Raw genomic sequence first — 71,662 nt, 5'->3', positions numbered from 1 at the left:
TGTGACAGTGTGTTTGGCCTCAAATCGCTCTAGTTTTCCATAAATTTCCAGCGGTTTAAAGGTAAAAATGCAAATGCACGCCTTGATTGCACCTAGCACCTCTTGCTTTCTTTGGCCTTTTCTTTAGCTTCTTTGCTGATAGGTTACCTTTTTTCCTTTGTCTAGTATCCTTGAGACTTCAGTAAATCTTCTACTGCCGCTAGGGCAGTATTTATTTTCTAATGATGACTCCGAAGCTGAAGCTCGCAGTCCCAGCCTAGGACTAGTAAGAGTTCTTACCCGATCGTCATGCATGCTGTCCGGCACTGGGTAAGTGCTGAATAAACTTGTTTGTGCCGATATGGAAATTTCGGCCTTTTCGGTGGCCAATGCTGATGGAGACGCTGCGGTTCTGTGGGTTTGCAAGCGCCGACGAGCGCCTTGTTTCATTGCCCCGAGTCACGGTTTCCCTGTTGGGTCAGGGCGGCCTTCACGAGTTCCGCAGGCTCTGTCGGGTGCATTGCCAACCTCTGCGCCTTGCGCATAACAACATCAACAAACGGCTTCCTTCACGCCATTGGGAAGGCCCTTACAAATGCCTTGCCAACCTCGGTACCTACAACTACAAGTACATGTAACTGGCATCCAACCCCTTCGATGGACGACGCGGACATGGCGGATATGCGGCGGCTACTGTCAAGCCAGTGGGCAGGCCCTGTCGCGTGCCTTGCCGCACTCAAACCATCCGTCCACTGTCGATAGACGATGGTCGCTTAAGTGAGAAGGCCCTGTCGCGTGTCTTGCCACACTCTAACCATCCATCCACTGCAGATGGACGATGGTCGAGCCAGTGGGCAGGCCCTGTCGCGTGCCTTGCTACACTCTAACCATCCGCCCACTGTCGATGAACAATGATCTCTACAGTGGGCAGGCCCTGTCGCGTGCCTTGCCGCACTCTAACCACTCTATCCATCCATCCACTATCCGGGGACGATGGTCTCGTGGGTTTGCAAGCACCAGTGAGTGCTTTGTTTGCCCGAGGCGTGCCTTCCTTGTACGGTCAGGGCAATTTCACGAAAAGCAGGCCCGGCCGGCCGAGTGCCTTGCCAATGTCTGTGCCTAACTCGCATCCACCCATGTTGGTGGAGTCCCAGGACTGTACGGTCATTGTAGATATGGTGGCTTCCGTCACGCCAGTGGACAGGCCCCGTCGATGGCCTTGCCACACTCTAACCATTAGTCCATTGGTGATGAACGATGGTCACATGGGTTTGCAAGCACCAGCGAGTGCTTTGTTTCATGCCCAGAGTCACGCCCATAACTTAATGCCGTTCTGCCATACTCATATTGTTGTTTCGCAAGTACAGTTCTACCTGTGTTTCCTGGCCCCTGTACCAAGTGCAAGCAACGATCCGCCTCCTGGAGCATCTCGGGCTCCATGTGAACCTGTGCAAGTCTGGCTTGTAGCTGGTTCAGTCCTTGGAAGGTATGAGGCTCACCATCTCTTACATCACCAAGCCACTGGAGGCTCCTGATCGCAAAGCGTCTGGACTTCCCGCTAGCCCAGCTTCACAGTCGATCATTACAGAATATAGTGGTTGCAGGATAGACCTCCACAGCCTGGGATGTGCAACCTCGATATATGGATTCAATTGACAAGTCTCCAGTACTGGGTCCGTCACTTTTCAGTCGGGGATGGCCAGCTAGTCACCTCACAGGTGCCATCGCATTGTGCGATAGCCCACCAGCTCAGGACCCATGCACAGCAGCCAACCATAGCCACATGACTATGCAGGAGCTAAACTCCATTCATCTACTGCTTGTGGGCGGAGTGCCTTGGTCTGCAAACCCCAGTGCATGGCATGATGGGAGTACCTTTGCATGTCGAGATTGATCATGTGACGGCTGTTGCTTACAAATCCAAGGAAGGAAACATTGGCTAACTACATGTATGTTGGTGCGACCAAGAGTACATAACTATTACTATTGGCGCGACCCAGCTGGCTCCACCTAGTCGCCGTCAATGTTTGGGACATCGCCCACGATCCGAACGACCGACACTGTCTGCAGACAACGGCAACTGCCTGTTGGACAGGCAGGTCCTTACAAAGTTACATCATTGGTACAGCCCTATTGACCTATTTGTGGTATTTGCAGACTATGAGATACGAAAAGTACTGCAAAAGCATGCAGCTGTCGAAGCACCTGTGGGCACTGCAGAATTAGGGTGAAGAGTAAGACATCAGGTGGTCCATCGTCGACAGAGCAAAGACCTACAGCAACATCTCAAAAAGATACGGCCTGTGTTTAGCGGAAAAGGTCAAAATCATCCGCGCTGACGCAGTCACGCAGCCACGCTCCTCAACAAAAAATCAGAATTAGTATCAAAATGTCGACACCAGAATAAGTTCTACCTCTGGCGCTACGGCACTGGCGTCACTTATAAGTTATAATTCGTCACCTGCATTCCGCCACCAGGCCAGGGCCTGCCTGCTGTCACTGCAACTTGACTGTCACCTCTCCTTCTCTCCCTCCTGTTTTGACCTCCCATGTAATAACCGACACCATCTGCACCATGTCTCCCTAACTAACGTATAACTTGAAATGTCACACTAATTTCGCGCTTTTGCCACCTTTGCGCGCTATGCCACCTGCTTTTTCGCGCTTAACTCATTTTGCGCGCCCTGTTTTAGCTACCTGCCTGGGTATAAATTTGGACCCAGATGATGTAAAGGTTATCAGTTTGATATAATCCAAAACTGGTAAACCAGTATTAGATAAACCTTGTTGTAGTTCACGCAATTGTTAGATTGACAGCATGAAACAAGGAGGAGGACACTGTGTTTGAAAACAATGACCTTACTACAACCTTCCGCGGGGAACTTCTTCCGTAGGTATGTGCAATGTGATAAAAAAAAAATAAAAAAAAAAAAATAAATAAAAAAACTGGGGCTCTGCCAACTGCGGAAGGTTGTAGTAAGGTCACTGTTTTCGAACACAGTGTCCTCCTCCTTGTTTCATGCTGTCAATCTAACAATTAGGTTATCAGTTGTCTAGTCTGAGGATTGCCTTAGCTTTGCTATGTGCATGAAACGCAGCGTTACTACAATGACCTAGCCAGCTGTCTTTGTTCTCTTCTGCCTTTGTGAAACTATCAGTATGTGTAGTAATTGTAGATATTGCTGTGTCGTTGTGCATCCATTCTCAGACCGGTCTACAAACTTGTAGTGGTCACTCAATCACGGCTACTGCTGCTGCTGCCCAATCATCGACGTCCATTAGCCGTACTAATATAGCGGTAAGGGATTACTAGTACTCGGGAAATGACTGTGTGCTACATGTACATGTATATGTATATCTGGCGACAACCAAATATTTTTTTTCCCAATACAGTCCTATTTAAGTCGGATCATGCCGGCGGAATAATTGACAGAATTTGGTACTTTTCTGGTATGTTTCATGCATGTTTGGTATGTGGATAAAGAAATGGAGCATACTTAAAGGTTTGTATAGATCTGCCACTTTCAATCTGCCAATTTGTCGAGCCTTACCCACTAAGGGCTCTCTCTCTCTCCCTTGCCTTCCCTTCTTTTCTTCAAATTATTTCCACGCATAAAATGAGACTCGAACTGACAATGATGAGCGGCATGAAGTGCCTCCATACACCTCACATACAATCCAGCACCTTCTACCAAATTGCTTCACGTTATGATCATTCCTTCAACTTATGAATATGGGTGGAAAACCCTTTTTGGATATATGGATCAGGGAGTCATACCCAACCAAAAAAATTGTTTAGGTACCACAGTACGCTATATGTACGGTATAGCGCACCAGACCTGGTGAAACTAGTTGCATGGCTTGTGCCAGCCCACACGCACAAGCATATCCGCACAAATATCCGAAATTTAAGTTTTTTATTGTTGAAAAAGGAACGAGAGAGCTTGAAAGCTCAGAGCACTCGCTATGCTTAGTTTTTCTGCTAGGTCATCATGCAAAATAAAATACTTGAAGTAAGAACATCTCGAGAGAACTTTAAAAAAAGCTCAGGATGCTCGCTATGCTTTGTCTTAGCGTAGGTCATCATGGGTGTCATTCGAACCGATCGAAACGTCTTTGCAATACAAAAAGATGTACCCAATAGTACCGATGGAAACGTCCTACTCAATAGTCGTATTGCAAAGACGTTTCTATCGGTTCGAATAACACACATGATGACCTAGGCAAGAACAAAGCATAGCGAGGCTCCTCAGCCTTCAAAGACTAACTAGCACATGTATTTTGTATTCCTTTTGTCCTGCTCTACATATCAGGATGTCCGGGTTGGCAGTGTGGCAGACCAGACAGACACAGTGCGGATAAAGATGAAGACAGCCGAACATGTCAAAAGACCTATGAACGCATTCATGGTGTGGTCAAGGGAGGAAAGGAAACAGTTTGCACAGGAGAACCCAAAGATGCACAACTCGGAGATCTCAACAAAGCTCGGCGAAAAGTGGAAGCGGCTGACCGAGGAAGAGCGTGCGCCTTACGTGGATAAGGCCAGAAGCATCAGAACAGAACATATGAAGAAGTTTCCGGATTACAAATACAGGCCGAAGCGCAAACCAAAGACCATCTCTGCCACTTCCCGTGTTCCCACCACAAATCATGATGATGAGAGTGGTCCGGATAGTCCACCTGACTCCCTGAATGGGAGAGGTTATGACCACCGGCGGTACCCGTTCTCGCCATATCAAACCTCTCGCGGCTCCAGAGCACCAGCTGGTGGAGTGCCAGTTGGAACACTGACAAGAGCGAGTAGTGCTTTTAACTTTCCTACAGCAATGTCCGCAAGCGGATGGACGAGCAGTGGAACATCTCTGTCCAGTTCTACAACACCTATCGGACAGTATAGTCAACTTCAACGCAGCTCTATATCTCTTCCTGATTTGAACGCTGCCACCATCGTACCAGCTGGTTCACTTCAGCCAGTACCAGTAAATGTATTTCCTCAGGCAAATCCTCCCGCCCCCGGACGCCAGGTGGCCACCATGGTATCGACTTCACAGGCATTGAACGGCGGAAGCAGCAGTGCCACCAACCTGTACACCGCAGCACCGCAGTACCAAACGTTTATCCTACCAAGTGCCGCTCCAGGACAGCCTCAAGCGGTAATGGCAGCTGGAGCAGCGCCGCACTACGCCGTGAAAGTGGAGTCAGTGCAACAGCCGCAGCATTCCTACCCAGGCCCAGCACCTGTTGTACTCACGTCGCTGCCGCCGCAGATCCTACCCCCAACTCCTGGTGCCATCCATGCTATCCAAGCGGCGACAGCGGCGACAGGGTCCCCTTCACTAATGGCAGCACCCGCTAGTGCTGCCCAGTGCGCTGTACAATATACAACCCAGGCACCTGCAGCACGGGACCATCAAGCTCCAGTTTATTATCTAGTACAACAACCCACGCATAATGTTCAGATCCAGTAAACAAAGAAAAACACACACGCATACATACATTTTCATTGGCTTGAGGGAAAGATGCAAACATGCATATGAATATATGCAGTACATCTTCTTTTGTCCTTTATCCCATGTAAGTTGAGTGTGTGATTCTTCAGTATGCCAAAAAAATAAAAAAACAGGATTCGAGGGTAAGTAAGAGCTTCCTTCGCTTACATGTACATGTATCAAAGAAGGCGTTACCGGCAGTTTGTGCTGCGACTTTAAACTAAACTCAACAACATCACTCGTCGTATTCTTCTGATTCCTGATTTCTCGCACATATTCGGGAATATAGTGGACTTTCGTATAAAAAATAAAATAAAATAAAATACTTCGATGCTTCTGTTCTTTGTCCACGCCATCAATATTGTCGCTGAACTTTTACTTGGGACAACAACACCTGACTTTTACAAGTTGTTCTGCTCCACTTGCTCCATCATCACAATTTATTTGAGGGAGAGCAGCTGCTAAGCTGTTAAAATAATTGTTCTAGCCATTCGGTATTCTTAACCTTCACTTATCAGATCTTTTAAAATGATCCGAACAGCGCTGTGTGAAGGAATTTTCTATTTGCTGATAGCTACAGCTTGGAGTCGTGTTGCTGGTGTGCTCCAGGTCTGCCAGAGAGCGCAGGTGGTGGAGGTAGAAGAACTACAGTAGAAAACCCCACAGTGTACAAGCATCTCGTATCTCATCGTGATTTCTGCAAAAGGTTTTCGGATTTTTCTTTTTTCTGCTTTGTAATCATCATTGTAGTGTACAGTACATGTATGTCATGGATGAGTCAATGCAAAATGGCCGCCATACTCGGAATCGGACAGTTTGTGCTTACCTGGCCTGGAGGGCCATCACAAAGCTATCATCTTGTGCAAGTTGTGCTTCATGATTACCGGTCATACCCATTGTCTTGTTGACGGGTGCCTTGGCATTTTTAAGCAAAAATTTGGAAAAAGTGAGTGCTCCTCGCTACATCAACAGGTGATGAATAGCAGTGCATCATGCAACGAAGCCCAACTTGTCCAGGGCTCTGATCTGCAATGGAGAGAGTGGGACAACTTCTTCAGCCAGTTCTTTCGACCGATCAAAGGCATCAAAGAACTACATCTGAGATTTGACAGCACCAAACCAGGCATTGACCTTTGGCCGTCCTTGCTGTCTCGTCCGGAAATCCTTAGCCGCCTGAGAACACACGAGAGAATGAAGAAGGCGGCGTATGGTGCCAGAGTCAACCAGGCGGAGAGAGCGTCATTCACACGACTGGTGTTTTCGACCTCGGGTGTGGCGGGCAAGGAAACTACTATATTTCTGAAGTCGCTAGCTACTCTGGTTGTAGACAAAAACAAAGACTTGGTATATTCTGCCGTGATGGGTGAGTTATACACCCAGGTTTCATTTTGCCTGCTGCGATGGGCAATCACGTGCTTTAGGGGCTGCAGGGCCACTTACATTCGCCGAAAGGTCGGGAGCCCCTTTGCAGCATACTGCCGCGGGTGGTGCTGACACGGGCAGAGGCGTGACTTTGCCTTTGGATGCCGGTAGGCAATCGTATTAGGTAACGATTTCTTGTGAAGCTTTCGTGTTCAATTTTATTTTCGAGTGTTCTTTGTCTATTTCGAGTGTTCTGTGTATTTCCGAAATTGGGTTGCCTTTTTGCTTTGACTCTTACTTCATGGTTTCACGCGATTGGCCCAATTGGTGTTGTGAATAAAACCGTTCTCAGGCAAACCAGGCATCATGTCCATGGAAAAATCTACTTTTAGTGCTTGAAACAATAGGAGGAAAGAGGAAGTGTTTTTACTCAGAGTTTCACGCACTAAGCGATCATCAGAAAACAGTAATTGGAAATCTGGATCAGTATTGGTTTATATACTCACAAAGCAAAGTGTAAATAGCGGCAGTGCAAAGCGTGAATGACAGCAGTGGTGAAAGGTGACAACCACTGGAGCTGGTTGTCTCTTACTTAAGTAGGTGATGGCTGTAGCTGGTTTAAAGTTCCGAAGGTAGTACCTATTCTCATGGCGACACTTCGACACAAGCTCACTCCTTTCAGGGGCGGATCCAGACCCCAAAGCTGAGGGGTGCGAGGATGAAACTTACATAATTATTTTCTTTACAGTAGTAAACCAAAGACATAGTATGTTATGTGTGTTACTGTATAATATCATAATTACACATAGCACCAAGATGAGTAGTATGATTAGTTACACATTGAATAACAAAAAATTACAAGTAATTTACGACTGCTACCGGTATGATTCTCAGTCAGACACAGATTATGCTATGTACATGCTATATACACAATGTCAACTCTAGTCAGAATTCAGGGCGGCTGTTCAGTTCCTTTGCACCCTTCGCACCCTTCGCACCCCCCTGGATCCGCCCCTGTTCTGTATAGTACAACGAGCCTGGGCCTGGCCTTACTTTTTTTTTTTTTTTTTTTGGAAAAATCCTGACGGGTTCATTTGCACCCTTCGCACCCCCCTGGATCCGCCCCTGCCTTTTGTTGAGAGAGAGGTGCTTGGGTGCTTGCGCGATTGCCAATTTTTCTGCCAGGCACAGGTTGCACCTTTTGCTTTTGTTGCTGTAGGCCGCTGCTCTGCGGTGTACCGCCCATTGAATGCTGCATGCCTTCCCTTCATCCTTTTTGGTCCAGACGTACTGCGATAGGCGGGTGTCCTTCTCGTGTTGTCTGTGGCGGAATGAGGATTGATGGTTATAGTAGCGTTGTTTGAATGTTGTTGCTGTTAATCCAGTATATTCCTTCTTCTCCATACCTGCGGTGACTCTTGCCTTATATACGATGCTCTCCGTTAGACACGCTCCGTCCAGTGGACACGAGTCTTTCGCCCGACAGTTACAAGTCCTGGTATCGTTGTCACCTCCGTTAGCTTGTTTCTTGGGTGGTAGAATCGTGTTATTGTGTTGCTTGATGATAGTGGCCATATTCTGCATGCAACTGTAGCTAACCTTTACAGAGTTCCGGTTGAAGATTTTGTTGAGGCTTGAGCCTTTGGGGAAGTGTTTGGCCACTAGCTGGAGGAAGCGATGTCCAACGTTGGTGGCGACGTTCTTGCTAAATGGTGGGTTGAACCATTATGATGTTCCGAGGGCGATTCCTTTTCTTCTTCTTCTTCTTCTTTGTCTCGTCCGTTTTACGCTCGTCAAAATACTGTACGTTCTCCCGGTATCCACTCTTCCTCAGCGCGTCACTGTAGATCGGGGTCGCATCTATGAAGACGTCTTCATCATTGGAAATATCTGTTAGTCTTCTGCTGATCGATGCAGGTAGGTTATGGATGATTGTAGGTGGATGGTTTGACTGGCAGTTGATGTACATCGGCTTGTCGTTCGGTTTCCGGTAAGGGCAGTACTTTCCGGTGGTCAGGTCCAATGTCACGTCCAGAAAGTCGACTCTCTTCAGGTTTGTCTGTATCGTTATCTTCAGTCCCAGGTTCTGGATTACTTTGTTCATCTCCTTTCTTATTCGGTCAGCTTCATGTCCTGATGCATTCCTGAACACAGCCAGGCCGTCGTCGCGATACAACCCGACGTCTCGGCCGCTGAACACGTCCGCTATCATGGCGAGGGCGAAGGCTCCAACAAGCTCACACACCTCAGCCCCATCATAGCATCCCATTGTGACGTCAAAGTGCTCGTTGTGTCTCTTCACCCAGTGCCTCTCCAAGCCAAACAGCAGAGATCGCCTGGCGTGGAATATTATGTCACCCTCCTCCTGGGAGATGTCCGTGTAGCGGCGGGCGAATTCGACGGATCTCTGGAGGAGGTCTTCGGAGATTGAGGGGTAGAAATCTACGATGTCAAAGCACACGAATATGCAGTTTTCGTTCTCTGGTATTCTTGAGAACCACTCTATCACCGCTGCCGTGTTCCTCCATGCATTAATCTGCAGCTGGGGACGGAGCTGTTTTAGAGCGGTATCCAGTATAGACTTCGAGACTACGCCGATTTCACTCTTTGAGGGATTAATGAGCCGGCATGGCAGGGACCGGGAAAAGTTGTCTTTATGATCCTTCAGCGTGATGTATGCGTCCTTCTTCGCCATTGCATCCATTCTGTCGTCCAGCTCCAGCGTCGCAGCAATTGTCTGAGCTTCCGAGTTGATCTGGTCGTAAGTCTCTGCCGGTGTAGGTTTGTAATGCTTGGTGATGTTGTTGCTCAGCAGTTTTGTGTACTGCTCTTTGTTGACTTCGTAGAGGTTTCTGGTCTTGTCAGCTGGCACGATGATGTCCGGTGATGCTCTGATTTTCTGGATGTCGCTTCGGAGTCGTTGCTGAAAGGGATCTGTGACTCTACGAAACTCAATCATCTCAATCATTTTTACTTTTAGTGCTTCAGTTTACTGCAAGATTCTAATCGTAACCCCAGAAGCTGTGCAAGCTGCAGGTCCACCGCCAGTCTAGCCAGCAGCAGGTCTGAGTCATGCCCGGCTGGATGACCTGTACAGTTCCGTATGTCCGCATCTTCCTGCTGAGTCTCAGGAGATCCTGTGCCGCAAGCCACCGGCATGCCAAGCCAATGAATCACTCTATCATTGTGGCTTTCATGAAGTCTGATGATTAGAAGCGAGCATGTGTGCGTCGTCGTTGTCTCTTAACTTCCCCTTTAAATTAACAGTTCTCACCCCATGCCTAGCACCTCAGGCAGAGGTGCAATCTCTACATTCACACTACTTTGATTTCTAGCTGGTACACTTATTCGTCATTATTGTTATTACCGTACGCGCGATTAGAGCCCTCTCTTGAATTGTGCCCTATCGGGAATAGTGCCCCAGTCTCTAAGAACCAGTGAAAAAATACAGCCCTCTCTTGAATAGTGCCCCTCCACCCCCCCCCCCCCCCCCCGAGCTTGTAACCAAGCGCATGTGCACGTTTGGTGTTCCTTTGCTAATATTCTTGTTCATGACTGTCATTGAACAGGTGGTTTCAGGATCAAAATCGCAGTTCTTGTTGCCGTTTCTGTTGGGCTCGTAATGATAGTTTACAATAAACTTTAAGCTTTGTTTTATCCTGGATGACGCAAATGTGCACACTACCACGTACCAGTCATACAAGTAATCGTCTTCCTGAATACAAAACTTCAAAAGCACATCCTCAAAGCACTACTACATGTAGACTACTACTACTACAACTCGGAGTGCGTTGCTAGCTACTGAGCTACTGAATATTATAGTTATTACCATACAAGTAATTCTACAGACTACGGTAGTAGAGAGTTTTAGCAACTCGTAAATGAGTACGAGTCAGTGATCGACTCGGGTGCCTGGGTTCGAGTCTCGTTTCGCGCTGCAATCTCAGCTTGTTCTGTACGAATCAGGGGCAGATGACTCGTTCTGGCACACGAGTCCTTTCTTTCGATTTGATTTCAACAATCGACGAGCGGCGTGGAAATTTTACTCCCAAAACTCAATTGCCCGCCCACTCTCCATTCTTTTTAACCTTTCCCTCTCCTCCGGCAGATTCCCGTCACGATGGAAGTCAGCCACTGTCATTCCAGTGTACAAAAATAAAGGCGACAAGAACAACCCGTCTAATTACCGACCAATCTCCCTCCTGTCCTGCGTCTCCAAACTGCTAGAGAGAATAGTGTACGACCGCTTGTACGACCATATCTCCCCTCTTCTTCACCCCGCACAATCTGGCTTCCGTAGTAAGGACAACACATCCCTGCAATTGTCCCGCATAATCCAAGACCTCTGCTCCCTAAAAGACCAGCGGCAGGTCTCCTGCATCTGTTTCTTCGACCTCTCCAAGGCCTTTGACACCATGTGGCACAAGGGCCGGATCGCCAAACTTCGTGCCCATGGTGTCTCCGGCTCCCTACTCGCCTGGATAACTAGCTACCTCTTGGACCGAAATCAGTGCGTCACAGTAAATGGAACCTTATCTGACCCCGAGTCTGTGACATCCGGAGTGCCCCAGGGCTCCATTTTAGGTCCCCTGCTCTTCCTCACATACGTTAATGACCTCCCCTATACAATTCCCAATATTTCTTTGTTTGCAGATGATACCACTGTCCTTGCTTCCTCCCCATCTCACGCCACCCTATACCCCAAAGTTCAGACCTGTATCAACGACATTGTTCACTGGACGAGCACTTGGCACCTTAAGCCAAATGTGACCAAAACCGAGCTCCTCCTTTTTCCCCCTCCCACAGATCCAGTGCCCATCTTCCACTTTCCCGATGATCCCGGTCACCCTATCTCTGTAGCGCACCACCATAAACACCTTGGCATTGTCATAGATTCCGCCCTCTCCTGGTCTCACCATGCTGATCATGTGTCGTCCAAAGTATGCCGATCTGTCGGCATAATGTCAAGTCACTTGTCCCATTTGCCCACAAATTTCCGGATTAATTTTTATAAATCATACATTCTTCCCCTCTTCACGTACGGCTTCCCTGCCTGGTCCCACATATGTAAATTAGAAGTTCTCCATCGCCGTATTGCGAATCATATTTCGTACTGATCGTTATACTCTCAAATCTAGACTTGTATGCTGCTGCATCCACTACCACTCTGCAACATTACCTTGATGCTTCCAAGTGCACCCTGGCACATTCAATTTTCCTTGACCAGCACCCTGCTCATTTACAGTCCCTAAAATTGGTTCAATTCAGGTGGCACCACCCGAAGCTGCGTTCGTCTCCCCCTAGCTAGGTCTACCCTATTCGTAAATTCCCCTTTCTTTTCCTCCTACTCCACGTGGCTCCAACTGCCTCCCAGTGTTAGACAAGCTCCAGATATGCCCAAATTCCGTACCCTCGTCAGACAGCACTTCAGTATCTCCCAGTAAACAAAGTCACAGTCACCACTTCCGTTGCATAGCTCGCTGAGCATCCCATTGCTTTGTAAGTTGCTAATCCCTTCCCACTTTGTGTACGTGCTCTTCATTTTCTTTTTTCTCTTCTTCCGTGGTTGGTCTCACCCTCTCCTCAATTCAATTGGCTGTCTTGACATGCCACGAGGTGCAGAAATAAAAAAATAAGAGTTTGATTTGAGGAGAGGGACATGACTATCACGACTACATCCAGGAGAGATCAAAGAATACACGACTGACGTTAGGAGAAGTCTAAAACTCCCCTAGAATAATGAGGGCCAGAACCGGGTTCAACACCCATAATTACGGTTCAGATGGTCTGAACCGTGGATGGTTGTACTTGTACTGAGTTAGTTGTAGTAAGGACATTAGGTCACTGTTTCCGAACACAGTGTCTTCCACCTCGTCCTTGTTTCATGCTGTCAAACTAACAACAATCATGTACATGTACAATCATGTACCCTTGGTAATAATACTTGTGCATGATTGTAATAGTACATGTACATAATACATGTAATAATTATGTAAACTTGTAATAATTATGTAAATATGCAGGGCCACTGGATTTCCAATATTCCAAAATTCACAGCCGTTCCAGGCGATCATGAGAACACAATCTGTTATCGGTCTGGTTCATACGGATACGGACTACTTCGGGTAGGTTCTGTAGCATCCAGTAATAGTGAGTGTCCTGGATACCTTTTGTGCATGTACATTGGAAAACAGAGAGGTTCAAGGCTGTCCAAGAGAGTGCTCAATACCGAGAGGCAGAGCTGGTTCAAAACAATAAGAGGACAGAGAAAGTGTTTTTACTCCGAGTTTCACGCACTAAGCGATCATCAGAAAACAGCAATGAGTAAAATCTGTTTAAAAGAACACTTTCTCTGTCCTCTTTTTATTGTTTTGTTTTGCATGTACATGTACATTGTACACATGTACATTGTAGTATGATGCACATTGTCATTCTATTAGTACATATATTACGGATATCACCTGCAGTTTACATGCAAGTACCAGTATAATGTGGCGCTCAAAAGACCCAGTCATTGTCAAGTCCTTTACATGCTCAGCGGTGGTGTGTTGAGTGTCGTGGCACAGAGGTCGAGATCCACTGGTAGTGGATGCTTTAGCATTATATTTATAGCACGTTGGGGTCTCAAAAACCTTGGCCCCATGCCTTGATTTAGGACCGGTCATATTGATAACAATGAACTGAGCTGGACATACTGCCGGATACACTCGAACAGATGATGCAGTGTCCAGCTAGAATACCGGATACCACAGTGCCGGATTTCAACTGGACATACGCGAACAAAGGTGAGCATTGCTTCAAGCTTTATACCGACCTACTGTCCTTGCCGTAGTAATAATAATACGCTCCTGCTCTTGTAGCAGTTGAGCACTCTCATGTGGGGTAGTGCCTTGGCTGTTTGCTTTATGCAGGGCTCACTGACTTGTCAGCTTGAGCACTCTGGCAAGGTACGTTCGGGCCTTGTATAAATCTGGCTTTGGAAAATCTATTTTTCATTGCTTTCAGGTTCGGCCTCATTTTCTCTGTGCTGCGCTGATGAGTCCACAGAGGACGAAACAGTTCTGTCCGCAAATTGAATAATAATTCAAGCGGTAGTTTTGAGGAAAATTCTTTTATTAATGATGTTGAAAAATTATTGACGTTTCTTGAAGTCTACATCCTATTCCCTCTTCCCTTTTTTCTCCTCTCCCTCTCTCCCACTCTCTCTCTCACTCTCTATCTCTCTCTCTCTCTCTCTCTCCCGCTCTATCTCACTCTCTCTATCTCCCTATCTTGATCTCTATATCTCTCTCTCTCTCTCCCTCTCTATCTCCCTCTATCTCCGTCTCTCTATTTCTTGGTATTTCTATAACTGCTTACGAATGCCTCCTGCTTTGTGAGCGTAATAAACGAAATGCTGCACCTGAGCCTTCAAAGTTGGAAAGTTGTGGTTTTGCGCTTCGCAGATGTGTTGGACCTAGGTACTAGGTGTCAAGTTGTCGAATATCCCTTAGGGATATAAGGTGCTCGATGTACTCAGTGCCTTCTTGAAGATAGACATTATTATTATTTCTATCTTTGTTATATTTTCGTCTCTGCATCGTCGACAATGTCTGCTTCTGACTCCGCAATCTTGTCACCCATCCTCTCCAATAACACAAAGCGAGCACTGCTTGTAATTGTATGCTGGATCAGTTGAAATCAGTCTCCGTCTATCAAGATCGGCAATTTGGCATGCAAAAATATTGCCTGACTGAAAATATTCCGAAATAGCCTTTCTGAACGACGAAGTCTGGTCTTCAAAAATGATGAATACTAGCACCACCAATTCAATGTCTTGTCCTCCTTAAACCGTACCCCAACTCTCTCTCTCTTTCTCTCTTTCTCAGCTCTCTTTTTATCTGTCTTGTTTTTTCTTTATACAAAAGAGAAAGGACCAAGGAACCCACAAGTTACGAAATGGTGTCCACTAACGGTCTTTCTCTTTTGTGTAAATTAAACCTTGGCTCTCCATCCGAATCCATTCTTGTTTTATTTGTCAGCTTTCCTGGTGGGTACGTGCTTTTCAAGTAAATAAAAAAGTACAATCTACCAGCCAGAACGTCCTCTGAAAAGAGATTACACTTCGGAGCTTCGCCTTCGAATGTGACAGTGTGTTTGGCCTCAAATCGCTCTAGTTTTCCATACATTTCCAGCGGTTTTTAAAAGATAAAAATGCAAATGCACGCCTTGATTGCACCTAGCACCTCTTGCTTTCTTTGGCCTTTTCTTTCGCTTCTTTGCTGATAGGTTACCTTTTTCCTTTGTCTAGTATCCTTGAGACTTCAGTAAATCTTCTACTGCCGCTAGGGCAGTATTTATTTTCTAATGATGACTCCGAAGCTGAAGCTCGCAGGCCCAACCTAGGACTAGTAAGAGTTCTTACCCGATCGTCATGCTGTCCGTCACTGGGTTAGTGCTGAAGAAACAAGTTTGTGCCGATATGGAAATTTCGGCCTTTTCGGCGGCCAATGCTGATGGAGACGCTGCGATGGTGCCGTGGGTTTGCAAGCGCCGACGAGCGCCTTGTTTCATCGCCCCGAATCACGGTTTCCCTGTTGGGTCAAGGCGGCCTTCACGAGTTTGGCAGGCTCTGTCGGGTGCATTGCCAACCTCTGCGCCTTGCGCATAACAACATCAACAAACGGCTTCCGTCACGCCATTGGGCAGGCCCTGACAAGTGCCTTGCCAACCTCGGTACCTACAACTACACGTACATGTAACTGGCATCCAACCCCTTCGATGGACGATGCGGACAAGGCGGATATGCGGCGGCTACTGCCACGCCAGTGGACATGCCCTGTCGCGTGCCTTGCCGCACTCAAACCATCCGTCCACTGTCGATGGACGATGGTCGCATCAGTGAGAAGGCCCTGTCGTGTGCCTTGCCACACTCTAACCATCCATCCACTGCAGATTGACGATGGTCGAGCCAGTGGGCAGGCCCTTTTGCGTGCCTTGCTACACTCTAACCATCCGCCCACTGTCGATGGACAATGATCTCTACAGTGGGCAGGCCCTGTCGCGTGCCTTGCCGCACTCTAACCACTCTATCCATCCATCCACTATCCAGGGGCGATGGTCTCGTGGGGTTGCAAGCACCAGTGAGTGCTTTGTTTGCCCGAGGCGTGCCTTCCTTGTATGGTCAGGGCAATTTCACGTAAAGCAGGCCCGGCCGGCCGAGTGCCTTGCCAATGTCTGTGCCTAACTCGCATCCACCCATGTTGGTGGAGTCCCAGGACTGTACGGTCATTGTAGATATGGTGGCTTCCGTCACGCCAGTGGGCAGGCCCAGTCGAGGGCCTTGCCACACTCTAACCATTAGTCCATTGGTGATGAACGATGGTCACATGGGTTTGCAAGCACCAGCGAGTGCTTTGTTTCATGCCCAGAGTCACGCCCATAACTTAATGCCGTTCTGCCATACTCATATTGTTGCTTCGCAAGTACAGTTCTACCTGTGTTTCCTGGCCCCTGTACCAAGTGCAAGCGATGATCCGCCTCCTGGAGCATCTCGGGCTCCATGTAAACCTGTGCAAATCTGGCTTGTAGCTGGTTCAGTCCTTGGAAGGTATGAGGCTCACCATCCCTTACATCACCAAGCCACTGGAGGCTCCTGATCGCAAAGACTTCCCGCTAGCCCAGCTTCACAGTCGATCATTACAGAATATAGTGGTTGCAGGATAGACCTCCACAGCCTGGGATGTGCAACCTCGATATATGGATTCAATTGACAAGTCTCCAGTACTGGGTCCGTCACTTTTCAGTCGGGGATGGCCAGCTAGTCACCTCACAGGTGCCATCGCATTGTGCGATAGCCCATCAGCTCAGGACCCTTGCACAGCAGCCAACCATAGCCACATGACTCTGCAGGAGCTAAACTCCATTCATCTACTGCTTGTGGGCGGAGTGCCTTGGTCTGCAAACCCCAGTGCATGGCATGATGGGAGTACCTTTGCATGTCGAGATTGATCATGTGACGGCTGTTGCTTACATATCCAAGGAAGGAAACATTGGCAAACTACATGTCTGTTGGCGCGACCAAGAGTACATAACTATTACTATTGGCGCGACCCAGCTGGCTCCACCTAGTCGCCATCAATGTTTGGGACATCGCCCACGATCCGAACGACCGACACTGTCTGCAGACAACGGCAACTGCCTGTTGGACAGGCAGGTCCTTACAAAGTTACATCATTGGTACAGCCCTATTGACCTATTTGTGGTCAGGCATAACCGCTAACTGGATCAGTACGTGAGTTAACGCTCAGATTCTGAGGCCGAGGGCTAGGCTTTCTCGGTCCTTCCGGCAGACCAGACCAGTGGGAGAATGCACTTCTGCACCCTCCATTCTGCCTCATCAATTGATGCCTGATATTTAGCGCCATTCACCATGTATAGCGAGTGCTCCAGGTGGCTCCTGTCTGGAGTTCATCGCAGTCGGACCAACTATTTAGCCACCCAGTGCGATGTAGGGAGGCAGTATAGAGCAATTACCAATGCATCTTTCTCCTCTCTCGTCGACGCTCCAGCTACGTGTCCCGGGCCTCTTGGAGTATTGGTCCGGCTGATGTAGCGACCACCCATTTGATGCCCCACGTCTATTACTGCTGGCCTGCCAGCACTTGGAGTGCTGTCAATGTTCTGGAAGTTCTGCAGACTTGGGGACTCAATCCCAAATGCCTCGGAAACGTCTGACGCGGCACGTTACCTTGTAGCTGGCTTTGAATTGGGCTCCCCGTTCATCTCGGAGCTTCGCAGTCTGTCCGTATTCAACTGCCATCAACTCCCGAAGGTACGTGCTGTGTTCGACCTTGCCTCCGTCAGCAAGACAATTGTCTAGGGTTCCAGATCTAAGACCTTCCTAGTTCCCTGGTTTGCAAGGGACAAACTTCTTTGTCCACATTCCTGTCTCGAGGAGTTCTGTGACATTCAGTACTTCGACACAGCCTCGCCAAAGTGTCGCAGTATTATGTTCTGTGTCATTTGCAAGTTATATTTACTCGACTGTCACCATTTTCTCCCTTCATTTCTCCGACTTGAAGGGCACCTGTACATAATTATGGTGTATCCTAGTAACATTTGTACTGTATATCAGGCACTCTGTGAGATGCCAGTTCCTTCACTCCACATCCGCGATTCTCCTTCGTGCATCACGCTTGGCTACGCCCTTGCCTTGGTGGAGGTCGTGGACCACTTTTATAAGTCACACTGTCACATTCGAAGCTCCGAAGTGTAATCGTAGATTCCGCTAGGACCCGCAGGGTCCGACGTGGAATCGTGGTTACACCAGGAGTGAAGGCGAAGAATGTGACAGTGTGTTCCTGCCTGTTTTGCTGGTATCACCCACCCCTCACTATCACTACTCTTGATTGCACTATCATTTCGGTAGCTGAGAAAAGGCCAAAGAAAGCAAGAGGTGCTAGGTGCAGTCAAGGCGTGCATTAGCATTTTTATCCTTAAACCGCTGGACATTTATGGAAAACTAGAGCGATTTGAGACCAAACACGCTGTCACATTCTTCGCCTTCACTCCTCGTGTAACCCCGATAGCACGTCGGACCCTGCGTGTCCTAGCGGAATCTACGATTCTATCTGAAGCCTGCATGATTTTTCACCACCTAGTGTCCTTTCCTTTTGAAGAGGAGCGCACACACACACCTGACTCGAGCTACAAGTAGACTGTGCATACGCGGAGATCGAAATCTGCCTCAGTGCTCAAATAATTCTCAAGGAAAACAGTTTAATGATCGCGTGAATGCCTGAGCCGTAATATTTTGCCGTGGATTCTGTGATTGTTCACACACACACGTACACAGCTTCGACAGCTGCGTGCTTTTGCAGTAACTACACATAATGTACATGTACTTCGGGCTTTGCAAGACACTGTTCAAGACGCGCTATGGCAACCACCTCACGACTATGAGATGCGAAAAGTACCACAAAAGCACGCAGCTGTCGAAGCACCTGTGGGCACTGGAGGACCAGGTTGAAGAGTACGACATTAGTTGGTCCATCGTCGACAGAGCAAAGACCTACAGCAACATCTCAAAAAGATGCGGCCTGTGTTTAGTGGAAAAAGTCAAAATCATCCGCGCTGACGCAGCCACGCTCCTCAACAAAAAATCAGAATTAGTATCAAAATGTCGACACCAGAATAAGTTCTACCTTTGGCGCTACGGCACTGGCGTCACTTAGTCACCTGCATGCCGCCGCCAGCACCTGCCTGCCGCCACCAGACCCAGGCCAGGGCCTGCCTGCCTGCCGGTGGTCACTGTTATGTAACTTACTTGACTGTCACCCCTCCTTCTCTCCCTCCTTTTTTCACCTCCCATGTAATAACCGACACCATCCGCACCATGTCTCCCTAACTAACGTATCACTTGAAATGTCACACTAATTTCGCGCTTTTGCCACCTTTGCGCGCTATGCCACCTGCTTTTTCGCGCTTTTAACTCATTTTGCGCGCCCTGTTTTAGCTACCTGCCTGGGTATAACTTTGGACCCAGATGATGTACAGGTTATCAGTTGTCTAGTCTGAGGATTGCCTTAGCTTTGCTATGTCACAAACGCAGCGTTACAACAATGACCTAGCCGGCTGTCTCTGTTCTCTTTTGTCTTTGTGAATCTGTCAGTACATGTAGTAAGACTTAGAGTAGATATTGTTGTGTCGTTGTGTATCCATTCTCAGACCGGTCTACAAACTTGTAGTGGTCACTCAATCACGGCTACTGCTGCTGCTGCCCAACCATCGACGTCCATTAGCCGTACTAATATAGCGGTAAGGGATTACTAGTACTCGGGAAATGATTGTGTCCTACATCTATAATGTATATCTGGCGACGACCAATATTTTTTTCCAAATACAGTCCTATTTAAGTCCCATTGTACTTGGAATATTCTTTTGCAAATCATTTCTGCACTCTCGTTGTGTCTAGCCTGGCCTTGGCGGATAATGCTGGCGGAATAATTGACAGAATTTGGTACTTTTCTGGTATGTTTCATGCATGTTTGGTATGTGGATAAAGAAATGGAGCATAATTCAAGGTTTGTATAGATCTGCCACTTTCAATCCGCCAATTTGTCGACCATTATCCGCCAAGGCCTCTCTCTCTCTCTCTCCCTTGCCTTCTCTTCTTTTCTTCAAATTATTTTCCACGCATAAAATGAGACTCGAACTGACAATGATGAACGGCATGAAGTGCCTCCATACACCTCACATACAATCCTGCACCTTCTACCAAATTGCTTCACGTTATGATCATTCCCTCAACTTATGAATATGGGTGGAAAACCCTTTTTGGATAATGGATCAGGGAGTCATACCCAAACCAGAACAAAAATTGTTTAGGTACCACAGTACGCTATATGTACGGTATAGCGCACCAGACCTGGTGAAACTAGTTGCATGGCTTGTGCCAGCCCACACGTACAAGCACATCCACACAAAATCCGAAATTTAAGTTTTTTTATTGTTGAAAAAGGAACGAGAGAGCTTGAAAGCTCAGAGCACTCGCTATGCTTTGTTTTACCTAGGCCATCATGCAAAATATAATTAATAAGAACACATCTCGAGAGAACTTTAAAAAAAGCTCAGGACGCTCGCTATGCTTTGTCTTAGCGTAGGTCATCATGGGTGTCATTCGAACCGATCGAAACGTCTTTGCAATACAAAACGATGTACCCAATAGTACCGATAGAAACGTCCTACTCAATAGTCGTATTGCAAAGACGTTTCTATCGGTTCAAATAACACGCTAGGGTTTATCGGGTGTTAGCGGCCGGCGTGAGTTACCTTCGGGAACGTGAGTTCCCTTTGGGAACGGATACGATAATTTACTTTTATTCCCGTAGCTACCGTATTTCCCCAAATAGTAGGCCGGTCTACCATTTTTTCAACCTCGTCCTAACCCGGCCTTATAATCGAGGACGGCCTTATTCTTTCAACCCAGTTTGACCCCGGTCTTCTATTTCTCGCCACACAGTTTTACCCCCGTTCTTCCATTTTCTTCTACACAGTTTGAGCACGCTCTTCTATTTTTTCCCACAGTTTGAGTACGGTCTTCTATTTTTAACACAAGAACAAAGACTCATTTAGTAGGCCCGGCTGGCCCGGTCTTCTAATCGGAGACGGTCTTTTATTTTTTTAATCGCCCCCTACCCCGGTCTTGTATACGAGGAAGGCGTAAAACGATTTTTAAAAAAACGATTACTGTACTGCTTGATGTCTGAATTCCAATTTTTTTTCTTTTTTTCTTTTCTTTTCCTTTCCTTTCCACTTATCCCTTTATCGGCCCTCTTAAGAGTTGTGTGTATCACTGTTGAGGCATCCGATGGTAAATAAAATAAATACTACTACTAAACGAGGACGGCCTTTTATTTGCGGAAATACGGTATGCAGAAGACGTTACTTCAGTAACGTCTGGCGCTAGCCAGGGTCCACACAGTAGGCCTTGGCGGATAATGCTCGAAAAGGTGGCAGATTCTGCTTTTTTTGCACCGAAATTGGCAGAACCATACAAACCTTATGGCGGGCAATTCCTCGAATTCTGCTCCATTTCTTTATCCACATACCAAACATGCATGAAACTTACCAGAAAAAGTACCGAATTCTGCCAATTTTTCTGCCGTCACGCCTGGCGCTATCCCGTATCTGTCCCGTACCGTACCATCAAACACAGCTGGCCACATACAGCTGGCCGCAATATTCAAATAGGGCTTTCAAACGCAAGATCATAACGTGAAGCAACTTGGTAGAATGAGTATGAATGCGAAGTGATAAGGGGAATGCATGTAGGGCGATAGTGCGGGTTTGAATCCCAGGTTATGCCTAAAAAAATAGGAGAATTGAAAAAGTTCCTATGCCTTTTTTTGCCTAGGTCATCAAGGCGGTAGACGGTGTCGTATTACCCTCGACCGTACCTGTCCCGTACCTGTCCCGTATCTGTCCCGTACCTGTCCCGTACCGTGCCATCAAAGACGGCTGGCCACAATGCATATTCAAATAGGGCTTTCAAATGCAAGTTCATAACGTGAAGCAACTTACTTGGAAGAATTAGTACATGTATGTATGCGAAGTGTATCGGGGGATGCATGCAGGGCGATAGTGCAGGTTCGAATCCCAGGATATGTCTTAACTTAAAAGAAAAGGAAAAATTTATATGAATTTATAACATAATAGAAGTAAAGTGAGAGCTAAGTGCAACAGGGGTGAGGAACTAATTGCAACGCTAGAACTGTGTAGTTAGACAAACAATCATGCTGTGCACCTACGAAAACAATCTTAACGCAACTACATGTTTCTTCTGCTTACAAAGATCAGGCTTATGCAAACGAATACAAACAGCCTCAAGTACTTTCAACTGACTAGCGTACCGTGCACGACAAAGAACAGAAAAACTAAAATCATCATACACCTGCAGACACTTAGTGTTGTCTCACCCTAAGTGTCTGCAGGTGTATGATGATTTTAGTTTTTCTGTTCTTTGTCGTGCACGGTACGCTAGTCAGTTGAAAGTACTTGAGGCTGTTTGTATTCGTTTGCATAAGCCTGATCTTTGTAAGCAGAAGAAACATGTAGTTGCGTTAAGATTGTTTTCGTAGGTGCACAGCATGATTGTTTGTCTAACTACACAGTTCTAGCGTTGCAATTAGTTCCTCACCCCAATTTATAACATCCGTATGCTTTTTTTGTCTAGGTCATCAAGGCAAAAAGCATAGCGTAGGGCCCTGAGCTTCCAAGCTCTCTCATTTATTTTTTTCAAATAACACGCATGATGACCTAGGCAAGAACAAAGCATAGCGAGGCTCCTCAGCCTTCAAAGACTAACCAGCACATGTATTGTGTATTCATTTTGTCCTGCTCTGCATATCAGGATGTCCGGGTTGGCAGTGTGGCAGACCAGACAGACACAGTGCGGATAAAGATGAAGACAGCCGAACATGTCAAAAGACCTATGAACGCATTCATGGTGTGGTCAAGGGAGGAAAGGAAACAGTTTGCACAGGAGAACCCAAAGATGCACAACTCGGAGATCTCAACAAAGCTCGGCGAAAAGTGGAAGCGGCTGACCGAGGAAGAGCGTGCGCCTTACGTGGATAAGGCCAGAAGCATCAGAACAGAACATATGAAGAAGTTTCCGGATTACAAATACAGGCCGAAGCGCAAACCGAAGACCATCTCTGCCACTTCTCGTGTTCCCACCACAAATCATGATGATGAGAGTGGTCCGGATAGTCCACCTGACTCCCTGAATGGGAGAGGTTATGACCACCGGCGGTACCCGTTCTCGCCATATCAAACCTCTCGCGGCTCCAGAGCACCAGCTGGTGGAGTGCCAGTTGGAACACTGACAAGAGCGAGTAGTGCTTTTAACTTTCCTACAGCAATGTCCGCAAGCGGATGGACGAGCAGTGGAACATCTCTCTCCAGTTCTACAACACCTATGGGACAGTATAGTCAACTTCAACGCAGCTCTATATCTCTTCCTGATTTGAATGCTGCCACCATCGTACCAGCTAGTTCACTCCAGCCAGTACCAGTAAATGTATTTCCTCAGGCAAATCCACCCGCCCCCGGACGCCAGATGGCCACCATGGTATCGACTACACAGGCATTGAACGGCGGAAGCAGCAGTGCCACCAACCTGTACACTGCAGCACCGCAGTACCAAACGTTTATCCTACCAAGTGCCGCTCCTGGACAGCCTCAAGCGGTAATGGCAGCTGGAGCAGCGCCGCACTACGCCGTGAAAGTGGAGTCAGTGCAACAGCCGCAGCATTCCTACCCAGGCCCAGCACCTGTTGTACTCACGTCGCTGCCGCCGCAGATCCTACCCCCGACTCCTGGTGCCATCCATGCTAACCAAGCGGCGACAGCGGCGACAGGGTCCCCTTCACTAATGGCAGCACCCGCTAGCGCTGCTCAGTGCGCAGTACAATATACAAACCAGGCACCTGCAGCACGGGACCATCAAGCTCCAGTTTATTATCTAGTACAACAACCCACGCATAATGTTCAGATCCAGTAAACAAAGAAAAACACACACGCATACATACATTTTCATTGGCTTGAGGGAAAGATGCAAACTTGCATATGAATATATGCAGTACATCTTCTTTTGCCATTTATCCCATGTAAGTTGAGTGTGTGATTCTTCAGTATGCCAAAAAAAAACAGGATTCGAGGGCAAGTAAGAGCTTCCTTCGCTTACATGTAAATGATTGTATCAAAGAAGGCGTTACCGGCTGTTTGTGCTGCGACTTTAAACTAAACTCAACATCATTCATCGTATTGTTCTGATTCCTGATTTCTCGCACATATTCGGGAATATAGTGGACTTTCGTATAAAAATAAAATAAAATAAAATACTTCGATGCTTCTGTTCTTCGTCCACGCCATCAATATTGTCGCTGAACTTTTACTTGGGACAACAACACCTGGCTTGTACAAGTTGTTCTGCTCCACTTGCTCCATCATCAAATTTATTTGAGGGAGAGCAGCTGCTAAGCTCCCGAACATAGCTGCACAAAACAATAAAACGAGAACATTAAAATAATTGTTCTAGCCATTCAGTATTCCCTTCACTTATCAGATCTTTTAAAATGATCCGAACAGCGCTGTGTGAAGGAATTTTCTATTTGCTGATAGCGAAAGCTTGGAGTCGTGTTGCTGGTGTGCTCCAGGTCTGCCAGAGAGCGCAGGTGGTGGAGGTAGAAGAACTACAGTAGAAAACCCCACGGTGTACAAGCATCTCGTATCTCATCGTGATTTCTGCAAAAGGTTTTCGGATTTTTCTTTTTTTCTGCTTTGTAATCATCATTGTAGTGTACAGTACATGTATGTCATGGATGAGTCAATGCAAAATGGCCGCCATACTCGGAATCGGACAGTTTGTGCTTACCTGGCCTGGAGGGCCATCACAAAGCTATCATCTTGTGCAAGTTGTGCTTCATGATTACCGGTCATACCCATTGTCTTGTTGACGGGTGCCTCGGCATTTTTAAGCAACAATTTGGCAAAGGTGACTGCTCCTCGCTACATCAACAAGCCGCGGTGGTGAATAGCGGTGCATCATGCAACGAAGCCCAACTTGTCCAGGGCTCTGATCTGCAATGGAGAGAGTGGGACAACTTCTTCAGCCAGTTCTTTCGACCGATCAAAGGCATCAAAGAACTACATCTGAGATTTGACAGCACCAAACCAGGCATTGACCTTTGGCCGTCCTTGCTGTCTCGTCCGGAAATCCTTAGCCGCCTGAGAACACACGAGAGAATGAAGAAGGCGGCGTATGGTGCCAGAGTCAACCAGGTGGAGAGAGCGTCATTCACACCACTGGTGTTTTCGACCTCGGGTGTGGCGGGCAAGGAAACTACTAAATTTCTGAAGTCGCTAGCTGCTCTGGTTGTAGACAAAAACAAAGACTTGGTATATTCTGCCGTGATGGGTGAGTTACCCACCCAGGTTTCATTTTGCCTGCTGCGATGGGCAGTCACGTGCTTTAGGGGCTGCAGGGCCTCTTACATTCGCCGAAAGGTCGGGAGCACCATTGCAGCATATGGCCGCGGGCTGTGCTGACACGGGCGGAGGCGTGACTTTGCCTTTGCATGCCGGTAGGCAATCGTGTCAGGTAACGATTTCTTGTGAAGCTTTCGTGTTCAATTTTATTTTGGAGTGTTCTTTGTCTATTTCGAGTGTCCTGTGTATTTCCGAAATTGGGTTGCCTTTTTGCTTTGACTCTTACTTCATGGTATCACGCGATTGGCCCAATTGGTGTTGTGAATAAAACCGTTCTCAAGCAAACCAGGCATCATGTCCATGGAAAATCTATTTTTAGTGCTTCAGTTTACTGCAAGATTCTAATCGTAACCCCAGAAGCTGTGCAAGCTGCAGGTCCACCGCCAGTCTAGCCAGCAGCAGGTCTGAGTCATGCCCGACTGGATGACCTGTACCGTTCCGTATGTAGCCCTTGGCGGATTATGCCGGCATAATATTTGGCATAATCTTGGGATTTCGTCAAAAAATTATGCTCCGGCATAATATACGGATTCCAACGTGTAAGGTCGGCATAATCTTTCGGTTTAGACAAAAATTGTGCTTCGGGTAGGCCTTGACGGATTATGCTAGCATAATTTTTCGCATAATTCCTACCAAAATCGAATAATCGCATAATTCGAGGCAAATTGCATACGAATCGCATAAAATTGTAATAATCCGCCTGTTCGCATCAAATTCCATACAGTTGTACATGTTCTACAAGTACAAGTACAAGTAGATGCACTAGGAAGTTGTAGGTTTACGACTCCCTTGGTAACATGTCCAGTCCACTACAATCAGTGATGGTCGTAGCTAGGTCGGACGGTGCGTTGACCCCGTTGAACTTTTGCTATTACAGTACAACGCCCTCTACAAAAAAATTCCCCTGTTATTTTGCACAGAACCATTATGCATTAGCAGCATATGTGAGCATAATGCGGCATAATATGGTAACTTTTAGCATAAAAATAGCATAATTCTGCAATTTTTTCAGCAATGCGAAAAGCATAATTTCACGAAAATATTAGCATAATCCGTCAAGGCCTAGCTTCGGGGCATAATACAGCTTTGTCAGAAAGCCTGCAGATGTTTGTTTTTTTAATACCCCAGTTACGACTCCTTTTCATAGCCCTTGGCGGATTATGCCGGCATAATATTTGACATAATCTTGGGATTTCGTCCAAAAATTATGCTCCGGCATAATAATATACATGTACGGATTCCAACGTGTAAGGTCGTTATAATCTTTCGGTTTAGACACAAATTATGCTAAGGGCATGGCCGTGTGTGTATGCGTGGTTTCTCAATCCTCTATGTACAGCGTGAATACATAGTGGAACCCAGCATAATTCAGCATATTTGTTGGCATAATTGTGGCATAATCAAAAGCATAATTTGACGATTGGCCGAGCATAGTCCGCCAATTGCTAGTCCTGGTGGGTCTGGCGATTTTTTCTCTTTTCAGGCATTTCACTTCCCCAATTGATCCTATGAATTTGAAGTTCTCCCAATCCTTTCAAAATTTATCACTCTCTTTTCACTTCTGGTAGGGTCCAGAAACTGACCGTGGTTGGTCCCCTGGGGGAGGGAGAAAGACCCAAGTGTCATCAGTATGTGTGGCACGTGTTGTGAGCTGCCTTTGGAGTGAAAGACTTTTCAGCGCCTTCTAGGTTCAGCCCGGTCCCATAGCTCAGTGGTTAGAGCATTGCTCATGACAAGCAAGGTCCCGGGTTCGAGTCCTGGTGGGTCTGGCGATTTTTTTCTCTTTTCAGGCAGTTCACTTCCCCAATTGATCCTATGAATTTGAAGTTCTCCCAATCCTTTTAAAATTTATCACTCTCTTTTCACTTCTGGTAGGGTCCAGAAACTGACCGTGGTTGGTCCCCTGGGGGAGGGAGAAAGACCCAAGTGCCATCAGTATGTGTGGCACGTATTGTGAGCTGCCTTTGGAGTGAAAGACTTGTCAGCGCCTTCTAGGTTCAGCCCGGTCCCATAGCTCAGTGGTTAGAGCATTGCTCATGACAAGCAAGGTCCCGGGTTCGAGTCCTGGTGGGTCTGGCGATTTTTTCTCTTTTCAGGCAGTTCACTTCCCCAATTGATCCTATGAATTTGAAGTTCTCCCAATCCTTTTAAAATTTATCACTCTCTTTTCACTTCTGGTAGGGTCCAGAAACTGACCGTGGTTGGTCCCCTGGGGGAGGGAGAAAGACCCAAGTGCCATCAGTATGTGTGGCACGTATTGTGAGCTGCCTTTGGAGTGAAAGACTTGTCAGCGCCTTCTAGGTTCAGCCCGGTCCCATAGCTCAGTGGTTAGAGCATTGCTCATGACAAGCAAGGTCCCGGGTTCGAGTCCTGGTGGTTCTGGCGATTTTTTCTCTTTTCAGGCAGTTCACTTCCCCAATTGATCCTATGAATTTGAAGTTCTCCCAATCCTTTCAAAATTATTATTAATATCACTATTATAGCTGAGAGCCTGTTGCCGGAATGGCGGTGTTTTCAAGTGCAAGGAATACGCTGCAATGGAGTTTGGGAATTCTGAAGAAACATTATTCTTATTATTATTTGAAACTCGGGTATTGAGCCAATAATAAAAGTAGAAAGGAAAAGGACGTATGGAAACGAGTTAAGAGTAACTCTCCACCACTGTAACTAGATACTATATACAGTCAGAAAGTGCAACAACTAGGCACAAAACTGACAGAGTACTGAGACATTCCACGTCCAGACACCTAGCTTCAACACATATCCGTAGCGCTAACCAACAGCCTTCCAACTTGGAAGGTTTAAGGTTATGGAAAGACCAAAGAGGGGAAGGCAAGCGCAACGAAAACGAGCACAAGCTACAGTCCCAACGGAACAAAGAATGTCGATTGTCACTGGACGATGACGAGACCAGTAGGCGATTTGACAAAGTGTGCTGCTTTGCTGCTTCGAATTGTAGTTAGACCGCTTTGTTACGCCATCCTTATTATTATTATTATTATTATTATTATTAGCAATGAAAAGTATGAATGCCGCAGACATCACCACGCAACATGACAATTTGTTCAAGGTTTGGTTTTGTGTGTTTCCAAAATCGATTTTCACGTTCCGATCATCAGTGGAAATACGGAACTAAAGAGATCAAGGGAAAAACAAAGGTTAAAAATCCAAAGAAGTGTGACACATGACGGGTAACTTGTGGTAAGTATTACAAAAAGTGAGAACTAAAATAAAGAGTAAGTGTGACGAACGGGCATGAACAGTGCAGAAACAACTCATGAACACGGGGTGCAAACTCACGAAAATAACCTAAGTGCTAAAACATGTTCTTTTTGCTTACACAAATCTTTGTTTTTCCCTTGATCTCTTTAGTTCCGTATTTCCACTGATGATCGGAACGTGAAAATCGATTTTGGAAACACACAAAACCAAACCTTGAACAAATTGTCATGTTGCGTGGTGATATCTGCGGCATTCATACTTTTCATTGCTATTATTAAACTTTTATCTCCACGTAGATTATTTGTATTATTATTATTATTATTATTGTAAAATAGAAAAGGACATATGGATACGAGTTTAGAGTAACTCTCCATCACTGTAACATGATACTATATACAGTCAGAAAGTGCAATAACTAGGCACAAAACTGACAGAGTACTGAGACATTCGACGTCCTGACACCTAACTTTAACACATCTCCGTAGCGCTAACCGACAGCCTTCCAACTTGGAAGGTTCAAGGTTATGGAAAAGACCAAAGAGGGGAAGGCAAGCGCAACGAAAACGAGCAAAAGCTACAGTCCCAACGGAACAAAGAATGTCGATTGTTACTGGACGATGACGAGACCAGTACGATATTTGACAAAGCGGTCTAACTACAATTCGAAGCAGCAAAGCAGCACACCACCCAACTTGGGTGGGTCATAAATATCAAAGATAAGTAAAGAAAGGGAAGCTTTGCGAAAACGAATTGTACAAGCCGAAAGCCAAACTCCTACAGTACTCCTCATGCATGACATTGTGATGGACTAGTTGACTACAAAACAAGTTGTTTCACACGACGTACGTTTCGCCGTATGGTTCGTGACGGCTCATCAGGTGTGCAATTTGAAACTCGGATGTTGAGCCATAAATAAATGTAAAATAGAAAAGGACATATGGATACGAGTTTAGAGTAACTCTCCATCACTGTAACATGATACTATATACAGTCAGAAAGTGCAATAACTAGGCACAAAACTGACAGAGTACTGAGACATTCGACGTCCTGACACCTAACTTTAACACATCTCCGTAGCGCTAACCGACAGCCTTCCAACTTGGAAGGTTCAAGGTTATGGAAAAGACCAAAGAGGGGAAGGCAAGCGCAACGAAAACGAGCAAAAGCTACAGTCCCAACGGAACAAAGAATGTCGATTGTTACTGGACGATGACGAGACCAGTACGATATTTGACAAAGCGGTCTAACTACAATTCGAAGCAGCAAAGCAGCACACCACCCAACTTGGGTGGGTCATAAATATCAAAGATAAGTAAAGAAAGGGAAGCTTTGCGAAAACGAATTGTACAAGCCGAAAGCCAAACTCCTACAGTACTCCTCATGCATGACATTGTGATGGACTAGTTGACTACAAAACAAGTTGTTTCACACGACGTACGTTTCGCCGTATGGTTCGTGACGGCTCATCAGGTGTGCAATTTGAAACTCGGATGTTGAGCCATAAATAAATGTAAAATAGAAAAGGACATATGGATACGAGTTTAGAGTAACTCTCCATCACTGTAACATGATACTATATACAGTCAGAAAGTGCAATAACTAGGCACAAAACTGACAGAGTACTGAGACATTCGACGTCCTGACACCTAACTTTAGCACATCTCCGTAGCGCTAACCGACAGCCTTCCAACTTGGAAGGTTCAAGGTTATGGAAAAGACCAAAGAGGGGAAGGCAAGCGCAACGAAAACGAGCAAAAGCTACAGTCCCAACGGAACAAAGAATGTCGATTGTTACTGGACGATGACGAGACCAGTACGATATTTGACAAAGCGGTCTAACTACAATTCGAAGCAGCAAAGCAGCACACCACCCAACTTGGGTGGGTCATAAATATCAAAGATAAGTAAAGAAAGGGAAGCTTTGCGAAAACGAATTGTACAAGCCGAAAGCCAAACTCCTACAGTACTCCTCATGCATGACATTGTGATGGACTAGTTGACTACAAAACAAGTTGTTTCACACGACGTACGTTTCGCCGTATGGTTCGTGACGGCTCATCAGGTGTGCAATTTGAAACTCGGATGTTGAGCCATAAATAAATGTAAAATAGAAAAGGACATATGGATACGAGTTTAGAGTAACTCTCCATCACTGTAACATGATACTATATACAGTCAGAAAGTGCAATAACTAGGCACAAAACTGACAGAGTACTGAGACATTCGACGTCCTGACACCTAACTTTAACACATCTCCGTAGCGCTAACCGACAGCCTTCCAACTTGGAAGGTTCAAGGTTATTGCACTTTCTGACTGTATATAGTATCATGTTACAGTGATGGAGAGTTACTCTAAACTCGTATCCATATGTCCTTTTCTATTTTACATTTATTTATGGCTCAACATCCGAGTTTCAAATTATTATTATTATTATTATTATTATGACGACTTTATTCACTCCCAAAGCAGAAAAAGAAAGCTTGAAAGGAGGCATGAAGCACAGCACCGGGATCCATATGACCCAAGGGTGAAGCACCAATCAATGATAAAAGAAAATCCTGAACCAAATTTTGATAAACTTCATGAGAGAAAAATTCAAGTATACCAACTTCGATACTCACATAAAATCACAGTCATGTATAACAGAACTACTCAAGTAGTAAACACCAAGCATGCTGCACATGGGACACTCCAAGCAAGACAAACTCAGACGAGATAAAACGGCATATGCAGAGAAAGACAATACATGACTGGGGGCATATGGCAAAAATTCACGCCTCTCGGCTCGTCACACAGCACATGATGCACCACAATCATAAAACACACAGACTGAGACACATCGAGACATTACGGGCAGGCTAACATAAGGTCAACCGACCGTTCCGACCATGCCACTCTCCCATCCATGACCAGTCACCGACCGCACAATTCTCAGGGTGCCCAGAATAGCACATTGCTGCAGCCGCTGGATCACGAACGCGTGGAGCCCAAGGCTTAAGATGTGGCTGCGGCTCGTTCCTGACACACCACCCAGAGCACCAATGATAACTGGGACAATAGTTATCTTTTTGTTCCAGATCCTCCTCAGCTCTGCTGCCAAGGGCAGGTATTTGCTGATCTTCTCCTGCACCTTCTCATTGACCCTGTGATCCAATGGGACACTGACGTCCAAGAGCAGTGCCCGATCATCCAGAACCAGCACCAGGTCTGGTCTGTTCGCTTTTATTACTCGATCTGTGGGAATGGAAATCTCCCACATCAGCTTGCAACTGGCAGAACTTGTGACCTGCACCAGCTGCTTACTGCTGGGTAATCCATGCTGCTTACACAGCGCACGATGCAGGGCCTGGACCACAAAGTTATGCCGGGCAATGTATGCAGTCCGTGCCAGGGCTGGACAGCAGGCGATGATGTGGTCCATATTTTCTCCGGGTGCACCACATACACGACAGAGGTCCACGACATCATGCCTCTTGTGGATATGGCGCATATTGTTTCTCGTGGCAATCACCTGATCCTGGCAAGCAATGAGAAAGCCTTCCGTATTATTATTATTATTATTATTATTATTATTATTATTATTTTAACTGGTTTGAGGGAAAGAGACAAACGGGAAAGGTCTGAAGAAAAAATTGACTGTCACCACCAGGACTCGAACCAGGGACCTTCGCTTGTAGCCAGCGATGCTCTAACCACTGAGCTATGGTGTAGTCGTCATCCCAGCAGAGGCCGTTCAACATTTTCTTCAGACTTCGTAACTCACACTTCCTATGAATCCACACAGGCGGGTGGGACGCAGCCCTCACTGTAACCCACACACTTCACATTTCACATTATTATTATTATTATTATTATTATTATTATTATTATTATTATTATTATTATTATTATTTCTCCTTTATTCACTTCTTTCGAAGGCGATAAGCCAGACCCACCGGGAAATATTTCCATGGGTGGGACAGCAAAAAGAAAGTGAAAAAACAAAAACAAAAATAAATAAATAAATAAAACCTAAAAACCAAAGGGACAAGAACTAGTTGAAGGAAGAGGAAGAAAGGAAAGAAACTCAATCCGAACTCCAACATCAAAACAATAATAAAGAATTTGCAGCGACAGGCAAAATACATCAACCAATGAAGGGAGTAGTAACAAAGGAAATATCATTCTTTATCAGTCGTTATTCAAGTCTCTTAGCTATTGAACATGCAAACGCAGCAGAGGTGCATCTACATGTTAAGGATAGTTCTCAGTATTTTAATCGAACCTTGTATAGCCTCCTGTTGCACAATAGCCAGGTCTCCTCCCTGCACAGTCCGAAGGCATTGAGGAGTCTCCCCCACCAAGCCTCCCAGGGCACCGACAACCACAGGGACCACGTCAACCTGGTTGAGGGACCAAATCCTCGAAATCTCCCGCTTCAAATCATAATATTTCGAGCGCTTTTCAGCCATTTTCTTATTGATGTTGTTCTCACCAGGAACGCTGATGTCTATAATGTAGGCGATGCGCTCCTTGTCATCAACAAGGAGCAGATCGGGCCTGTTTGCTGATAGTTTCAGGTCAGTTGGGACCGAATACTCCCAATAGAGGCGATACTGATTACTCTTGACCAATGCCTTGAGCTGGTGGTCGAATCGTGAAGCACCAGTAGGTAGATCTCGTGCTTTACACATTTCGAAGTGCACATACTTTACTATCCGGTTATGTCGTTCAATGTAACTGGTCCGAGCAAGAACTGGGCAGGCACTGACAATGTGGTCAATTGTTTCTAAGCTGCCCTTGCAAAGCCTGCAATTGGCATCAGTTCGAGGAATTGACTTCATTATGGCGTATTGGTAATTTTTCGTTTTGAGGGATTGGTCTTGTGCTGCCATAATCATGCCTTCAGTTGAAGGTTTCCGTGTCCTTGATTTCAACCACATGAAGGTAAGCTCCTTATCTAGGCGATTCTCCTCCAATCGGCTCCAATATCTCCCATGCAGCGGCATAGTGGAAAGTGTTTTGGATTTTCGCTCAGCGCACGCTTGTTTAATGGTATGCTTATTGGGTAAAGCTGGTCCAGCTGCTGGCAGATCCAAACTCGACAGGAACTTAGCGGCCTTTGCAGTTATTGAGTGGCTTTTTGTTGTAGGTTTTTGTTGATGATACTGATAAAGCAGGCTTATTCTGTCTATTGGGCTGGTACTCATGTAGCGGGCCAGGCCACACATGCTCCGGCCGTGCATATCCTCACAAGAGACCAAGCCCCGGCCTCCATCTCCCCTCTTCATGTAGAGCCTGTTGACTGAGGCTTTGGGGTGGTGAAATCCAGACGCAGTCAAGGCTGATCTTGTCACTCGATCTGTGGTCTTGATTTCAGCCTCGGTCCAATTTACGATTCCATAACTATATGTCATAACCGGCAGAGCATACGTATTGATGGCCTTGATCATGTTTCGCGCATTCAATCCACTGTTAAGAAGCAAATACAATCTCTTTTTGTATTCTGCAGTGAGTTGCGTCTTGAGCTTCGGGTGAGGTATCATGGCTGCTTGCACTACTCCAAGGTACTTGTATGTTTCATTGAGTCGTAGCGACTCTGCAATGGTCTCATCGCCAACCTGGATAGAGCATCCTTCATCTGGTTTTCCTCTCCTGACGTGCAGCACGACACACTTGGCCGGGTTGAGATTCATGCCGATGTCATCACCAACGCCACACACGGTAGACACGAGGGTAGTCACATCCTTTGTAGTTTTCCCATAGAGTTTAATGTCGTCCATGTACCAAGAGTGATTGATAGACAACTTGGCGTCTCTGCAGCTGACTCTGTATCCCAAAGGCAATCGGTTGAGCTCAAAACTGATTGGGTTTAGCGCCAGGCAAAACAGTAACGGGGATAATGTGTCACCTTGAAATATGCCTCTTCTTATTGAAATGTTGCCGGTAGTGACCCTGCATCTTCCCTGGTCGCATATGTGCATTGTCGTTCTCCAGTTCCGCATGCTACAAGCAATAGTTGTGACCAAAGACGGGTGGAATCGATACATCGTCAAAGCATGTAGAATCCATTCATGCGACACACTATCAAATGCCTTTTTGAAGTCCAGGTATGCCATGACCAGATTTCGCCCTTTCGTATGGGCATCCTCCAGAATCATCTTATCCACCATCAGGTGCTCCTTGCAACCAAGACCAGCTGCTGCACAACCGCGCTGCTCCGTTGCAAGTATTTCATGTTGATTGATGTGCTGCCACATAATCTTCGATATGGCGGCGGTAAAGAGCTTGTACTGTATCGGAAGACACGTAATTGGTCTATAATCTTTGGGCATTGCCGAAGGTGGAGAAGTCTTAGGAAGGAGAGTAGTAGCGCCAGACGTCAACCATCCCGGAATGTCACTGTGGCCATCTATCACCCTCTGGAAGGCTCTCCGAAGGTAAGAGTGCAGGCTTGTCAGCCTCTTCCACCAGTACCCATGCAACTTGTCATGGCCCGGAGCCCTCCACAAGGCTAGTTTGCGCAGGCAGTCAGCCAGGATATTATTATTATTATTATTATTATAGACAACATCTCATAGCATGAAAAAAAATCAGCCAGTACGGGAGATGTGGGTGCTAACCAACCATGGTGAATAAAAGAAGAAAAGAAGAAAGGTAATGGTCAAGACGGAGAAGCATGGGAGGGACAGGTGATGGTGAATCTAGTGAGCAGATTTAAATGCGTCTAGGGTACTGGCATATCCCCGGGTGCCAAAGCATAATAATTATGAGGATTTTACGAGCATAATGCGAGAATCCATGAAAGCATAATTCCTTGATTTCGCGAGCATAATCCGCCGGAGCCTGGCCAGAACGTCTTCTGAAAAGAGATTACACTTCGGAGCTTCGCCTTCGAATGTGACAGTGTGTTTGGCCTCAAATCGCTCTAGTTTTCCATACATGTACATTTCCAGCGGTTTAAAGATAAAAATGCAAATGCACGCCTTGATTGCACCTAGTACCTCTTGCATTCTTTGAACTTTTCTTTCGCTTCTTTGCTGATAGGTTACCTTTTTCCTTTGTCTAGTATCCTTGAGACTTCAGTAAATCTTCTACTGCCGCTATGGCAGTATTTATTTTCTAATGATGACTCCGAAGCTGAAGGTCGCAGGCCCAACCTAGGACTAGTAAGAGTTCTTACCCGATCGTCATGCTGTCCGTCACTGGGTAAGTGCTGAAGAAACTAGTTTGTGCCGATATGGAAATTTCGGGCTTTTCGGCGGCCAATGCTGATGGAGACGATGCGATGGTTCCGTGGGTTTGCCACGGTTTCCCTGTTGGGTCAAGGCGGCCTTCACGAGTTTGGCAGGCTCTGTCGGGTGCATTGCCAACCTCTGCGCCTTGCGCATGACAACATCAACAAACGGCTTCCGTCACGCCATTGGGAAGGCCCGTACAAATGCCTTGCCAACCTCGGTACCTACAACTACAAGTACATGTAACTGGCATCCAACCCCTTCGATGGACGATGCGGACAAGGCGGATATGTGGCGGCTACTGTCACGCCAGTGGACATGCCCTGTCGCGTGCCTTGCCGCACTCAAACCATCCGTCCACTGTCGATGGACGATGGTCGCATCAGTGAGAAGGCCCTGTCGTGTGCCTTGCCACACTCTAACCATCCATCCACTGCAGATGGACGATGGTCGAGCCAGTGAGCCGGCCCTGTCGCGTGCCTTGCTACACTCTAACCATCCGCCCACTGTCGATGGACAATGATCTCTACAGTGGGCAGGCCCTGTCGCGTGCCTTGCCGCACTCTAACCACTCTATCCATCCATCCACTATCCGGGGACGATGGTCTCGTGGGTTTGCAAGCACCAGTGAGTGCTTTGTTTCTTGCCCGAGTCGTGCCTTCCTTGTATGGTCAGGGAAATTTCATGAAAAGCAGGCCCGGCCGGCCGAGTACCTTGCCAATGTCTGTGCCTAACTCGCATCCACCCATGTTGGTGGAGTCCCAGGACTGTACGGTCATTGTAGATATGGTGGCTTCCGTCACGCCAGTGGGCAGGCCCTGTCGAGGGCCTTGCCACACTCTAAGCATTAGTCCATTGGTGATGAACGATGGTCACATGGGTTTGCAAGCACCGGCGAATGCTTTGTTTCATGCCCAGAGTCACGCCCATAACTTAATGCCGTTCTGCCATACTCATATTGTTGTTTCGCAAGTATAGTTCTACCTGTGTTTCCTGGCCCCTGTACCAAGTGCAAGCAACGATCCGCCTCCTGGAGCATCTCGGGCTCCATGTGAACCTGTGCAAGTCTGGCTTGTAGCTGGTTCAGTCCTTGGAAGGTATGAGGCTCACCATCTCTTACATCACCAAGCCACTGGAGGCTCCTGATCGCAAAGCGTCTGGACTTCCCGCTAGCCCAGCTTCACTGTCGATCATTACAGAATATAGTGGTTGCAGGATAGACCTGCACAGCCTGGGATGTGCAACCTCGATATATGGATTCTATTGACAAGTCTCCAGCACTGGGTCCGTCACTTTTCAGTCGGGGATGGCCAGCTAGTCACCTCACAGGTGCCATCGCATTGTGCGAGAGCCCACCAGTTCAGGACCCATGCACAATAGCCAACCATAGCCACATGACTCTGCAGGAGCTAAACTCCATTCATCTACTGCTTGTGGGCGGAGTGCCTTGGTCTGCAAACCCCAGTGCATGGCATGATGGGAGTACCTTTGCATGTCGAGATTGATCATGTGACGGCTGTTGCTTACATATCCAAGGAAGGAAACATTGGCTAACTACATGTCTGTTGGCGCGACCAAGAGTACATAACTATTACTATTGGCGCGACCGCGCTGGCTCCACCTAGTCGCCGTCAATGTTTGGGACATCGCCCACGATCCGAACGACCGACACTGTCTGCAGACAACGGCAACTGCCTGTTGGACAGGCAGGTCCTTACAAAGTTACATCATTGGTACAGCCCTATTGACCTATTTGTGGTCAGGCATAACCGCTAACTGGATCAGTACGTGAGTTAACGCTCAGATTCTGAGGCCGAGGGCTAGGCTTTCTCGGTCCTTCCGGCAGACCAGACCAGTGGGAGAATGCACTTCTGCACCCTCCATTCTGCCTCATCAATTGATGCCGGATAGTTAGCGCCATTCACCATGTATAGCGAGTGCTCCAGGTGGCTCCTGTCTGGAGTTCATCGCAGTCGGACCAACTATTTAGCCACCCAGTGCGATGTAGGGAGGCAGTATAGAGCAATTACCAATGCATCTTTCTCCTCTCTCGTCGACGCTCCAGCTACGTGTCCCGGGCCTCTTGGAGTATTGGTCCGGCTGATGTAGCGACCACCCATTTGATGCCCCACGTCTATTACTGCTGGCCTGCCAGCACTTGGAGTGCCTTCAATGTTCTGGAAGTTCTGCAGACTTGGTGACTCAATCCCAGATGCCTAGGAAACGTCTGACGCGGCACGTTACGTTGTAGCTGGCTTTGAATCGAGCTCTCCGTTCATCTCGGAGCTTCGCAGTCTGTCCGTATTCAACTGCCATCAACTCCCGAAGGTACGTGCTGTGTTCGACCTTGCCTCCGTCAGCAAGACAATTGTCTAGGGTTCCAGATCTAAGACCTTCCTAGTTCCCTGGTTTGCAAGGGACAAACTTCTTTGTCCACATTCCTGTCTCGAGGAGTACTGTGACATTCCGTACTTCGACACAGCCTCGCCATAGTGTCGCAGTATTATGTTCTGTGTCCTGTGCTAGTTAGTTTTACTCGTCTGTCACCATTTTCTCCCTTCATTTCTCCGACTTGAAGGGCACCTGTACATATGGTGTATACTAGTAACATTTGTACTGTATATCAGGCACTCTGCGAGATGCCAGTTCCTTCACTCCACATCCGCGATTCTCCTTCGTGCATCACGCTTGGCTACGCCCTTGCCTTGGTGGAGGTGGTGGACCACTTTAAATGTCACACTGTCACATTCGAAGCTCCGAAGTGTAATCGTAGATTCCGCTAGGACTCGCAAGGTCCGACGTGGAATCGTTGTTACACCAGGAGTGAAGGCGAAGAATGTGACAGTGTGTTCCTGCCTGTTTTGCTGTTATCACCCACCCCTCACTGTCACTACTCTTGATTGCAATATCATTTCGGTAGCTGAGAAAAGGCCAAAGAAAGCAATAGGTGCTAGGTGCAGTCAAGGCGTGCATTAGCATTTTTATCTTTAAACCGCTGGAAATTTATGGAAAACTAGAGCGATTTGAGGCCAAACACGCTGTCACATTCTTCGCCTTCACTTGTTGTTTTCGTTGTTTTCTTTATTTGAATTCGCTAAAACCAAACGGACAGAACTGTCCAGTGACAAGGGAGCGAATGATGAGCGTCATAATCACTATGCATCAAAACATCTCAGGACAAAATGAGACAGACTATATTAAGGGAGGGTCCGCACAACACTTGTACATAAAGGGGAGTACGAGAACAAAGGCGCGGCAGAAGTCGAAGCAAGAAAGCAATCAACGCCAGAGATATTTTTGTCCACCAAAAACAGAGAGAGAGAGAGAGAGAGAGAGAGAGAGAGAGAGAGAGAGAGAGAGAGAGAGAGAGAGAGAGAGAGAGAGAGAGAGAGAGAGAGAGAGAGAGAGAGAGAGAGAGAGAGAGAGAGAGAGAGAGAGAGAGAGAGAGAGAGAGAGAGAGAGAGAGAGAGAGAGAGAGAGAGAGAGAGAGAGAGAGAGAGAGAGAGAGAGAGAGAGAGAGAGAGAGAGAGAGAGAGAGAGATCCGAGAGAGAGAGAGAGAGACAGAGAGAGAGACTAACAAATGAGGGCTGAGACCTCTACAGCAGGGCTTTACGTCTGAAAACAACCGCACGAATTAACAAGCAAGTTGTCAGAGAGCAGGGAGAGAGACGGGCAGGCAGGCCAACAGGCAGGCATATAATGAAAATATGGCGATAGTGATCCGTCTGACCTCAAGGGTTCATGCTGTGTGGAACAGCAGCAGTGCGAAATTGGGCCGGGTGCGGTATGGCCCGTACCTCGCTGGGCAACGCATTCCAGAGCCTAGCTCCTTGGAACGCGAGACAACCCTTACCCAGCTCATTGCGGGTTGGCGATGGTCTTAGACCCATTGATGATTGCAGCCGAGTAGGAGCGCCACTGGTTGGTAGCAACAGCACTTGCAGTGTGGGCCCGCGGCTAGCACGGGAGTAGCGGCAGCGCCAAACCAGGAAGATGAGCTTCTGGATGAAGATCTCCCGGACACGGTAGGCGCCGAGTTGGACTAGCAGGTTTCTGGCAGAGGTGCGCGGCGAGCATCCGTACACAGCTCGAGCCGCACGATTCTGCAGAACTTGGAGACGGTCCAGGTGCTTACCCGCCAGCGATGCTGAGAAGGCATTGGAGCCATATGAGAAATCAGGCATGATCACCGACTTGAAGTACTGGATGCGGCTTTGCATGCTGAGGCAGCGGCGCATCCGCCACAGCACACCGACTTTCTTGGTGAGGCGGGCAACGCACCTATCCATCTGGGTGTTCCAAGACATGGCGCTGTCAATGTGAACTCCTCATGTAGCCCCGATACCACGTCGGACCCTGCGTGTCCTAGCGGAATCTACGATTCTATCTGAAGCCTGCATGATTTTTCACCACCTAATGTCCTTTCGTTTGGGAGAGGAGCGCACACACACACCTGACTCGACCTACAAGTAGACTGTGCATACGCGGAGATCGAAATCTGCCTCAGTGCTCAAATTCTCAAGGAAAAAAGTTTATTGATCGCGTGAATGCCTGCAGTTGAGCCGTAATATTTTGCCGTGGATTCTGTGATTGTTCACACACACACGTACACAGCTTCGACAGCTGCGTGCTTTTGCAGTAACTACACACTGTTCAAGACGCGCTATGGCAACCACCTCACGACTATGAGATGCGAAAAGTACCACAAAAGCACGCAGCTGTCGAAGCACCTGTGGGCACCGGAGGACCAGGTTGAAGAGTACGACATTAGTTGGTCCATTGTCGACAGAGCAAAGACCTACAGCAACATCTCAAAAAGATGCGGCCTGTGTTTAGCGGAAAAAGTCAAAATCATCCGCGCTGACGCAGCCACGCTCCTCAACAAAAAATCAGAATTAGTATCAAAATGTCGACACCAGAATAAGTTCTACCTTTGGCGCTATGGCACTGGCGTCACTTAGTCACCTGCATGCCGCCGCCAGCACCTGCCTGCCGCCACCAGGCCCAGGCCAGGGCCTGCCTGCCTGCCCGTGGTCACTGTTATGTAACTTACTTGACTGTCACCCCTCCTTCTCTCCCTCCTTCTCTCCCTCCTTTTTTCACCTCCCATGTAATAACCGACACCATCCGTACCATGTTTCCCTAACTAACGTATCACTTGAAATGTCAAACTAATTTCGCGCTTTTGCCACCTTTGCGCGCTATGCCACCTGCTTTTCGCGCTTTTAATTAACTCATTTTGCGCGCCCTGTTTTAGCTACCTGCCTGGGTATAACTTTGGACCCAGATGATGTACAGGTTATCAGTTGTCTAGTCTGAGGATTGCCTTAGCTTTGCTATGTCACAAACTCAGCGTTACAACAATGACCTAGCCGGCTGTCTCTGTTCTCTTCTGTCTTTGTGAAACTGTCAGTAGATGGAGTGAGACTTAGAGTAGATATTGCTGTGTCGTTGTGTATCCATTCTCAGACCGGTCTACAAACTTGTAGTGGTCACTCAATCACGGCTACTGCTGCTGCTGCCCAACCATCGACGTCCATTAGCCGTACTAATATAGCGGTAAGGGATTACTAGTACTCGGGAAATGACTGTGTCCTACATCTATATTATGTATATCTGGCGACGACCAAATATTTTTTCCCAATACAGTCCTATTTAAATTAAGTCCCATTGTACTTGGAATATTCTTTTGCAAATCATTTCTACACTCTCGTTGTGTCTAGCCTGGCCTTGGCGGATAATGCTGGCGGAATAATTGACAGAATTTGGTACTTTTCTGGTATGTTTCATGCATGTTTGGTATGTGGATAAAGAAATGGAGCATACTTCAAGGTTTGTATAGATCTGCCACTTTCAATCCGCCAATTTGTCGACCATTATCCGCCAAGGCCTCTCTCTCTCTCTCTCTCTCTCTCTCTCTCTCTCTCTCTCTCCCTTGCCTTCTCTTCTTTTCTTCAAATTATTTTCCACGCATAAAATGAGACTCGAACTGACAACGATGAACGGCATAAAGTGCCTCCATACACCTCACATACAATCCTGCACCTTCTACCAAATTGCTTCACGTTATGATCATTCCCTCAACTTATGAATATGGGTGGAAAACCCTTTTTGGATAATGGATCAGGGAGTCCTACACAAACCAGAACAAAAATTGTTTAGGTACCACAGTACGCTATATGTACAGTATAGCACACCAGACCTGGTGAAACTAGTTGCATGGCTTGTGCCAGCCCACACGTACAAGCATATCCACACAAATATCCGAATTTAAGTTTTTTTATTGTTGAAAAAGGAACGAGAGAGCTTGAAAGCTCAGAGCACTCGCTATGCTTTGTTTTTACCTAGGCCATCATGCAAAATATAATTAATAATAAGAACACATCTCGAGAGAACTTTAAAAAAAGCTCAGGACGCCCGCTATGCTTTGTCTTAGCGTAGGTCATCATAGGTGTCACTCGAACCGATCGAAACGTCTTTGCAATACAAAAAGATGGACCCAATAGTACCGATAGAAACGTCCTACTCAATAGTCGTATTGCAAAGACGTTTCTATCGGTTCAAATAACACGCTAGAGTTTATTGGGTGTTAGCGGCCGTAGTGAGTTACCTTCGGGAACGTGAGTTCCCTTTGGGAACGGATACGATAATTTACTCTTTTTTTTCCAAATAACACGCATGATGACCTAGGCAAGAACAAAGCATAGCGAGGCTCCTCAGCCTTCAAAGACTAACCAGCACATGTATTGTGTATTCATTTTGTCCTGCTCTACATATCAGGATGTCCGGGTTGGCAGTGTGGCAGACCAGACAGACACCGTGCGGATAAAGATGAAGACAGCCGAACATGTCAAACGACCTATGAACGCATTCATGGTGTGGTCAAGGGACGAAAGAAAACAGTTTGCACAGGAGAACCCAAAGATGCACAACTCGGAGATCTCAACAAAGCTCGGCGAAAAGTGGAAGCGGCTGACCGAGGAAGAGCGTGCGCCTTACGTGGATAAGGCCAGAAGCATCAGAACAGAACATATGAAGAAGTTTCCGGATTACAAATACAGGCCGAAGCGCAAACCAAAGACCATCTCTGCCACTTCTCGTGTTCCCACCACAAATCATGATGATGAGAGTGGTCCGGATAGTCCACCTGACTCCCTGAATGGGAGAGGTTATGACCACCGGCGGTACCCGTTCTCGCCATATCAAACCTCTCGCGGCTCCAGAGCACCAGCTGGTGGAGTGCCAGTTGGAACACTGACAAGAGCGAGTAGTGCTTTCAACTTTCCTACAGCAATGTCCGCAAGCGGATGGACGAGCAGTGGAACATCTCTCTTCAGTTCTACAACACCTATCGGACAGTATAGTCAACTTCAACGCAGCTCCATATCTCTTCCTGATTTGAACGCTGCCACCATCGTACCAGCTGGTTCACTTCAGCCAGTACCAGTAAATGTATTTCCTCAGGCAAATCCTCCCGCCCCCGGACGCCAGGTGGCCACCATGGTATCGACTACACAGGCATTGAACGGCGGAAGCAGCAGTGCCACCAACCTGTACACCGCAGCACCGCAGTACCAAACGTTTATCCTACCAAGTGCCGCTCCAGGACAGCCTCAAGCGGTAATGGCAGCTGGAGCAGCGCCGCACTACGCCGTGAAAGTGGAGTCAGTGCAACAGCCGCAGCATTCCTACCCAGGCCCAGCACCTGTTGTACTCACGTCGCTGCCGCCGCAGATCCTACCCCCAACTCCTGGTGCCATCCATGCTATCCAAGCGGCGACAGCGGCGACAGGGTCCCCTTCACTAATGGCAGCACCCGCTAGTGCTGCCCAGTGCGCTGCACAATATACAACCCAGGCACCTGCAGCACGGGACCATCAAGCTCCAGTTTATTATCCAGTACAACATCCCACGCATAATGTTCAGATCCAGTAAACAAAGAAAAACACACACGCATACATACATTTTTTGACTGACATTGCACTGGTGGTTTCAGGATCAAAATCGCAGTTCTTGTTGCCGTTTCTGTTGGTCCCGTCGTGATAGTTTACAATAAACTTAAAGGGGGCACACTACCCAAAAATTCGCTGAAAACTCGAATTTGTAAATTCATATCGAGTGCTATGTCAGTTGAAAGAGCATGAATAGCTGAAAAATCACTGAAAGGTTTGTCTCGATCTGACCAGCCGTTCAAGAGTTATGGCCGAAAATGTGCCCTTGCAAGGAAAGATTTTTTTTGTTGCACGCTGTCATTTGTTGTCAGCACTGTATTTGAATCTGAGCAGACCGTGCGCAACTTGTCGTATCATGGAAACACGCGAAAGTGTGCAGAATTTTGCTCCGAGTCCAAAAAATCACGTTTTTTTTAGCCATGTATTGGGCTGCACTGGCAGCAGGACTTTTGCCAGCACCCTCGTGAAGTTGCAGATATGTGTATGTGGCTTGATTATTGTAGTCACTGACGTTGATTTAGTGACTTTGGCAAGTTTGAGTCGTGTCAAGAAGTCAGGTAGGATTCAGTGCTAGGCAGTAGTGGAACGTGAGTGGTAGTCTTTGCCAGTTTTTTGGGTATCCTGGATTTGGTGTGCAGCGCTGTGGAAATGGCTTGCTGTGGAGGTCCCAGCACTGGATGTTGTATCAAAGGTACGACCTCGTAGCACGTGCTAAACCTAAAAAAATTCAAAAATTGACTTTGGTCTGTGGGAGTCTATGAGAGCACGCCCACTCGTTCCGTTGTGACAGATTCCAGAGCCACGTTGAGGGGCCCTACCCCACCACTCATGCCTGCTTCTGGACTTTTTTTAGGTTTGGATCCCGCGCACGGACAGAATGGGCACGAAAATGTGAAAAAATTGTACATGCATTTTTTGGCTCCTGGGTGGCTCGCACACCGTGGCACTATGCCGGAATTTTGAGTTTTCCGGCCTGGAAAGCCTGTCAGTGAGGCGCAAGAACTTTTAAATCATGTCCAGAGGGCCAGCATAGTGGCAGGAGTGTGTGGTGAAACATTCACTCAAATCCATTGAGAGACACCAAATTTACGGTCAATTGAATGAAAAATATATGAAATTTATGGGTAGGCTGCTACCTTTCTTCAGAATTCCCAAACTCCATTGCAGCGTATTCCTTGCACTCGAAACGGGATTCGTCTTGTTACCCAGTACACAATATGATGAGAAAGCCGAAGCCATGCTGGACCAAGAAGCTGACTATGAGAAGGTGGCCATGACGGTGGACAAACTGGATGAGGAGACAAGACGTTTTGTCGACACTCATCTGAAGAACAAGCTCCCGGAGAAACTGGAGAAGGCAATTAAACTGAGGCACTCGCGGATGCCAAGGTTTTACGGTCTCCCCAAAGACCATAAGGCAGGATTGCCATTGCGTCCCGTGGTCAGTTCTTGCGACAGTCCTACAAGTAACCTTTCGTTGATTGTTGAAAGGATACTGAATCAGCTCCTTATGTTCGTACCTGCTCATCTAGATAGCACCGAAGCCTGCATTGAAGACATCAAGAGGCATCGCCAGGTCCCGGATGGCTGCATCATCGCCTCATTCGATGTAGTGGGCCTCTATTCGAACATTCCTATAGATGAGAGCATTTCGGCCGCTATTACCAAGCTAGAGCAGCATAAAGATGATGTCGACATGCTTGGATTGACGGTTGCGGATGTACAGCTGATGTTGCAGTATGTTCTGTCAAACAACTACTTCGAGTTCAATAGTAAACAGTACCGTCAGAAGCGTGGAATTGCGATGGGGAACCATCTGGCACCTCCGCTGGCCATCCTCTTCATGGATGCGCTTGAACAGAAGGCCCTCCGAGTCGACAGCTACAGTGAAGCCAGATCTCTACAAGCGATATATCGACGACTGCATACTACTGTGGAGACATGGCTGGAAAGGTTTAACAGCACTACTAGATCACTTCAACGGACAGCACACTACTATCAAATTCACAATGGAACACTCGGTCAACGAAACTCAGTCAGTGAACTTCCTGGATCTAGCGCTGTCTGTGCGTGGAAACAGCATAGAGTGGGAGCTCTATGTTAAGCCTTCCCACAGTGGTGTCCACCTGTCTTATGAATCATGTCTCCCCTGGTCGTGTAAAAGAGCTGTTGCAACGAACCAATTCTCTCGAGCTATCCGTAACTCGTCAACACCGGAAGCGGAAGACAGGAGCATGTCCATAATTGAAGAGTTGCTCGAGAGAAATGACTATCCACGCATCGAGATAAACGCAGCACGACGAGCAGCCAAGGGGAAGAGACAAGATACACACCCGTCTCAACAACAGCAGCGTGACAGCAAGCGCAGACACAACCAATTCAAGTCAGTCATCAAACTGCCCTTCATCAACGACTCACTTGCCGCTCGTGTCTCACGACGTGTTCGAAAGTTCAGTCCGCATGTTCGTGTTGTCTTTGTGTCTGGTCCTTCTTTGAAGGATATGTTGGTCCGATCGTCGAGTGCTGTACGTGTGTGTCCCCGTGAGAAGCAGCGATCGGAGGTGAAGAGAGGGAGAGGTCGACCAATGGAGTGTCGTGCATGTGATGCGAGTATGGTGGATAGTCAGTGTTTAGTCAAAGGTGTTGTCTATTGTATGTCTTGCACGTTGTGTGCGGAATCGTACGTTGGTGAGACCGAGCGGCCGGTGAGAGACCGATTCGCTGAGCACTACCGAGAGGCAAGGGCGATGGTGGCGAAGGCTCCCTGGGGCTTCCACTATCGTACCCAGCATCGAGAATCTTTAAAGTCTTCCAACTTTCTGCCCTTCCACCAGGCAAAGATTCTCGGCAGGGAGGCTTCGCTACCATCAAGGAAACTGCTTGAAGCTATCGAGATAAGGAAGCGCAAACCAGCAGTCAATTGCGATGACGGCTGGCGCCTAATTGACTGATTGGATGTCACCGGATCGTCACTGGAATCGACACCCATCTCCTCGAACTACCACTGGACTTTACCACCTGACACAGCACATACACATACTTTGCACATACACCGCTGTCATATACATAGATCGCCTTTAGCATTCCCACACTTGAAAGTGTTCTTGCACGTGCTGTGATAGTCTTACTAGTCTTCTTTCTTCTGTTTAGGTCACCTTACAGGTGATGATTGTAAACTTTAGTGTTAGTGTTAGTGTTAGTTTTCTTGCCAAATTGTGTCTGTGTGTATGTGTGAGTTTTCTCATCTTTCGTTTTGTTTAGGTCACCTTACAAGTGATGATTGTTTAGTTTGCTGGCCTTGCCAATTGTGTCACCATGATGTGTTAGTTCTAGAACATTCATCTGCCTACATTATTCGTCTTTATATTTCGTAATTTGGCCTCCCCTTCCTCAATGCCCTGATGATGCCCAATGGGCGAAATATTGGCAAAGTTATTTATTTGGTGCAGCTGAGAGCCTGTTGCCGGAATGGCGGTGTTTTCGAGGCTGCTACCTTTTAAAATTTTAAAAAACACTTTCTCTGTCCTCTTATTGTTTTGTTTTGCATGTACACGTACATTGTACATGTACATGCACATTGTAGCATGATGCACATTGTCATTCTTGGTGTCTCTCTCAAGTGGTAGGGTGAACGTAAGACGCAAGGGGCCATCCGTAAATATAGGTATTTATTTAGAAACGAAAACTAGTCGTTTAGGGGGAAGGGGGGGGGGGGTCGAGCGCCTGTTCGTTTCTCAAAAAATATCGATGTACATGTTGCATGTGTGAGCATGTCCAGAAAAAAAGACCAAAAATATCGATACTATGTACCATTTGTATGTGTTCGTTTCTCAGGGAGGGTGAGGGGGGGGGGGGTTGAAGAGAAACGACTAGTTTTCGTTTCTAAATAAATATCGGTATTTACGGAAGGCACCTAAGCTAGAATGACAGACATGTACAATTGTCATGTAGATCTACATTGTACATGCACATGTAGAAATGGTTTTTACAATGGGCCCTGAGCCCCTGACTAGGCATTTCCCAAATCGGCCCTATTTTTCGCCTAATCGAAGCCATTTCCACAGCGCTGCACACCAAATCCAGGATATCCTCCAAAACCACTCACGTTCCACTACTGCCTAGTACTGAATCCTACCTGACTTCTTGACACGACTCAAACTTGCCAAAGTCACTAAATCAACGTCAACTACAATAATCAAGCCACATACATGTATCTTCCAATCGATTTCTTTCCCGGTACGCATACCACGTTAGAGTGCGGATGCAGTTTTAGGAGCTCCGCTCCTATCAGCCTTTCCGAGTCTGTAACTGTAACCTACAGGAGCTGTGACTTGTACTGCGGACTATGGCCACCAATGAGCATGTCGACCTGGCCCTTCTGACGTTCGACTGTCTACAAAACCTGGCCACCCGGACTGGCATCCCGAAAGCGGACTCCTTCTCACGGCCCGACCTGGTGGGAGCGCTCCGGAAGGAGGGGATTGGGTCCCACCCCATCCTGGAAGGTATGACCGGTATAGGACATGTCACGACTGCTTTGGCTGCATTGTCCTCGACAATAATGGACCTGAATAAAGAAATAGTGGCAATTAGGGTGGGAAGAGATGATGAAATTGCTTCCTTGAAGCTTGAAATTCAACAGCTGAGGCGGGAAATGGCTGACCTGCGAGATACTAGCGTACACACACAGCACGCCATGCCACACCAGTACAGCGACGTAGTACTAGGAACCGCCACACAAACTGCAAGTGCACGTGCGAGGCTCAGCACCACAACGGGCAGGTCTGTACCAACGTACGGTACACACGCCGGCAGTGGCAGCCCGCCAGGAGAAACGCGTGTGCAACAACCCAACACTACTACAAGTCGTAGTTCCAGCCCCGCAGCAGGCGTGCATGCATCCCGTAGGTCCAGCACTACTACAAGTCGTAGCTCCAGCCCCGCAGCAGGCCTGGATGCATCCCGTAGGTCCACCGATACTGAACAACAAGTACATGAATGGCAGGAACACCAGAGCAGACGCACTCGAGCCGCCCAGAGACAAAGGCACGCGGCAGATACTAGTAGTCAGTCCCAGCTAGCTCAAAGCATAACAAGGCGGGTGGAAACATCCCGCTACACCAAGCCGGCTCGTGATAGCGAGCCGGCAGTAGACCTCACGGCATCACCCCGGGCCAAACGCAAAGTGTTTTACGTTGGCAACGTGCAGCCACACTGCTCCGCATCATCAATTGCTGAATGGTGCTCTGCCCGAGGAGTGCAGATTCAGGAAGGTGTCATATTTGCATCCAAGCACTTCAGAACTGCCTACGCACGGGTGACCGTCGAGGCAGCTGATGAGAACACAGTCGGTGACAAAGGGTTCTGGCCGGATGCTCTTTCGCACACGGTTAGGCCCTGGCGTTTTGCCGCGGACAGTTTTGACACCAGCAATGCCAACCAGGCAAACAACGTCCTCTCCTCAGGCCCAGCATGATGGCGCGACCACAGCTGAATCCACTGGCTCGGCCCTACTTCCCCCCTTGCCAGGGTAAACTGACCTTGCTTTCCGTAAATTGCCGCTCAATCGTTAACAAATCTGCCGAACTGTCTGTCATTGCTGATTTCAACAAACCTGATGTCATCTGTCTAAATGAAACATGGCTAAATCCAAGCATAGCGCTCACCATCTCCGGTTATACCACATTTCGTCGCGACCGACCACCTCATGATAACAAATCCGGTACGGCAACCAGAGGATATGGTGGAGTTGCGATTCTTGTCCGGCAAAATCGCTTCGGAAGAGTCCAAGTTCGCGACGACCTTGCTCGTCCGACCTGTGAATCCGTATGGGTTGAGCTTCACCCAATCTTAGGCTCCCCGACACCCATCCTCGTCTGCTGTACCTACCGTCCGCCCTCAGTCAAAACCACGGAAATAGACCACTTCTGTGATATGCTAGCTAGTGCTTTGGTAACCGTTCCCATGTCATCGTACCATGTCATAATGGCTGGGGACTTCAACAGTAAGCACAAACGGTGGTGCCCATCGGATTTAACGTGTCCTGCTGGGGCGGCACTTTTTCGCACCCTTACCTGCTTCGGTTTGGATCAGCTGGTGCAGAGTCCAACGCACACAACATCTTCCGGAACACAGTCATGTCTAGACCTTGTCTTCACAAACCAACCCCTGCTGGCGACGGACGTTCACACAGCTTGCGCTCTTGGCTCCTCGGACCATCTCATGGTTTCATGCCAGTTCGCCGTCTCATTGCCCTCGGACCCAGACCTGCCACTTCCTTCTCGCAAACCGTTCCCATATCGCTTCCGTCGAGTTCCCTCTCAGTGCTGGGACTCTATGAACGCTGATTTCTCCTGCCACGACTGGTCGTTTCTGCAACCAGAAGGCTCTCCAACTGTTGACGCCGCGGTAGATCACTTTGCAGCCGTCCTTGAACGAGGGTTCCAACAGCACCTCTCTAACTTTGCTATCGGCTACAACAACCGGAAACATTCCAACCCAACATCCTCGACATCTAGTCCCCCATGGGTGACACGGTCCCTCGTATCTGAAGTGAAGCGCAAGCGTGATCTTTTCAGCATCTACAAGAAATTCCCAACGCCGGTTAACCGGGAGGCTTACCGAGTTCAACGCAACTTCGTCAAGCACCTTTCTCGTACCTCACACCGCTCCTTTCTAAACTCTCTTTCTGCAACACTCTCCTCCCCCGATCGCCCATCACTCCACCAATTCATTCGCAACCAGTGCCGCGGGACCTCCCGCGCGCCAATCCAGTACCTGACGGACTCCAATGGCAACCGCCAGCACGATGTGAAGGCGATTGCAGACACACTGAACAAGCAGTTTGTTTCATCCGGCATTCCGGAGGATCCGAATTGGGACATTCCATCGCTGTCCCCAGCCCCTGAACTTAGCGCACCACTCACACGCGTCGTTACCACGACTGCTACCGTCTGTAAGCACCTCAAACTCCTGAAGAATTGTAAGTCCCCTGGCGAAGATGGCATACCCAATGAGGTTCTCAAATGGCTTGCGCCATCTCTGTCCTATCCCTTGTGCCTGCTCTTTAACATGTCATATCGTACAGGAGTATTTCCGTCCGTCTGGAAATCTGCTGTTATCGTCCCGATCTATAAGAAAGGCCAACGCTCTCAGGCTGGCAACTACAGACCAATCTCTCTCCTTCCCGCTGTGTCAAAGGTCTGTGAACGTATTTTCTTTGAGTCTCTGTACTGCCACGTCACCCCAGCGCTTTCACCATCTCAATCCGGTTTCTGCCGTGGAGACTCCACAACTTTCCAACTAACACGTCTAGTACAAGACATCTACACCCAGCGGAACCTCAGGCGGCATGTTGGCATCGTGTTCTTTGACCTAGCGAAAGCTTTCGACACCGTCTGGCATCGTGGTCTGCTTGCAAAGCTAGAGTCCGTCTTCTTGGTACATGGTCCAGCCCTGCAATGGCTCTCATCCTATCTTTCCTGCCGCCACCAGACTGTCAGAGTATCTACCTCCCTATCAGACCCATTACTAGTCGTGTCTGGGGTACCCCAGGGGTCCATACTTGGGCCGCTCCTATTTCTACTGTACGTTAATGACTTGCCAGCCCTTGTGCCAAATGTAAGTCTTTTTGCTGACGACACTGCTCTGATGTGCTCCGACAGCTCGGCAGACAACCTCACGGCCTCCATGCAGTCCGGGGTCAACGCTACAGTAACATGGATGGAAACCTGGAAACTGAAGCCCAACCTCGCCAAAACCGAGGCCATGTTCTTCTCTCCCTCGCCCCCCACTCAGCTTCTGTATTTTCCTGGTCTAAATAGTACACCTATTAAAGTTGTTAACGAGCACAAGCACCTGGGCGTTATTCTCGACCGCCAACTCTCCTGGTCTCCACAAGTCCAGTCTGTGTGCAAGCGTGCGAGTGCGTCCTTAGGTATGCTACAACCCCACTGCCAACACTTGAATGATAACTGCAGAAAATTGTTCTTTAAGTCGTACATTTTGCCTATATTTGACTATTGCGATATAGCTTGGTGCGGGTTGTCTCAGACTTTACTCCACAGACTGGAAGTACATCAACGCTTGCTTCTGAAAATTCTGTTTCGAAAAGACCAAACATTTGCCTCCCTTTGTCTTTATAAACTTGCTTCCACGCACCCTCTTCTTGCCCGACATCAGCAGCATCTTTGTATCCTTGTGCAAAAAATCTTCCTAGCCCAAGTCCCGAAACATATTGCCAAGTACAACTGGTTTGTTACCACTAGACCAACACGCAATGCCTTATCACTGCCCCGAGCTAGTTCCTCTCTGTTTTTGAAATCCCCTTTCTTCTCAGCATACTCCCTTTGGTCTAACCTGCCTACTAGCATTAAGACATGCCAGGATATCAGGAAATTCAAAGTCCAGCTTTCCACACTGTCTCATCCGAAGTGATCCCATGTATTACTAATGTGCCTCCCTTTCTTTTTCTCTCCCTATCTCCTTTCCCTCTCTGACAGCATCTTTCTTTTTCTCCCTTTTAGCTTGCCGTGGTTGGCTATCACCTGACCTCTCATGTTTATTGGCAGTCTTCGGACGGGCCAGGAGATGTTGAATAAATAAATAAATAAATCTGCAACGTCACGAGGGTGCAGCCCAATACGTGGCTAAAAAATGTGATTTTTTGGACTTTTTTGGACTTGGAGCAAAATCCTGCACACTTTCGCATGTTTCCATGATAGGACAAGTTGCGCACGGTCTGCTCAGATTCAAATACAGTGCTGCCAACAAATGACACCGTGCAACAACAAAATCTTTCCTTGCAAGGGCACATTTTCGGCCATAACTCTTGAACGGCTGGTCAGATCGAGACAAAATTTTCAGAGATTTTTCAGCTATTCATGCTCTTTCAACTGACGTAGCACTCGATATGAATTTACAAATTAGATTTTTCAGCGAATTTTTGCCTTAAAAAGTTTATGTAGCAATGGCATTATGTAGTCAGGTAAATATAGCATTAGTGAAGATGTTACATGTCTTTCCCGACATTATTCACTATGAAACTCGTTATGCCGCTGCAAAGTCACATAATGCTCGTCTTGTCCCTTTCTAATGCTCCATAATGCTCTGATGCTCGGATAGTCTCATAATGCCGAATATAATGCCAGCATTATCCGCTGGACCCTATCGGTCGGCCTGTTTGGGAAATGCCTAGCCCTGACCTTTTGGAGCAGCGAGAATTCTCCGTTTTCTCCACGGGTCCAACGATATCTTAGCGAGCTTTTAAAGTCGTCTGCTATCGGCGCAAATGAAGGATTTTCCCGCGACGTATTGCTCCGTCAAACACGCAAGCGCCGAAAGCGTGGTTGTCCTAACTTGCTGTCAGCGCTGAGCGCTGGCACCATTCGCATTACGTACTTTTACGGAAAACCACGTCATGCACCACCTCACGATGGACACCCGCTGACCCATCCACTGTTCGAGATCTACCAACCAAGCCATTCTAAGTATTAGTTCCCTGTTACCTGTTAGGTAGCACACTCCCCAGGCTACTCGAAGGCGCTATTACCTTTACAGGGTAACCTTGGCAACTGGGCAGAGTGCTCAATTCGGGCGCTGATTGGTCAGCCCTCCAGACCAGAGCATAAGCACACACAAAGTCCAATGACAGAAGACGATGATAACGTTACGTGGTTACCATGGTGACAAGACACGTCGACTGAGTAGAAACCTACTGATCTTCCTCAGCTGCACCTTGTCACTGTGTGCTGGACCTTGTCACTGTGTGCTGCACCTTGTCACTGTGTGCTGCACCTTGTCACTGTGTGCTGCACCTTGTCACTGTGCGCTGGACCTTGTCACTGTGTGCTGCGCCTTGTCACTGTGCGCTGGACCTTGTCACTGTGCGCTGGACCTTGTCACTGTGCGCTGGACCTTGTCACTGTGCGCTGGACCTTGTCACTGTGCGCTGGACCTTGTCACTGTGCGCTGGACCTTGTCACTGTGCGCTGGACCTTGTCACTGTGCGCTGGACCTTGTCACTGTGCGCTGGACCTTGTCACTGTGCGCTGGACCTTGTCACTGTGCGCTGCACCTTGTCACTGTGTGCTGGCCCTTGTCACTGTGTGCTGGACCTTGTCACTGTGTGCTGGACCTTGTCACTGTGTGCTGGACCTTGTCACTGTGTGCTGGACCTTGTCACTGTGCGCTGGACCTTGTCACTGTGCGCTTGACCTTGTCACTGTGCGCTGGACCTTGTCACTGTGCGCTGGACCTTGTGTGCTCCACCTTGTGTGCTCCACCTTGTGTGCTGGACCTTGTGTGCTGGACCTTGTCACTGTGCGCTGGACCTTGTCACTGTGCGCTGGACCTTGTGTGCTGGACCTTGTCACTGTGCGCTGGACCTTGTCACTGTGCGCTGGACCTTGTCACTGTGCGCTGGACCTTGTCACTGTGCGCTGGACCTTGTGTGCTCCACCTTGTGTGCTCCACCTTGTGTGCTGGACCTTGTGTGCTGGACCTTGTCACTGTGCGCTGGACCTTGTCACTGTGCGCTGGACCTTGTCACTGTGCGCTGGACCTTGTCACTGTGCGCTGGACCTTGTCACTGTGCGCTGGACCTTGTCACTGTGCGCTGGACCTTGTCACTGTGCGCTGGACCTTGTCACTGTGCGCTGGACCTTGTCACTGTGCGCTGGACCTTGTCACTGTGCGCTGCACCTTGTCACTGTGCGCTGGACCTTGTCACTGTGCGCTGGACCTTGTCACTGTGTGCTGGACCTTGTCACTGTGTGCTGGACCTTGTCACTGTGTGCTGGACCTTGTCACTGTGCGCTGGACCTTGTCACTGTGCGCTGGACCTTGTCACTGTGCGCTGGACCTTGTCACTGTGCGCTGGACCTTGTGTGCTCCACCTTGTGTGCTCCACCTTGTGTGCTGGACCTTGTGTGCTGGACCTTGTCACTGTGCGCTGGACCTTGTCACTGTGCGCTGGACCTTGTGTGCTGGACCTTGTCACTGTGCGCTGGACCTTGTCACTGTGCGCTGGACCTTGTCACTGTGCGCTGGACCTTGTCACTGTGCGCTGGACCTTGTCACTGTGCGCTGGACCTTGTCACTGTGCGCTGGACCTTGTGTGCTCCACCTTGTGTGCTCCACCTTGTGTGCTGGACCTTGTGTGCTGGACCTTGTCACTGTGCGCTGGACCTTGTCACTGTGCGCTGGACCTTGTGTGCTGGACCTTGTCAATGTGCGCTGGACCTTGTCACTGTGCGCTGGACCTTGTGTGCTGGACCTTGTCACCGTGTGCTGGACCTTGTCACTGTGCGCTGGACCTTGTCACTGTGCGCTGGACCTTGTGTGCTGGACCTTGTCACTGTGCGCTGGACCTTGTCACTGTGCGCTGGACCTTGTGTGCTGGACCTTGTCACTGTGCGCTGGACCTTGTCACTGTGCGCTGGACCTTGTCACTGTGCGCTGGACCTTGTGTGCTGGACCTTGTCACTGTGTGCTGGACCTTGTCACTGTGCGCTGGACCTTGTCACTGTGTGCTGGACCTTGTCACTGTGCGCTGGACCTTGTCACTGTGCGCTGGACCTTGTGTGCTGGACCTTGTCACTGTGCGCTGGACCTTGTGTGCTGGACCTTGTCACTGTGCGCTGGACCTTGTCACTGTGCGCTGGACCTTGTCACTGTGCGCTGGACCTTGTGTGCTCCACCTTGTGTGCTCCACCTTGTGTGCTGGACCTTGTGTGCTGGACCTTGTGTGATAGACCGTATGACCTTGTGTGCTGGACATTGTGTGCTGGACCTTGTTTGCTGGACCTTGTGTGCTGGACCCTGTGTGCTGGATCTTGTGTGCTGGACCTTGTGTGATAGACCTTGGCTTGTGTGCTGGACCGTGTGTGCTGGACCTTGTGTGCTGGACCTTGTGTACTGGACCTTGTGTGCTGGACCTTGTGTGCTGGACCTTGTGTGCTGGACCTTGTATGATAGACCTTATGTGCTGGACCTTGTGTGCTGGACCTTGTGTGCTGGACCTTGTGTGCTGGACGTTGTGCGCTGGACCTTGTGTGCTGGACCTTGTGTCCTGGACCCTGTGTGCTGGACCTTGTGTGCTGGACCCTGTGTGCTGGACCTTGCGTCCTGGAGCCTGTGTGCTGGACCTTGTGTGCTGGACCTTGTGTGCTGGACCTTGTGTGCTGGACCCTGTGTCCTGGACCCTGTGTGCTGGACCTTGTGTGCTGGACCTTGTGTGCTGGACCTTGTGTGCTGGACCCTGTGTGCTGGACCTTGTGTGCTGGACCTTGTGTGCTGGACCTTGTGTCCTGGACCCTGTGTGCTGGACCTTGTGTGCTGGACCTTGTGTGCTGAACCTTGGGTGCTGGACCTTGTGTGCGCGGACCTTGTGTGCTGGACCTTGTGTGCTGGACATTGTGTGCTGGACCTTGTGTGCTGGACCTTGTGTGCTGAACCTTGCGTGCTGGGCCTTGTGTGCGCGGACCTTGTGTGGTGGACCTTGTGTGCTGGACCTTGTGTGCTGGACCTTGTGTGCTGGCACTGCTGGACCTTGTGCGCGGGGCCTTGTGTGCGCGGACCTTGTGTGCTGGACCTTGTGTGCTGGACCTTGTGTGCTGGACCTTGTGTGCTGGACATTGTGTGCTGGACCTTGTGGGCTGGACCGTGTGTGCTGGACCTTGTGTGCTGGACCTTGTGTGATAGACCTTGTGTGCTGGACCTTGTGTTCTGGACTTTGTGTGCTGGACCTTGTGTGCTGGACCTTGTGTGCTGGACCTTGTGTGATGGACCTTGTGTGATAGACAGTACACAGTGTATCTTGGGTGATAGACCTTGTGTGATGTACAATCATGTAGATCCACCTTGTGCGATAGACCTTGCGTGGTAGACGTGTGGCATAAACCTTGTGTGCTAGGCCTGGGCAGATAATGCTCGAAACGGTTCGCAGATTCTGCTCGAAAAGCAGAAACCACACAAAGGATTTGGTGGACAATCCGTCGAGTTCACAGCCGTTCTTCGCCTGTATAACACATATTAATGAAACCCTTGTTCGAGTCCTGGTGGTGACCGTCAATAATTTCTTCAGACTTTTCATCTTCCCCTCAAACCAGTACAGTCAACTTCGCTAATAACGACTGCGGATATAACGACAATTCGCGAATAACGACATAATTTTCATGCCCAGAGCAAAGTCCCATCCAACTGTGACACATAATAGACTTCGGGTATAACGACACTTCGCGAATAAGGACACTTTTCTGATGCCCCGCCGAGTGTCGTTATAAGCGAAGTTGACTGTAAATGCAATTATGTACATGTATGTATGAAACAATTCTCTAAAAGGTGGGCAAGCTCAACAGCTGCTACTTCATCACATGGAGGCCATACGGTATCACAAACGCAAATGATCTCTTCGCTGCAAATCTGTACGATTTCAATCTCAATCAGTCATTGCAGAAAATCACAATCAGAAAAAGGATTGAAAGCATCAGGGTATCCGTCCTGGGATCCAACTGCAGTTACCCCTGCCCCCAGTGAAGGTAATACTTGCTAGTGTGGGTGGCTAAATCAGAGTGGATCTGAGAGAAGCTTCACTAGCACCAGCGATTACACAAGAGTTAAAGGGGAAGTGCATCGATTTTTCGAGTAGGGTCCAGAAGAAAGACAATTTGATATCGGTTCGAATGGCATATCTCTCGCTTCCATACGATAAGCCAAACTTGCCAAATCGCCAATTGTATGCTCACGTTGCCATAGCGACCAGAGCAGTGATGACGTATGAAAGGCTTAGCTCCTCCACAGAGAAGGTCGATCACTGCAGAAATTGGTCATTTTTCAATTGTCTTATTGTATTCACGATGTGAAAGAAGTGCTGTGTTCAATGCTGTTAGTGTCGTGAACTATTTATCGCCCTTCTCATGCATTTCCCTAGGCTGACTGCGCCTAGGAAATGGTTTCCTCCAGGACAAGATGCTTGGAATTCGCCATCTCTCCTGAGACATTTTCTGCAAACTTTCAAACCTACGACTTTATTTCATTCGTCAATCTCCACCACCCGTCGTCTCACCTGGCTTCAGAAGATGTTACGAGAGATAGCAGAGTCGCCAGGAAGCATCACATTCATCTTCAGGAAGTGGAAAGAGCAAACGGCATGGTCCTTGGTTGGGGGAAATGCTGAACGTCTGATTTGTCCCAACCAAGATTTCAGCATTTTGTTCGTCACTATTTTCGCTTGTCTGCTGGTGTCTCCGCACTCCAGCTTTCTCCTGTCGGTGTCACGTCCCAGTACACAACCGAGAGGACTACTAACAAACAGTTCACTGCACTAACAGCATTGAACACAGCCCTTCTTTCACTTCGTGAATACAATAAACCAATTGAAAATGACCAAATTCTGCAGTGATCGACCTTCTCTGTGGTGGAGCTAAGCCTTTCGTACGTCATCACTGCGCTGGTCGCTATGGCAACGTGAGCATACAATTGGCGATTTGGCAAGTTTGGCTTATCGTATGGAAGCGAGAGATATGCCATTCGAACCGACATCAAATTGTCTTTCTTCTGGACCCTACTCGAAAAATCGATGCACTTCCCCTTTAATATAGCCAGAGGCAGTCCAGGTATGTATACTTCAAATAGAAAGTATATGAACCCTGGAACCAATAAAGGTGGCAGCACACACACACAGTACATACAATGTACTCCTCTCTACAAACCGAACAGAACACCAAGCCTTCCAAGGGCTATTGGGCGTACACTCCTACGAAGTATTTGCCTTTAGTAAGAGTTTTGACTAGTTTGAGGGAAAGACACAAGCGGGAAAAGTCTGAAGAAAAAATCGACTGTCACCACCAGGACTCGAACCAGGGACCCTCGCTTGTAGCCAGCGATGCTCTAACCACTGAGCTATGCTGTAGTCGTCATCCCATCTTCAGACTTCGTAACTCACACTTCCTGTGAATCCACACAGGCGGGTGGGACGCAGCCCTCACTGTACCCACACACTTCACGTACCCACAGCAAGTGGGGAGCCCCAGGTCATAAAATCTTGACTAGTTAGTAAGAGTCTACTTATTTTCTTTTGCTCCCATTTCCTGCCGTCTGATTGCATCTCCGTCGTAGTCGTCATCGTCGTCGTCGTCATTGTCGAGTGCAAATCGGCAATGCTCCAGTACCGCATGGTGCGAAGCCGCGCCAAAGAAGTACTAGTAGATACCGGTACTCGGCGGTAGGCAAGAAAGCCGAGTGACTTGTACAGGATTAGTGTTACAGTCAGTACTACTCAATGAACTACTCAATGAACTACTCAATGAAATCCGATCAAGTGAGTCAATACCACGCCCTCGCGCAACTCACCTTCACAAGATCGGATTTCATGGAGCAAGACGGTCCTCAGGCTCAGTCCTCGGATTTCATTCAGAAGGGCTCTGCTTCTGTGCTGTAGTGTAGCCGTGTAGGCACAGACACTGAGACAGCCTAGACCTGATTGATACTTTTGGCTTCTGCCAAGTATAACGTTAGTTAGTTACAGTTTTGGTGATCATCCGACACAAATCCTGGTTGCTCCTGACTACCCCTTCCCCCATGTGTGATTGACACCGAGATCGCGCGATCTGACCCAAACAGCTCGTCTACCTGGTGAGAGGTGACACACTCCCAACCAACTTCAACTACAGTAGTACTGGATCAGTGGATGCACCGTGAAAAAGATCAAGACTGTTTGCACTTGTATGTGATGTAGACCTACAACTAGTACAAGTACAAATACAAGGAACAGTTGAACACGACCATGATGATTGTATGTACATGTTTATGTGCAAAGACGTCAACACGTGAACGAAGTGCATCCATCGTATTTTCTCGATGCTATTCTGCCGACCTCTTTCAGCTCGCAGCGTTCAGGTCCAAATAATTCCGGCCGAAAGGCTTCAACTTCAAGAAAGGTGAGGAGTGCACCAGTCATTGGTAGTGTGGCATCGTGTCGGCCTGTGAGCAGCTGCATGCTGAACCTCTCAAACGCGAATCAGTCGCTCCGTGTAGTGCCACGCACTACCGGTGGGCGTAGGGATGGTGCGGCGGTGACTTTCAAATGCCGGCACACTGGAATGGTAATGGTAGGTTCTGCGTGCTGCTTTTGGATAATTTTGTCTTAGCTCACTATTGTCAACGAACTAGAGTTGCTCGAAGCGAAGCATATTTGAATGGACTGTTCTTCGCAGTTGTTTAGTAAATTCAAACCTTGGACTCCGCTTCGTGGGAGATGGTGTGGACAGGATACTTACCATCATGTGTGGTATGCAGAAGACGCTCCTCACTTTGTAGTCTTCTTGTACCACCGTGCTTTATTTGTCTCCGTCGGACATGGTCTGTAGCGTCGTGAACACCAACACCCGTCCCCATTAGAGAGCTTACGCTTCACGGTTTTTTTTTTCAATTTCGAACATGAGAGAGAATAAAACGTGCGTTGAATCACATTTTTTCGCGGTGAGATTATTATTATTATTTTATTATTATTATGAAATGACCCAAAGGCAATGTGCCTATCGAGGGGTTCATTTGATTGAAAGAACAGTAGATGTAGATGGTCCACTGCACTGTCATGTCGCGTTGAAAGCTCATGTTGCAACGTGAGACCTCACGTTCGAAGCTGAAAAAACGTGAAGCGTTAACTCTCTATTGTCGTTGATACGCGTAGGGGTTAGATCTACGACCGAGTAAAAAAAAGAAGAAGAAAAATATCCGAGCCAATCGATCATACACAATACATTATACACTGAACTCCTAGTCCCACTGGAGTATTTAAAATACAGTGTGTTCAGGAAAAGATGGCCTTGGATATTCCCGAATAATCGCGAAAACCTGTGCATCATTTTCAAAGTTTCTGGCAAACATCCAAATGGCCATGCAATCGTCCGGTAAAAATTGACGGTGTAGAGGCCAAACTATACAGGGTTAGCTTTTTGGCCATGTTTCAACATACACATGATCGTGACATTAGGGGCTTTACGCATCACAACATTCATATGTCACATTTAAAGTCCTCCGTAGAATGGTGGTTTGAGAGTTGAGTCGCGCTGGGCAGTATAATAGCACTTTTAGAAGTCATCTTTCCTAGATTTTTTCCGAATCCCTCTCCCCGCTCCCCAGGAGAGACCCACGCGGTCATTTTCTGGCAGGGAGCAGGTGTGTGTGTGTGTGTGTGGTTACCCCAGCAAGTGTAGGGTGTGCATAGGTAACTGTCTTGGCCGTCCTATTCCGATGTACTCCGTGTGGTGTAGACCAGGTGTGCATTGGGGGGTCGATTCACTTGGCTTCGCCAGTTGTGTGGATTAGACAGTTATCTGGCGCTTGTCTTGATCTGTTTCAATCAGACTCAAATCCGCTATCGTTGCTACAAAGAGAAAATCTGTGGGTGCACATCCAGTGCATTTGCAGATTTGCGTGCTTCTCTTGCGACGGGCGTATACATGGTACATGGTGTGTGTGCGTGTGTGGTGTGCAGTGGCGTGCACCGAGTCTTGAAAGGGGGTTTCTAGAGTTGGTAATTTTTTCTGGAGACCCACTGTATAATTATGTATTTGTGCACATGCACATCCCCCGAACATCCCGTCGAAGATAACAGCGAGGGCTAGGGAGGAGGGGGGGGGGGGGGAGGGGACTCAAGATCAGGGGTGCAGGGCACCAATGAACACTGGTGCTGATGAGATGCGGGGCTCGTCCGACTGCTATCATCAGATCATGCCGGCACAAACGCGTCTGAGAGGGGACCAGGTACAGGGGTAGAAAGGACAGAAATAAGTGTAATGAGGAATGGAGGGAGGGGACGATGTTACATGGAAATGTTGGTACATGTATAACTGGTAGCAGGATAAAACGGGTTACCTTTTACATACCAGCACTTCAAAAAGTATTTGCAAAAGAGGGTGCAAAAGTCAATGTACTTTACATGTTTGTCATATTGAACACGTAAACGTTTGATAGGCCTAGCCGCCTTGCAGGCTACACTACAATCTATAACACTATGTCTATGGTACTTCACTAGTCCACTCCACTCCAGGCATGTTTGTTTCATCAAAACACGGCTTACAGTCGACGTATCTTTCTTTCTGTTCTTATGACGAAGTTTTCAGCATGTATTGGCAATGTTCCACATGATTTCAATAAAGAGTTATGGACCTTGCTTCAATGGAAGCTCGCGGAAGAAACGCGAAGCCCCGCGTCCTTGAGTCGCGGCCGGAACAGCACTTCGTTCTGAAGCAACGCAAGTGGATCATGGACGCACATTTTTACGTCTTCCAGTCGACAATGTTTTTGACGAACATCTTTGCTGCGCACATGAGCGAGAACGAAAGGCTGTGGAGATCTTGATGTGAGTCAACAGTTTGGAAGGAGATATCGTCAATCATATCCTTGAACTGACTTGCATCGCGCGTGCTTGACTCAAATTTCAAGACAAAACGGATTTCTTGAATGTCATCGCCAATCCAGGAGCGAACCAGAGCTAGAGATCGATCTCTTTGTGGCTACTCTCCACTGCAGAAAGAGAGAATACTGTATTTTGAACTGCATGCAAAGCAACTCTCTTTTCACTTCGAAATAAGGACATAGTCACTGTACTGTAAACTGCCCGTCGATCGACGCGTACGCAGGATAACCAATCAAGTAGGCACACTTTTCCTTTGGCAAGATTGCCCAATAAAAGGTGGTTTCCAGACACCAAAAAACTCATACGGTGCACGCGCCTGGTGTGCGCGTGTCTGTGGTCATGATTTTAAAGAATCTATAACACCAGCTTATAAAGCAATGTGCACAAAATGGATCCATTTTTGGCCCTTATCCGAATATTTATGAGATGGATATGTTGTGTTTTTGTTGTCATGAACAATTTGCAGGAATCTCCAGCAGAATAATTGGCGAAGTAGTGTCCCTAGGAGGCTCATCCCATTGTCAACATGCTGACGTCTAAGCTTTCCAAGCAGTTGACAGCCACATTGGCTGATCTGGATGCGGCCAGGTCCAAGGCCAATGAGTACCAGAACAAATGGACGACAGCGGAGGATGCTCTGCGTCGGGAGAAGGCACGTAGCCGTCAAATGGCTGAGGAGAACAATCAACTTCAGGACGTGATATCGGCGCTGCGATCGCTGGTTGCGGACAAGACGGCAGTGCTGGAGGCCACTCGCACCAAGCTGGAAGAAGAGAAGCGGGTGACCGCGGCACTGAGCGAAGACCATATCAGACTGATGGAGGATACATACGCACAGATGTCCCAGCCCAGCACCACTAACAGCGCTTCTGCGTCGATGGATTCGCTGGTGGACGCAAGCAGCTACCACACAGCCAAGTCCAGCACGTCACAGTCAAGTCCCAACGGACTGCGCTCGGAAAGTCGGCAATCACTTGGCGAGATGTCATTCTATAGTGCTGTTTCAAAGCGCTCGGCCAGCCCAAGTCACTTAAACAAGCCTACTGCTCGTCACCAGCTGTTCAGCCTTGTAACTGGCCGTGCGCTTCTAGCCGTGGAGATGACGCGTAACGAAGACACTGGTCTTGGGTTCACATTTGCGTGCCAGACCGTGTCGCCCAGCTTGAACTTGAATGATACTAGCTCGATGACATCAGCAACCGGTACAGCGCTGCAGGGTGTGTTTGTGAAGGCTGTGCGGGAAGGCAGTGTCGCTGAGCAGACTCTGCTGCCGGGTGACGAGATTGTGGAACTCAACAACATGTTCTGCCGCGGTGTGCCGCACCCGGTCGTTGCCATGAAGCTGAAGGGACTGCAGGGCACCGTCAATCTTGTGATAGCTCGCCCACTGCAGTCGTGCAGCCTAACGTCGCCGATCGGCGCCCAGCTTTCCGCACCCGTGATGCGCTCCACCGCCAGGGCACAGCCACCGGTCATGGCAGCATCCCTGGCCGTGAACGACGGTATCCGCGACATGCTGCAAGAAATGATGCAGGAACTGCAGTGTCAGCTGAGCGAGGAACAACGGCAAATACGCGAAGAGATAGCGGTGTGCAATCGATCAGTTGTCAGTGTGCAGATAGCCGTTGAAGATGCCCTGAGTGGGAGACATGACAAATCAGAAGTAGACACCCCAACTGGCAGTACTGAGCACTTGGACTCTCCTGATGGCGGCAGAAATAGCCCTAGGATGTCGCACCGCCGTGATCCCATCGGATCATCTTGGAACGACGAACAACGAACGCCTGTTGCTCATCGGATATCGCAAGTCTCGGTAAGCGGGCGGCCCAGCACGGGAATATCACCGGCAGACCGTGCATACGATGAGCTGTTGAAGGCCAAACAGCAGCTCATGGAGCAGCTGACCAGCAATGGCGAGCTGCAAGCCAGCGCCGCAGCTTTGCGTGCCGAGTGCAGTGCGGCGGTGCTGAGGGCACGGCAAGCTGAGAGCATGCTGGAGGATGGCAACAGGGCATTAAAGGAAGCCCAGGCAATGGCGACAAGCCAGCAGGAGACGTGCCAAAACATGGTCATGCAGCTATCATCTCTAACAGGACAGAGTTCGGAGTGCTCCACAAAGCTAGCAGCTGCAGAGGGTGCCCTGACTGCCAAGGATTTCACGATAGGCAAACTATTGGAGCAGGAGCAAGAACTGACAGCCAAGAACAAAAACCTTGAACGTGAGTGTCAAGATGCAAAGAATGCTGCTGATGCAGCTATGAGAGCTGCTAAAGAGCACTCCCAAAAGGACAGTGTTCTGCAAAGTGAAAAGAAAGCTTGCTCCGAGTGGCAAGAGAAGGCCAGAGAAGCCCAGGAGCAGCTATTCCATGTTCGGTCACAGCTGTCAGCCAGCGAATCCCAGCTCTCGCACTGGCAGCTCAAGGAACAACAGCTGCAAGGCCAGCTCACCAAGATTACAGATCGGCTCAAGAAAACGGAAGCAGAGCTGCTTGATAGTAAACAGACAACGGACCGCTTTGAAGCACAACTGCGCACAGACCGCAAGACGCATGAAGCGGAAACGCAGAAGCTAACAGAGCAAGCCTGCGCCGCTGAAATGGAGTTACAAGAAATGGAGCTGAAGATAAATCAGGAGAAGGGAAAGGACTCCGATCGGGTCGAGCAGTTACGCAACAGTGTACAGAGTCTGACTGAGGAATGCGAGCTGCTGAGGAGTCAGGAATTGCAGGTTTCAAAGGCCTTGAGCCTCAAGGATGAGGAATTGCTGCAGTACCGCCACAAACAACAACACCTTCAACAGGATTGTGAGCGCGTGCAGCAGGAGCTTAACGAGCACCTCTCTAACAGTACACAGCAATCCGCTACCATCCAGACCCTCAACCAAAGCATCGACGAGCTGACACAGGAAGTCCGTATTGCTAGTAATGGCTTAGAACAGAGCGAGAAAACTCTTGCGGAGAAGCTGCAAACTATTGCTGAATTGACTGGTCAGCTGGAAGCAGCAACTGATCTGAATGCCTCTAATGCCTTGGAAAAGACCCAGCTCCAGTCTGATTTGGATAACCTAACAGAGGATCTCATCCAGGCCAAAAGCTCTCTCAAGAAGAAGACGGAGGAAGCAGGCAAGCTTCTGCAGAAAGTCTCTGCCATGGGCGAGTCTCAGGGTAGCACTCAGCAAAGTATCAAGGAACAGGAGACGCGACTTAGCAGCATGAAAACAATCCAGTCAGAGCAGGCGAAGGAGATCACATCTCTCAAAGAAAAGCTGACTAAGTCGGAGGACGAGGTCGAAAAGGCAAATGCCGAGTTGAAGTCAACTAGCGCCACAATAGACCAACTCAAAGCATCCGATGAAAACCACCGAAGCCGAGAACTGGCCTCTACCAAAGAGCTTAAATCACAGAGAACACGGGTGCAGAGCCTAGAAGCTAGCCTACAGCAAGAAACTACTCGTCGAGAGGTGCTGGAGAAGGAACAAGCTCGGTTGGAAAAGACCTTCCAGTCTGTCTCTGAAGCATCCAAATCCATGAGCTCCAGCTCAGCCGATCAGCTGAAGTCAATGGAGAGTCAGCTGAGGGAGGAGAGGCAGCAGCTACTGCAGAGCCGCACTGACAGTGCTGGGCTGCAAACCAAGCTGAAAACCGCCAATGACAAGATTGGCAAGCAGAGAAGTCGGATCGATGCGCTGCAGAACGAGACAACGCTCCTGCAGCAAACCACTGACATGCTGAAGGCAGCATGCCAGGATTCGGACACACGCCAACAGGCCGATACGAAACTGATCAGCGAATTACAACGGAAAACTAAGAGCTTGCAGTCATCTCTGGATGCAACCAACGATGTTACCACTCAGCTTCAAGGAATTGTCGAAGGGAACGCACAAGAACTTGGAGAACTTAAGGGGCTGAAATCTAAGCAGGCAGCTGAGATCACATCGCTCAGAGAATCGAACGAGAAGCTGAAAAATGACGCAGAGCGTGTTGTGGCGGAGAAGGAGACTGCAGAGAGGACGCTACAGCGCACCAAGCACGAACTGGTTCTAGCGGAGGACAAGCTGGCAATGACGAAGGAATCGGTAAAGCTTGCTCAAGAAACTGGAAAAAGTACGACACGAAGACATGCAGAGCTAGAGGTTCGCTGCGGCGACGCTGAACAACGGCTAGCTAAAAGTGAGAGAGCAAAGGCAGACATTGAGTTGCAACTCAAGGAAGTTCTGTCCAGCAGTAGCGAACAGGTAAGACTCTTGTGGCTATTAATAGGCCTTGCTTTGAGTTCAGGAGTCTCACTGTGTGCACATTCTAGTATTCTCTTTGATCAGCCTTTGTCCCCCAGCTGCCGGTCATGTGCTTTGACGCACTCCAACCTGTAGAATCTGAAAATGTATTAGGAGTTGTGCTACAATCACTAAAATGGCCACTATAGTGACTTACAGATAATTGTAATGTCCGAAATGTGCCGTTGTGTCACCATGCCCTTTTTGCATTGGATCTGCTGGGCACAAAGTGGTGCTTGTGACGAAGGTACTGCCGGGTGTTAATCTTTGTGGTGAAATGGCTGGGGGAGGTGGGGTAGGAAACGACCTTATAATTATCATGCAAAGATCCGGGTTGCGTTTGATTTTGTCTACTTAGAGGGAGTTCGTTTTTGATCTTCAGGTTTGGGTTGAAAATTCTTTCGGTAGACCTAAGTGCCATCAGTATGTGTCGCACGTGTTGTGAGCTGCTTTTGGACTGAACATTTTGTCCGCGCCTTCTAGGTTCAGCCTGGTAAAATAGCTCAGATGGCTAGAGCCCTGCTCATGACAAGCAAGGTCCCAGGTTCGAGTCCTGGTGGGGTTGGCAACTTTATTCTCTTTTCAGACAGTTCACTTCCCCGGCTGATCCTTTGAATTTTGAAGTTCTCCCAATCCTATAAAATCCGGTAGATGTGTTATTGCTTTCTCTACCCCAAACGGTAGTTTTTACTTTCCTCTACCGACTCCACCTGCCAGTATTTCTGTACTTGTGTGACCATGAGAGCTGGTTTCCACAAAAATATCGTACATCGTGCTGTTAAATTGATGTGGCCTCACTTCAGCGCAACTTGTATTGCGCAGCATACATGAGCGCCTCTAAATGGAGCACTACTTTTTGCGGCGCTGGCTCAACACCGCGACACTCTCTGCAACGCTGACTCTTGACAGCGTAATCTTTCATAGCGCTGGCCCAACACCGCGACACTTTCCACATCAATACTTAATACTGCTCAAATTTTGATTGCAAAGGTGCTGAACAAAGCAGCAGTTTTAAGCAATTAAACAGCAATTTATGTCATAATAGTGTCCTTTCGTAGCAATAGCAATGTAAGATGTAGTAAACAACAAAGTTATAAAAGTTTGCAGTAATTTTGTTCGATAGCAGTTAACATCAACTTTGTGCAAGTAAACAGCAATTGTACTCGTAGCAATTACTGCAGCAGATTGTATCCTACACCTTCCAGGAAGGCCCTTGTCGTCATTTCCCCACGGTGGAGTCGTCCTTGCAAGTTCAATACTCGCTCATTTAACCTGGCATACTTTTTCACTGTTCTTCGGACTGGTTGCCCAGCAGTGATTTGCTGCAGCATAGTTGAGGTGGCCGATGCCTCCTTCTGAAGTGCCTCAATGACCTGCCAAAGGTTTGGGTGAACCTTTTGCACAATGGCCATGAAGCGAAAATGCCAACCTTCACGTGGTTGTTTGTTCTTGTACCTAGTATGGCTACGTTCCATCGCTGCAGTGGGCAGCCAACGATCCATGTCTGGTGGAAGTATTGGATAAGGTCATCTAGCTGTGGGAAGTTGGCTGCTTGCTCCTCGCATAGGGCTTCGAAGGCTTCGGTGACGTTCATTACTGACAAGAATGCTAATGCATTCATGCTTCTGACTAGCGACCTCATTTCAACGTTCTGCCGATACACCTGCTGAAGGCCTAGTGCCTGGACCTTTCGATAAACAGCCTGGCAGAAGTGGAAGTAGCATCCGCGATGGATTGCGTCGTGAAACTCTGCTGTGATAACGGGTGCCAATCCTGACTCGAAATTGCTGATGATCGCATTGAGCTGCAGCACAAGGCCACGTTCATTAGCTGCATCTTTCAAACACCGAAGTAAATCATTGTAAGCTTGCCTAGTCTTCTTTGAAAGAAGAGCATAAACCAAGGGTAGGCATTTGTTTTCACTCGTGCAATGGATTGTTACGAGTTGCATGAAGAGGAGGGGCGCTGCTTTGAAGGTACCGTCGATAAACCACTCTTCACTGTTCCACAATCTCAAACCCAAATCTGCATCCGACACAAACACCAGTGTGATGTCGTTGCCATTCAAGCCAGCAAGGAAGAATCGTTCGCCGTTTACAGTGTTGCGGAAACTGTCTGCCACGACTATGGCTGTCCTGGTCTGCGGCAAAGGCGGATAGCGTTCTCTCCTACCTCTATAGAGGCTGGCGTCCAGTGAATGAAAGGACGGAATGGCAGCAGCAACATTTGGGGCGATGTTGGCTGTCTCTTCCCGGTAAATAGAAGGAATAGAAAGGGATTCCTGTCTGGCTCTTTGTTTCATTCTTGTCACTATCCCACGGACTTGAGTTGCCTCAGGATTTGGAGGGTTATGTTGCTCTCCCACTTCTTCCGGGGACGAGTCTTCTTCGTCTTCCAGCAACACGTCCGTTGTCATTAGCCTCCCTCTGCAAGCAGCTTCAGTACACCGCCACGTGATGGTCCCGTCTCTCTTCCGTTTGTCCTTTCTATAGATATAGCCATTGCACGAAGCGCCTTCCCCACCTTTCGATGTTTTGCACAGTAGAGCCATAGTAACTTTGAAGGATTTTCCGGCAAAGAATGACCTCCATAGAATGAACCACAGTAGCATAAAGCGTGATAAAGCACGGTGTTTAGAATACTGCCTCAAGAGTAGCGCTGCACTTAGTGAAACATCAAAAAAGTGGCGCTACATTGGGACATCGCTGTCAAAATTGATGCTCCAATGAGCATGCGCGATTTATGGACAAGTGCCATTTGGAGGCGCTAATGGTGTGGCGCGCGGTTAAAGTTGCGCTGATGTGAGAGCACAGGGTTAAATTGATGTTCTACCGAAACTTGTAGATCTGCGTTTGTAAACTACCATCTACCATCTTTTCTTTTTCCAACAGTCGCTCTACTCAGCTCTACCAAGTGGACAAAAGAACGTAGCATTAGCAACTTAGAGCAGATTTTAGCAGATTTGAGAAAAAGAAAGACGGTTGATGGTTGTTCACGAACATAGAAGCGAACGCCCTCTTGATATGCTTTGCATTTGACCGATGTGTGTTGCCTGCAGCTCCGTGACCTGATGAAGAAAGTTGACCGCCTGACATCGGAAAGGCAAGCACTAGAGGAGAGTAAGGAGATGACTAAAGCCAGTCTTCTGGAGCAGAGCCGACGTGTGGAAGAAGAGCGGGATGTGCTGCAAGCAAAGCTGAGACGCTCACAGGACGAGGCCAGGGCTGTGTCTGAGCAGGCTGACACGGCACGTAGCACAGTGCAGACCGAGCAAATGAAAGTATCGCGTTTGCAGAGTGAGCTAGAGAGGTCCGCCAGTGCGCTGACAGCTGCAAACACTAAACTCACAGCGGCAGAGGATCGCTTGCTAGAGTTAAAGACGAGTAGTGCGGACCTGCGTGGTCGATTTGATGCACAGCAAACATTTGCCACTGACTTGCAAGAAGAGCTCACTCGTTTACAGGCTGAGAAAAAGAGCCTGAGCAAGTCTGCAGAGAGTAGCAGCGAAACTGTTCAGGAGCTTACTACGGCCATCACGGACCTGCGCACCAAGCTTCAGGATCAAGATCAATTCGAACATTTGTCCAACCAAAGAGTCGGCCGTCTTCGCCAGGAGCTTAAAGAGACGCAGGATTCAAGCGCGCAGCTGCAAGCTCAGCTCAAGGAAGAGCGGTCCTACGTCGGTAAAGTGCGCGAGCAAAACCAAGCGCTATCGGATGCCAACAGCCAATTGAAAACTTCCCTGGAGCTGATGATGAGACAGGCCGATGGCTCCTCTACCGATCACAAGCAGGTTCAGGCCAAAGTGATGGCCCTGCAAAGGGAGTTGGATGACAGCAGAACGCAAGCGGATTTGTTCTCCGCTAGTCAGGCAGCGGTCAAGGAAAGTCTCACGGCGGTGCTCAAGGAGCGTGAAGACTTGCTGGTGGAGCTCGAGCAAGCCAAGCTGACCATCGCATCCAACGAGCAACGGTCCTCTCTACTACGGACGGAGTTGGATGGCGCCCTGTCCGGGCGGAAAGTGCTAGAGAGCGAGAACGAAGAGCTTGCCAAGCAAATTCCCAAGATGACTACAATGCAAGTGGAGCTGTTTGACGCACAGACCTCGGTGGAGCAGCTGCGGCGGGAAGCCAGCAAACATCAAGATGTCATCCATGCTCTCAGATCAGAGAGAGACAAGTTGCGAGATATCGTGCAGCTCCAGGAGACAGAGCAGATCAAGCATGGACAATCGTCAGCAGCCGCCGCAGGAAAGAGCAAAGGAAAGCTGACATCATCGTCAAACAAGAAGGACTTGTTCTCTGCTCTGACATCTGCTGAAGGTGAAGCACATCGCCTGCAGGAGTATGTGGAGAAGATGATGACGGTCGTCATTGAGAAGGCGCCTCAACTCCTGGAGGCCATAAGCCAGCGGTGATTACGTAGCTGTTTGTGTGTGGTTGTGCGTGTGTGTGTTTGTGTGTGTGTGTATACAAACGCTTGTGTCTGCATGGTCTGTATACACATGATGTTCTGGTATGCTAAGCAGAATATTATTATGATTTCAAAAATGGTGAAAATTGTGTTCCAACTTTGAATTTTGCCTTGTCCATTTGTCATTTTGATTGCAAATTCCGGCCAGGGTTCACATTGCACAATATTTCTTTTTCTTGATGGCTTCGCCTTGCCTACTTTTAAGATTCGATTCTTCTTCTTTTTCTTGTGCCTATTCAAACTCCTCGTACAGTGCCTATTCAAACTCGTACGCCTATTCAAACTCGTACAGTGAACCACCACCACGTCTGTCTTTTTGTTGAACCCTGTGGCTTGCCACACTCATGCCCTAGCTATCCTGCTGCATCGGCAGTCACTTAGCTTGCAGTTCTGTAGGTTTTTATGGTTATCTTATTCCCAAGTGCTCACCCAGCCCCTTGGTGTGCCATGGAACTACACAGCAGCTGTGTAGGTAATCAAGGCTGATCTGCTGGTCAGATTGCCTGCTTGATTCTTTTGTTTCGCTTTTCTCCACACTGGATGCTGGAAATCTAAACAAGCTGTTGATGTTGGGTTTCCGCATTATGATTACAATACCTATTGCTTGCAAAGGACTTACTTGAAGTAGGTATGTTAATACTCGCAATGCCGAGAACATAGTGGAGAGCTGATTCTGTGAATACTGGTGGAGGGATGCTGATCCACAGTTACCTTATCCTGTTTCAGACACATTTTTAC

The 71,662-nt window shown here is 48.1% G+C and overlaps 4 protein-coding genes across 4 annotated transcripts in view; all 4 read left to right on the top strand.

The window, feature by feature from the left end:
• Nucleotides 1-6,280, top strand: part of LOC135808416 (transcription factor SOX-2-like) — a 9,261-nt gene extending 2,981 nt beyond the window's left edge. The window contains exons 4-5 of the mRNA XM_065321603.1: nt 3,188-3,277; nt 4,293-6,280. Of these exons, the coding sequence (XP_065177675.1) occupies nt 4,344-5,447 (1,104 nt within the window). The 5' untranslated portion in view covers nt 3,188-3,277; nt 4,293-4,343 and the 3' untranslated portion in view covers nt 5,448-6,280. The remainder of the gene's footprint in view (nt 1-3,187; nt 3,278-4,292) is intronic.
• Nucleotides 6,281-19,353: 13,073 nt separating this feature from the next.
• Nucleotides 19,354-24,736, top strand: LOC135808415 (transcription factor Sox-14-like). The gene is made up of 2 exons (XM_065321602.1): nt 19,354-19,628; nt 22,723-24,736. The coding sequence occupies exon 2, from the start codon at nt 22,774-22,776 to the stop codon at nt 23,875-23,877; it is 1,104 nt and encodes a 367-aa protein (XP_065177674.1). The 5' UTR covers nt 19,354-19,628; nt 22,723-22,773; the 3' UTR covers nt 23,878-24,736.
• Nucleotides 24,737-41,114: 16,378 nt separating this feature from the next.
• Nucleotides 41,115-44,096, top strand: LOC135808414 (transcription factor Sox-19b-like). Its single transcript, XM_065321601.1, has 2 exons — nt 41,115-41,364; nt 42,586-44,096. The coding sequence occupies exon 2, from the start codon at nt 42,637-42,639 to the stop codon at nt 43,738-43,740; it is 1,104 nt and encodes a 367-aa protein (XP_065177673.1). The 5' UTR covers nt 41,115-41,364; nt 42,586-42,636; the 3' UTR covers nt 43,741-44,096.
• A 15,467-nt stretch (nt 44,097-59,563) lies between these two features.
• Nucleotides 59,564-71,536, top strand: LOC135808411 (early endosome antigen 1-like). The gene is made up of 3 exons (XM_065321598.1): nt 59,564-59,866; nt 62,645-66,412; nt 69,510-71,536. Exons 2-3 carry the CDS (start codon nt 62,705-62,707, stop codon nt 70,866-70,868), a joined length of 5,067 nt encoding a protein of 1,688 aa, XP_065177670.1. The 5' UTR covers nt 59,564-59,866; nt 62,645-62,704; the 3' UTR covers nt 70,869-71,536.
• The last annotated feature ends 126 nt before the right edge of the window (nt 71,537-71,662 follow it).

Source organism: Sycon ciliatum, chromosome 2 (assembly GCF_964019385.1).
Source record: "Sycon ciliatum chromosome 2, ocSycCili1.1, whole genome shotgun sequence".
Lineage (NCBI taxonomy): Eukaryota > Metazoa > Porifera > Calcarea > Leucosolenida > Sycettidae > Sycon > Sycon ciliatum.
Note: the sequence above shows the minus strand (reverse complement) of the source record. Positions and strands in the feature narration are given on the sequence as shown.

What these genes read in the sequence shown, in the direction of transcription:
- LOC135808415 (XM_065321602.1), top strand. Translation starts at nt 22,774, where the DNA reads ATGAAGACAGCCGAACATGTCAAAAGACCTATGAACGCATTCATGGTG.
- LOC135808414 (XM_065321601.1), top strand. Translation starts at nt 42,637, where the DNA reads ATGAAGACAGCCGAACATGTCAAACGACCTATGAACGCATTCATGGTG.
- LOC135808411 (XM_065321598.1), top strand. Translation starts at nt 62,705, where the DNA reads ATGCTGACGTCTAAGCTTTCCAAGCAGTTGACAGCCACATTGGCTGAT. An exon ending in TGTCCAGCAGTAGCGAACAG is followed by an intron (nt 66,413 to 69,509) that starts GTAAGACTCTTG and finishes TGTTGCCTGCAG; the next exon opens with CTCCGTGACCTGATGAAGAA.